Genomic DNA, 72,089 nt, shown 5'->3' on the forward strand with positions numbered 1-72,089 from the left:
ACACCCCCAACCCCTCGTCTTACCAGTCTCACCAGACTTTACTCTGTACTTTGTTGAAGCACCTTTGGCAGCAATTACAGCGTTGAGTCTTCTTGCAGCGTCGCTGCACAGCTATTTTCAGGTCTCTCCAGAGATGTTTGATCGGGTTCAAGTCTGGGCTCTGGCTGGGCCACTCAAGGACATTCAGAGACTTGTCCCGAAGCCACTCCTGTGTTTCTTGGCTGTGTGCTTAGGGTTGTTGTCCTGTTGGAAGGTGTACCTTCTCCCCCGTCTGAGGTCCTTGAGCCCTCTTGAGCAGTTTTTCATCAAGGATCTCTCTGTACTTTGCTCCGTTCATCTTTCCCTCGATACTGACTAGTCTCCCAGTCCCTGCCTCTGAAAAACACCCCTACACTATGATGCTGCCACCACCATGCTTCACCGTAGAGATGGTGACAGATTTCCTCCAGACGTGACACTTGGCATTCAGGCCAAAGAGTTCAATCTTGGTTTCATCATGGTCTGAGAGTTCTTTAGGTGCCTTTTGGCAAACTCTAAGCAGGCTGTCACGTGCCTTAAATCAAATCAAATCAAATAAATGTGTCACATACACATGGTTAGCAGATTAATGCGAGTGTAGCGAAATGCATGTGCTTCTAGTTCCGACAATGCAGTAATAACCAACGAGTAATCTAACCTAACAATTCCAAAACTACTACCTTATACACACAAGTGTAAAGGGATAAAGAATATGTACATAAAGACACATGGATGAGTGATGGTACAGAACGGCATAGGCAAGATGCAGTAGATGGTATCGAGTACAGTATATACATATGAGCTGAGTAATGTAGGGTATGTAAACAAAGTGGCATAGTTTAAATGTATGTATTACATGTATTACATAAAGATGCAGTAGATGATAGAGTACAGTATATACATATACATATGAGATGAATAATGTAGGGTATGTAAACATTATATTAAGTAGCATTGTTTAAAGTGGCTAGTGATATATTTTACATTAATTTCCATCAATTCCCATTATTAAATTGGCTGGAGTTGAGTCAGTGTGTTGGCAGCAGCCACTCAATGTTAGTGGTGGCTGTTTAACAGTCTGATGGCCTTGAGATAGAAGCTGTTTTTCAGTCTCTCGGTCCCAGCTTTGATGCACCTGTACTGACCTCGCCTTCTGGATGATAGCGGGGGGAACAGGCAGTGGCTCGGGTGGTTGTTGTCCTTGATGATCTTTATGGCCTTCCTGTGACATCGGGTGGTGTAGGTGTCCTGGAGGGCAGGTATTTTGCCCCCAGTGATGCATTGTGCAGATCTCACTACCCTCTGGAGAGCCTTACGGTTGTGGGCGGAGCAGTTGCCATACCAGGCAGTGATACAGCCCGACAGGATGCTCTCGATTGTTTATCTGTAGAAGTTTGTGAGTGTTTTTGGTGACAAGCCGAATTTCTTCAGCCTCCTGAGGTTGAAGAGGCGCTGCTGCGCCTTCTTCACGATGCTGTCTGTGTGGGTGGACCAATTCAGTTTGTCTGTGATGTGTACGCCGAGGAACTTAAAACTTACTACCCTCTCCACTACTGTCCCATCGATGTGGAAGTCCACAATCATCTCCTTAGTTTTGTTGACGTTGAGTGTGAGGTTATTTTCCTGACACCACACTCCAAGGGCCCTCACCTCCTCCCCGTAGGCCATCTCGTCGTTGTTGGTAATCAAGCCTACCACTGTAGTGTCGTCCGCAAACTTGATGATTGAGTTGGAGGCGTGCGTGACCACGCAGTCGTGGGTGAACAGGGAGTACAGGAGAGGGCTCAGAACGCACCCTTGTGGGGCCCCAGTGTTGAGAATCAGCGGGGTGGAGATGTTGTTACCTACCCTCACCACCTGGGGGCGGCCCTTCAGGAAGTCCAGTACCCAGTTGCACAGGGCGGGGTCGAGACCCAGGGTCTCGAGCTTGATGATGAGTTTGGAGGGTACTATGGTGTTAAATGCTGAGCTGTAGTCGATGAACAGCATTCTCACAGGTATTCCTCTTGTCCAGATGGGTTAGGGCAGTGTGCAGTGTGGTTGAGATTGCATCGTCTGTGGACCTATTTGGGCGGTAATCAAATTGGAGTGGGTCTAGGGTGTCAGGTAGGGTGGAGGTGATATGGTCCTTGACTAGTGTCTCAAAGCACTTCATGATGACGGAAGTGAGTGCTACGGGGCGGTAGTCGTTTACCTCAGTTACCTTAGCTTTCTTGGGAACAGGAACAATGGTGGCCCTCTTGAAGCATGTGGGAACAGCAGACTGGTATAAGGATTGATTGAATATGTCCGTAAACACACCAGCCAGCTGGTCTGCGCATGCTCTGAGGGCGCGGCTGGGGATGCCGTCTGGGCCTGCAGCCTTGTGAGGGTTAACATGAGGAGTGGCTTCCGTCTGGCCATTCTACCATAAAACCCTGATTGGTGGAGTGCTACAGAGGTGGTTGTCCTTCTGGAAGGTTCTCCCATCTCCACAGAGGAACTCTGGAGCTTTGTCAAAGTGACCATCAGGTTCTTGGTCACCACCCTGACCAAGGCCTTTCTCCCCTGATTTCTCAGTTAGGCAGGGCAGCCAGCTCTAGGCGGTTCCAAACTTCTTTCATTTAAGATTTATGGAGGCCACTGTGTTCTTGGGGACCTTCAATGCTGCAGAAATGTTTTGGTACCCTTCCCCAGATCTGTGGCTTGACCCAATCCTGTCAAGGGGTCTGAATACTTTCCGAATGCACTGCACTGTAGTTATCTACAGCACTGTACTTAATATACTGTAGTTACCTACTTCTTTCATTGTGTTGTGCACATTACACTGTATTCCTGCACAAATAACAACTTAGATGTTGATTGAATTTGATCCAGTTTACCATGACCCTGTTCACACTATTATGATGAAAATATGTCATTTTGAAAGTTCTTAGAGACATGTATCTCACCAGCACTTGTGTAATGTTTAGCAATGCATTCTAAGAAACGGAATGTCCTCATTTCAGGAAGAGCTCAGGAAGCCTGGCTGCAGTTCTGCAGCTGTGAGCTGGAACCTGTCACCCTAACCACTGGCCTAGTCTGTCTACATAAGCCACATAAGGTCATGGCTTTTTCTATCTGTTCCTTTCATCCCAATTGTCATCTCATTTGATTGGTGTAAACAAGGGGTTGGGGGATTTTTCACCAAAATGGTTACACCAGTCATTTAATATATTCATTTGAATGATCAAGAGTGCACTTCAGGATTAAGGACACAGGCTGCATCCTGATTATCTACCCTTTTTCAGAAGTGTGCACTTGCACCATCCCTGTCATGGATTTTAAATCATAGGATAGGAATGGTGTAAGTATTGGCGAGAGGGAGTTTAAGTCCCTGTGAGAAAGTGTACTGGTGCACACTTTGAGAGAAGCGTGGATAATTAAGACTCAGCCAGAGAAATGAGATACAGCCAGTGGCGACCCATCATTGAGGACAGGTGGGGCAGAGCATGCTTTGCATGTTATTTTGGCATTAATACGTGTCACATATCAGTTTGCAAACAATGAAAAAAACAACATTGAGTTAATAAAGCCACAAACAAACATGGTGTATTGTTTTGCTTTCTTGAGTAAGACAGCTCCTAAATGCAAGTGTTTCAGCCTAGCTCAGTGCTTTCTGTGGTGGTGAGGCAGCCAGCGGTAAATACGGATCGTAGGGGTTGGTAATGTTCTCTAGTTGCGCCGTGATTGGCTCAGTGTTCTGTTACTCATGGGGACGCAAAATCAACGGGGAGAGCTGGAAAATTCAAGCCCCTTGAGTGCTGCCATAGATTTACATTAGTACTGCCCATCAAAGAAGGCTCAAGGTCATTGGCCACAGATGAAATTATGTCAAATCACGTTATATCTACCATAGCTTTGATTGGACTGATCATGTCAACATAATACTTTCAGAATCTTAGCTAGCAAGCTAGTCAAGCAGTCATCATCGTGAATTAAGTTGACAATCTGCTGGCAAATCCTTGTCATATGAAGAAAAATTATAGATTAAACGTATTGGTGCTCATCGGCCATTGGACTTAAACATTACACAACAAGTTGGAAATTGCAAATTCAACAATGAGTAGTTTGGAAGGAATCAGTGGCTAACTGCAAGCGTTGCATAGCAATCACTAGCCTGCTATTCAGTGGAGAGGATGTGTGGTCCAAGTCTGGATTTAAGGGTCTATTTTCCAAGCTTAAAAGGATAAACATTAACTCGCAACACATCATGTGCCAGAAAAGGTTGAACACATTGGCCATGCTGTCAATCCAGAATAACTTTTAACTTTTTTGAACGTGACGTTCAAAATAACTTGAAACTCGGAACTGGGAAATCTCAGAGTTCAAGACATCTAGGAAAATACGCGCTACGACTGGGAAAATACATTTTGAACGGTCATCCAACTCTGAATTCAAAGTCAGGAACTCAGACCTCTTTCTAGAGCTCTGACCTGAAGATCACTGACGTCATGATTCTACCTGTTTTCTTTCCAAGTTCCCAGTTGTTTGAAAGCACCATAAATTCAGAGAATGCCAGACTTTGATGACCAAATTTTCCCACAAGAAGGACCACCGTGCCACCTTCCTGTTCATGTGAGCCCAGCACAACAAGGTGAGTCCAAACATGTATTGTATGCTGCTGCATAAATTATGTAATATGTCACAGCCGTTAAAAGAACTGGACCAAGGTGCAGCGTGGTGAGTGTACACTTTCTCTTTTATTCAAAATGACACAGAGAAACCAAGCCGTGACGCTTAAGGCTATGTGCCATCAAACAACGTTAACTTCCCACAAACACAGGTGGGAAAAAGGGTACCTAAGTATGATTACCAATCAGAGACAACGATAGACAGCTGTCCCTGATTGAGAACCATATCCGGCCAAAACATAGAAATATAGGAATAGAAAATCATAGAAACACAAAACATAGAATGCCACCCCAACTCACGCCCTGACCAAACCAAAATAGAGACATAAAAAGGATCCCCCCCCCCCCAACGGCGCGGACTCCGGCCGCAAAACCTAAACCTATAGCGCCGACCCCGGACTGGGGACCCTCGTAGCGGGCCCCGGACTGGAGGCCATCTCTGGAGGCCCCGGGCTGGAGGCCGTCTGGAGGCCGTCTCTTGAGGCTCCGGGCTGGGCGCAGGCACAGGACTCACCAGGCTGGGGAGACATACAGGCCGAGGCAAACTAGTGCAGTGTCCAATAACAGCAGTGGTTGATGCTTTTTGCCTACTGTAAACATTTCACTTGGAAATTATGGTATGAATATTTGATTTGAACCTTCTGACCAATTAGTGGGTGAGGCAGCGCCACTCTGTCTGATTCGCGTCTTTCTTTTTCCCAACGCAGTTATGCCAAAACCACGCCCCGTTATTCAGAGGGACGTTCTACTACGCTCCTATTGGCTAGCTAGCGTTGTCTCACTCATAGGCAATCAGTGCAGAGACAGTAAATCAAATCAAATCAAATCAAATTTATTTATATAGCCCTTCGTACATCAGCTGATATCTCAAAGTGCTGTACAGAAACCCAGCCTAAAACCCCAAACAGCAAGCAATGCAGGTGTAAAAGCACGGTGGCTAGGAAAAACTCCCTAGAAAGGCCAAAACCTAGGAAGAAACCTAGAGAGGAACCAGGCTATGTGGGGTGGCCAGTCCTCTTCTGGCTGTGCCGGGTAGAGATTATAACAGAACATGGCCAATATGTTCAAATGTTCATAAATGACCAGCATGGTCGAATAATAATAAGGCAGAACAGTTGAAACTGGAGCAGCAGCAGTCAGGTGGACTGGGGACAGCAAGGAGTCATCATGTCAGGTAGTCCTGGGGCACGGTCCTAGGGCTCAGGTCCTCCAAGAGAGAGAAAGAAAGAGAGAATTAGAGAGAGCATATGTGGGGTGGCCAGTCCACTTCTGGCTGTGCCGGGTGGAGATTATAACAGAACGTGGCCAAGATGTTCAAATGTTCATAAATGACCAGCATGGTCGAATAATAGTAAGGCAGAACAGTTGAAACTGGAGCAGCAGCATGGCCAGGTGGACTGGGGACAGCAAGGAGTCATCATGTCAGGTAGTTCTGGGACATGGTCCTAGGGCCCAGGCCAGTTGAAACTGGAGCAGCAGCATGGCCAGGTGGACTGGGGACAGCAAGGAGTCATCATGTCAGGTAGTCCTGGGGCATGGTCCTAGGGCTCAGGTCCTCCGAGAGAGAGAAAGAAAGAGAGAAGGAGAGAATTAGAGAACGCACACTTAGATTCACACAGGACACCGAATAGGACAGGAGAAGTACTCCAGATATAACAAACTGACCCTAGCCCCCCGACACATAAACTACTGCAGCATAAATACTGGAGGCTGAGACAGGAGGGGTCAGGAGACACTGTGGCCCCATCCGAGGACACCCCCGGACAAGGCCAAACAGGAAGGATATAACCCCACCCACTTTGCCAAAGCACAGCCCCCACACCACTAGAGGGATATCTTCAACCACCAACTTACCATCCTGAGACAAGGACGACAACGCTTTGAGCGTTCTCCAAATCCGGAAGTGACAGTAACCTTCCAAGGTAAGGATGGAAAGTGTAATTTAACAATTAGCTGGCAACCATAATGCAGGCCTATTATTATCATGTTAGGTAACATTTGCCCATGTATTTATTTTCAGTTTCAATGAGTTGTAAAAATGTCTCAGAACTCTGCTGAATTCCCTCAATTGAAGGTCAGCTACATTAACCTAGGCTGCTTAACGTTACTTAACCTTACTAGCTCAGTATTTGAAGTTGTTATATTATCATTAGTAGTCTATTATCAGGTAAAAGCATATGCTTATTATTCATAATTTCTCAAATATGTATTAGCTAATCATTCAGTAGAATAAGCTATGCCACAGCCATTCAATCTGTCTTTGAGCGTTAAGGGACGTTAATGGTTAGCTCGGTCCACAACATTATGTTCTTATATTTTTCTATCTTGAAATACAAGGGCAAATGTTAATCAGTGACTGAAATTTCGCGCTACGTGATATTCACTTCCGGATTTGGAGAACGCTCAAAGCGTTGTCGAACTAACATCTGAATAACGGGGCGTGGTTTTGGCTTAACTGCGTTGAGGAAAAGAAAGTCGCGTCTGATTCATATCGCGTGATTTCTGATGATAGTTATCGATAATAAAGTGACGGATTGGTTCTGTATAGTGGCCAAAACCCGCATGTTTTCGTTCAAACTCTGTTTTTTCTCTCTCCCAACACAAGCAGTGGGCGTCTTCTGTTTTGAAAAACAACTGCAGACAGCCCGGATCCGTAGTTGCTTTTCACAACAGAAGCCGCTCCACTGCTTGTGTTGTGAGAGATATTTTTTTTATTAGTTTGAACGATAACATGGGGGTTTGGCCCATCAATAGCCACTGGCCTGGAGTTGGGGAAAAGGTGTCTTATTTTTTTAGGGGATAGATCAGCTATGAAATTAGAAGATAGAATTGGAGTCTATCAAATAACATTACTTGCACAATTTTGAATTCCCCTTTTTATTCACTATATTTTTTGGTGGGTGGAAAACATTACAACTCTATATATGTATATATAACGTTCTTTGTTGAATTGTACTGGACTTCAAGTGTTTTGCCAATCATCCAATCACTCCAATCTTAATTCCAACACTCAGATGTCCATCAACCCATAACCCATCTTTCCCAGTACACTACCCCTTTACTATTTCCTTTTGCAATACATCCTTCTATTTTACTGTGATGTCTTATGAGGGTCTTGAAGAATTGCTGTGTACCATTTCTATAGAGATTTCCCTAAAAATTAATACTTTATCTAAGAGTATAATACATTTTCCCATTGATTGAATGTGTTTTTCAGATATCATAACAGTGCTGTTTGTAGATCTATCTGAACACAGACATTATGACTTAAGAACCACTCCTGGACATGACTTCAAAATCAAGCCACCGAAGGACAGTAATCAAAACAGAGTATCTGTTGACTCTGTTTCCTTGTGGCAGAGTCTCCACAAGGCTGACTGTTCATTCTTTTTGTGGCGAGAATTTCTTTCTAATAGTTTAAATTGAAATGAACTGAATGATTTTTTGTATATCAGTTCATAAACCCAATGCCATGGTATTGGGACATAAAACATCTGTTTCCAACTATCTAGAATTTTATGCGGAATAGTTGTCAAACCTCTCGACCTTAAGTAAAACATGCAATTTACGAATGATGCTAGCTAGTCATTTTAAGCCATGCATAGTTTTTCATTGGAGGCAGAGAAACCAATGAATTCCTTTCTCTTTTGAGTAATTGCCTCTTCCATTTTTGTGGCAAAGCTGCAATGAGTTGATTATACTTTTGTATTGAGCATACATCTCCATAAACCCAGGGAAAAAAACCTTTTGAGAGAACCAATCGAAGCTCAATCAATTCCTGGAAGAATGTTGCACCAACAAACGGACTCCTTTCTAGATCAGTGGGCCACAACTCTTCCTCACTGTGTACCACGTGGGCCACGTCAGAGAAGCAAGTTCTAGGCTACTTATGTTTATTATTTTTGTTCTCAATCAATATGTACTGCACTTTGACAATATGTACTCTTTCTCTGTTTGTCCCTCTTTCTTTATCTCTTTCTCACCTTCTCTCTCTCTCTCTCTAAAAAGTTGACCCATGACCTCCCAGAGGCATCTCCTGTTTTTTTCCACTGTTCTGTCAGAGTGATGAACAGAAAGAAAGAGGTGTGGAGGGTTAGTAATAGATCTCTCCTCTCTGACACCACCTCCATAATCTCTGTACCACCCATGCTGGCCCCTCCTCCCGCTGCAGTGCCCTACCCTACCCTACCCTCTTTCTCTCATCTTACCCTCTCAGGACCATATCAGTTAGAAATCTGGAGAGAAGCGTCATTTTATATTAGATTACCAGTGACTAGCGACATACGAACCGGATAATTGGTAGGAGTTATACTCACCATACATTCTATATATATATTTTTGTAATTAACTAAAGTTGGTGCTGTTGAACACATAATAAACATGACTCTCTCTCTACCTTTAATTGATGTTTACACTGTGCATTTCCTGTGATCCTATGGTTTTTGGAAATTCTGAAATTCAAGAACTGCATTTTCTTTGTCTGCAGTACTATGGTGATAGATGAGTAGTCTACTGTAGAGTACATGTACATTTTACATTTACATTTAAGTCATTTAGCAGACGCTCTTATCCAGAGCGACTTACAAATTGGTGCATTCACCTTATGACCTCCAGTGGAACAGTAGTGCATCTAAATCTTTTCAGGGGGAGGGGGGGTGAGAGGGATTACTTTATCCTATCCTAGGTATTCCTTAAAGAGGTGGGGTTTCAGGTGTCTCCGGAAGGTGGTGATTGACTCCGCTGTCCTGGCGTCGTGAGGGAGTTTGTTCCACCATTGGGGGGCCAGAGCAGCGAACAGTTTTGACTGGGCTGAGCGGGAACTGTACTTCCTCAGTGGTAGGGAGGCGAGCAGGCCAGAGGTGGATGAACGCAGTGCCCTTGTTTGGGTGTAGGGCCTGATCAGAGCCTGGAGGTACTGAGGTGCCGTTCCCCTCACAGCTCCGTAGGCAAGCACCATGGTCTTGTAGCGGATGCGAGCTTCAACTGGAAGCCAGTGGAGGGAGCGGAGGAGCGGGGTGACGTGAGAGAACTTGGGAAGGTTGAACACCAGACGGGCTGCGGCGTTCTGGATGAGTTGTAGGGGTTTAATGGCACAGGCAGGAGCCCAGCCAACAGCGAGTTGCAGTAATCCAGACGGGAGATGACAAGTGCCTGGATTAGGACCTGCGCCGCTTCCTGTGTGAGGCAGGGTCGTACTCTGCGGATGTTGTAGAATGAACCTACAGGAACGGGCCACCACCTTGATGTTAGTTGAGAACGACAGGGTGTTGTCCAGGATCACGCCAAGGTTCTTAGCGCTCTGGGAGGAGGACACAATGGAGTTGTCAACCGTGATGGCGAGATCATGGAACGGGCAGTCCTTCCCGGGAGGAAGAGCAGCTCCGTCTTGCCGAGGTTCAGCAGAGGTGGTGATCCGTCATCCACACGAATATGTCTGCCAGACATGCAGAGATGCGATTCGCCACCTGGTCATCAGAAGGGGGAAAGGAGAAGATTAATTGTGTGTCGTCTGCATAGCAATGATAGGAGAGACCATGTGAGGTTATGACAGAGCCAAGTGACTTGGTGTATAGCGAGAATAGGAGAGGGCCTAGAACAGAGCCCTGGGGACACCAGTGGTGAGAGCACGTGGTGTGGAGACGGATTCTCGCCACGCCACCTGGTAGGAGCGACCTGTCAGGTAGGACGCAATCCAAGCGTGGGCCGCGCCGGAGATGCCCAACTCGGAGAGGGTGGAGAGGAGGATCTGATGGTTCACAGTATCGAAGGCAGCCGATAGGTCTAGAAGGATGAGAGCAGAGGAGAGAGAGTTAGCTTTAGCAGTGCGGAGCGCCTCCGTGATACAGAGAAGAGCAGTCTCAGTTGAATGACTAGTCTTGAAACCTGACTGATTTGGATCAAGAAGGTCATTCTGAGAGAGATAGCGGGAGAGCTGGCCAAGGACGGCACGTTCAAGAGTTTTGGAGAGAAAAGAAAGAAGGGATACTGGTCTGTAGTTGTTGACATCGGAGGGATCGAGTGTAGGTTTTTTCAGATGGGGTGCAACTCTCGCTCTCTTGAAGACGGAAGGGACGTAGCCAGCGGTCAGGGATGAGTTGATGAGCGAGGTGAGGTAAGGGAGAAGGTCTCCGGAAATGGTCTGGAGAAGAGAGGAGGATAGGGTCAAGCGGGCAGGTTGTTGGGCGGCCGGCCGTCACAAGACGCGAGATTTCATCTGGAGAGAGAGGGGAGAAAGAGGTCAGAGCACAGGGTAGGGCAGTGTGAGCAGAACCAGCGGTGTCGTTTGACTTAGCAAACGAGGATCGGATGTCGTCGACCTTCTTTTCAAAATGGTTGACGAAGTCATCTGCAGAGAGGGAGGAGGGGGGGGGGGAGGAGGATTCAGGAGGGAGGAGAAGGTTGCAAAGAGCTTCCTAGGGTTAGAGGCAGATGCTTGGAATTTAGAGTGGTAGAAAGTGGCTTTAGCAGCAGAGAGAGAAGAGGAAAATGTAGAGAGGAGGGAGTGAAAGGATGTCAGGTCCGCAGGGAGGCGAGTTTTCCTCCATTTCCGCTCGGCTGCCCGGAGCCCTGTTCTGTTCATGTCATGTCATATTCAAGCCAGTAGGTGCTAGAACACCTAGCTACTGGTGATACTTGTGGTACTGTAGGGTTATTTTATGATAAAGACGTCAGTGATGGCAGGAATTAAAATATTAATAAGAATCTCATCTATTCAATCAAAACAAAATAGCCTAGAATAAAATCCAATAGTACTACTGATAATATGGCAGGATCAGAGCGCATCCATGTTTGTGGTCTTACAGCTTATTGTGGCAACAAACAGAACTCAAACAGCCACGGTATGTATGTCTCCTTAAGTGAGTTAAGTGAGTTTACTCAAGATAGTGGTTATACCTTTACTCACGTCTAATCTCAGGCGACCACTCTGGCCCTAAATTACCTGTTTCTCCAGTAGGCTACATGTGTGTCTGTATAGACTAATCTAATGCCCGTCATTCAGTGTGGTACGAGAATAGCCAGGCTACTTAAGACGCCGGGCTTCTGGAAAGGAAGTGACAGATACTCGCTACACACAATCGGGCAGATTAGTCTTGAGGGCAGTAATCTGGTTTCAGCACCATGGATAGTGACACTCGCGGCCAAACAGCGCGCGATCATTCATTCGAGATATACATTTGGATTTGTTTGAGAAGTTATTTTTTAATTGCTAAACACTGCTAAAACAACGTATTTTCTAATCTCGATTGTGTAAAATGTAGGCATGGGAAGTTTTTGTACTTTTTTTCTTGAATTTCTACTCCTTGCTCACGTTGGGTTGAATTGGGCTAAAATAATCACAAAAAGGAGGACCAACATAGGAGGTGGACCAGCATAGGGGGTGGACCAGCGAGTTGATAAAGGGAAGCAATGTTTAATGGTATGTGAGTGAGAGGTTAAGGGCGGAGAGAGAAGGTGATAGTGAATAGGGCTGCGCGCTCAAGCGGGAGTGCGCGCGGACAGCAAATCGGTCGGAGACTGGAGTCGCAAGGATGGAGATACGACCAGATAGGTTTAAAATCGTCGCGGGCCAGACCCTCGGAAAATTACACAAGTAAGTTAAAACAAAAGCTTTATTACTTTTTCTGTGTGGTTTATTGGTGCAAATTGTGTAGCCTACTTTGTTATCGTAGCGCGTGAAATCCAGATTAGCGCGGTCTTGATTTTTTATTACAAAATAGTCACTTGTCATCCCGTCCGGCATGCATTTAGAGTTTATATAGAGTTTAAATATATGTATATTCAAGTAACCTAGGCCTATTAAGCGCTGTAAAAGATCAGGGATGACTTTTTTCTGCACTTTTGGCTAAAAAGGAACCGGTGGGCCGGCCGGTAGACAAATTTGTCTGTAGGCTAGGGAATATCAAGATGCCCAAAGGCTTGAGCGGGGTTGGTTGACCTGACGAAACATCTGTTTGCAATGATCAATTTGGTGTTTCTGTCAATTTCGTAAAAACATTTTTTTTTAAACATTTGAGACAACTCTGAGTAAAATGAACGATAGGCCTAGCCTACATTTTTATTTATGTTCAGGATGTATTTTACGAGTAGCTAACTGTTTTTAATGTGGGTTATTTGATTATCTTTCATGTTAAATAGTTCATTTCAAAAAGGTTTATGGTTGCTCTAATAGAAAATATTTGATTTTTCATCGTGTGTAAATGTATAGCTTCTGTTCTATGTCAAATGTCAGAGCAAGGACATTGCAAAGAGATACATAGCTACCTCAATTACCTCGTACCCTTGCACATAGACTCGGTACTGGTACTCCCTGTATTCGCCATGTTATTTTTACTCGTTATATTTATTCGTAAATCACTGTGTATTTAGTCCTCGTGTCACTATTTCTGTTATTATTATTGTATTTTATTATGTATCTTTAACTCTGCATTGCTGGAAAATTACCCGTAAGTAAACATTTCACTGTTAGTTTACACCTGTTGTTTACGAAGCATATGACGAATACAATTGGATTTGATTTGAAATATAGCTAACTATATTAACTTAATTCAGGCCCTATTAATATCGATGTGGGAATGTCCTCACGTTTACCTGTTAACTTGAGACAGTTTCCGTTCCGTCCATTCTAAAGTCTATAGATAGGTCTTACCTCAAATAGTTTCCCTAAAGGCTAGATTTGAACCTACAGTATCTTCGAGTTCACGGACGTTTTCTGTAGGCCGAACCTAAATAAAGAAGTTAGCCTCAGCTCAGCTTGTGATGGGATGGATGGATGAAGAGGCCAAATAGCCAACATTAGTTTATTCTAATATGACATGTAAATTATTTTATATATATATACCATGATGATCTAAACATGATTATAAACTGGATGGTTTGAGCCCCGAATGCTGATTGGCTGAAAGCCATAATATATCAGACGGATATGAAAATTAAAAAAATATTCTAATTACGTTGGCAACCAGTTTAAAATAGCAATAAGGCACCTCAGGGGTTTGTGGTATATGGCCAATATACCACAGATAATGACTGTATCCACTCCGAGTTGCATCATGCTTAATAACACCCCTTAGCCATTGAACATACCGCTTCAAATTCATGGATTCGGCTATTTCAGCCACACCCGTTGATGGCAGGTGTATAAAATCGAGCACACAGCATGCAATCTCCATTGCCAAACATTGGAAATAAAATGGCCCGTACTGAAGAGCTCAGTGACTTTTAATGTGGCACCGTCATAGGATGCCACCTTTCCAACAAGTCAGTTAGTAAAATTTCTTCCCTGCTAGAGTTGCCTCGGTCAGCTGTAAGTGCTGTTGGAAAAGGCTAGGAGCAACAATGGCTCCACCGCAAAGTGGTAGGCCACACAAGCTCACAGAACAAGACTGCCGAGTGCTGAAGCGCGCAGCGCGTGAAAATTGTCTGTCCTCGGTTGCAACACTCACTACCGAGTTCCAAACTGCCTCTTGAAACAACGTCAGCACAATCATTTCCATGGCCGAGCAGCTGCACACAAGCCTAAGATCACCATGCGCAATGCCAATAGTTGGCTGGAGTGTTGTAAAGCTCGCCCCCATTAGACTATGGAGTAGCAGAAACGCATTATCTGGAGTGAGGAATCACGCTTCCCCATCTGGCAATCCAATGGACGAATCTGAGTTGTGCAGATGTCAGGAGAACACTACCTTCCCCAATGCAGTGCCAACTGTAAAGTTGGGTGGAGGATAAATAATGGTCTGGGGCTGTTTTTCATGGTTCAGGCTAGGCCCTTTAGTTCCAGTGAGTGGAAATCTTAACACTACAGCAGGGGTGGGAAACTCCAGTCATCGAGGGCCTGATTGGTGTCACACATTTTCTCCATCCCTAACACAGCTGATTAATCAAATTGCATTCTAAACTGAAGATCATGATTAGGTGATTATTGGAGTCAGGTATGTTAGCTGGGGCTGGGGCAAAACTGTGACACCAATCAAGCCCTCAAGGACTGGAATTACCTACCCCTGCACTACAGCATGCAATGAAATTGTAGACGATTCTGTGCTTCCAACTTTGTGGCAACGGTTTGGGGAAGGCCCTTTCCAGTTTCAGCATGACAATGCCACCGTGCACAAAGCGAGATCCATGCAGAAATGGTTTGTCGAGAACGGTGTGGACGAACTTGACTGGCCTGGACAGAACCCTGACCTCAACTCCATCTAACACCTTTGGGATGAATTGGAACGCCGACTGCGAGCCAGGCCTAATCGCCCAACATCAGTGCCCGACCTTGCTAATGCTCTTGTGGCTGAATGGAAGAAAGTCCCTGCAGCAATGTTCCAACATCTAGTGGAAAGCCTTCCCAGAAGAGTGGAGGCTGTTGTAACGGCAAAGGGGGGATCAACTCCTTATTAATGCACATTATTTTGGAAGAAAATGTTCAACGAACAGGTGTCCACATACTTTTTGGCCATGTAGTGAATATATATGCACTACCGTTCAAAAGTTTGGGGTCACTTAGAAATGTCCTTGTTTTTGAAAGAAAAGCCATCAAAATAACATCTAAATTATCAGAAATACAGTGTTGACATTGTTAATGATGTAAATTACTATTGTAGCTGGAAACGGCAGATTTTTAAAAATGGAATATCTACATAGGCGTACATTTTGTGGGTTGAAACAGGCTCAACATGGCCAGAAACAAATAACTTTCTTCTGAAACTCGTCAGTCTATTCTTGTTCTGAGAAATGGTCATTGGAGACTATTCCATGCGAGAAATTGCCAAGGAACTGAAGATCTCGTACAACGCTGTGTACTACTCCCTTTACAGAACAGAGCAAACTGTCTCTAACCAGAATAGAAAGAGGAGCGGGAGGCCCCGGTGCACAACTAAGCAAGAGGACAAATACATTATCGTGTCCAGTTTGAGAAACAGACGCTTCACAAGTCCTCAACTGGCAGCTTCATTAAATAGTACCCGCAAAACACCAGTCTCAACGTCAACAGTGAAGAGGCAACTCCGGGATGCTGGCCTTACTACAAGATGAGACACTCTCTCACCTTTCTAAAAGTTTTAAAAACAAAGATACTGTAGTTCTACGCTATAGCCTCCATTTAATGCCACCTCTTTGTGTTTGAAACTTGCAGAGAGCAAAAGAGGTGGCATTAAATGGAGGCTATAGCCTAGAATTACTGTATTCCTATTTGAACTTTGCTTTGCTTTTAAGTCCTTGAAAGTGCAGTGTTAGGCATTTGGGTGACAAATCGGACATTGTTTATCCATTGGAATTTGGTTCAGATTTTAGATGTTTGAAAGCATACCGATAACACATTGGAAATTCAACTAACTTTTGGCTGTCTTTTGAAGTGGTTGAATATACAGTCGTGGCCAAAAGTTTTGAGAAGGACACAAATATACATTTTCACAAAGTGTGCTGCCTCAGTGCCTTTAGATATTTTTGTCAGATGTTACTATGGAATACTGAGGTATAATTACAAGCATTTCATAAGTGTCAATGGCTTTTATTGACAATTACATGAAGTTGATGCAGAGTCAATATTTGCAGTGTTGACCCTTCTTTTTCAAGACCTGCAATCCGCCCTGGCATGCCATCAATTAACTTCTGGGCCACATCCTGACTGATGGCAGCCCATTCTTGCATAATCAATGCTTGGAGTTTGTCAGAATTTGTGGGTTTTTGTTTGTCCACCCGCCTCTTGAGGATTGTTTTGTTCCCCGAGCCACTTAGTTATCACTTTTACCTTATGGCAAGGTGTTCCATCATGGTGGAAAAGGAATTTTTTATCACCAAACTATTCCTGGATGGTTGGGAGAAGTTGCTCTCGGAGGATGTGTTGGTACCATTCTTTATTTATGACTGTGTTCTTAGGCAAAATTGTGAGTGAGCCCACTCCCTTGGCTGAGAAGCAACCCCACACATGAATGGTCTCAGGATGCTTTACTGTTGGCATGACACAGGACTGATGGTAGCGCTCACCTTGTCTTTTTTCCGGATGCCCCAAACAATCGGAAAGGGGATTCATCAGAGAAAATGACTTTACCCCAGTCCTCAGCAGTCCAATCCCTGTACCTTTTGCAGAATATCAGTCTGTCCTCGAGGTTTTTCCTAGAGAGAAGTGGCTTCTTTGCTGCCCTTCTTGACACCAGGCCATCCTTCAAAAGTCTTCGTCTCACTGTGCGTGTAGATGCACTCACACCTGCTTGCTGCCATTCCTGAGCAAGCTCTGTACTGGTGGTGCCCCGATCCCTCAGCTGAATCAACTTTAGGAGACATTCCTGGCGCTTGCCGGACTTTCTTGGGTGCCCTAAAGCCTTCTTCACAACAATTGAACCGCTCTCCTTGAAGTTCTGGATGATCCGATAAATGGTTGATTTAGGTGCAATCTTACTGGCAGCAATATCCTCACCTGTGAAGCCCTTTTTGTGCAAAGCAATGATGATGGCAGGTGTATCCTTGCAGGTAACCATGGTTGACAGAGGAAGAATAATGATTCCAAGCACCACCCTCCTTTTGAAACTTTCAGTTTGTTATTTGAACTCAATCAGCATGAGAGAGTGATCTCTAGCCTTGTCCTCGTCAAAACTCACACCTGTGTTAACGAGAGAATCACTGACATGAAGTCAGCTGGTCCTTTTGTGGCATGGCTGAAATGCAGTGGAAATGTTTTTTGGGGATTCAGTTCATTTGCATGGCAAAGAGGGACTTTGCAATTAATTGCAATTCATCTGATCACTCTTCACAACATTCTGGAGTATATGCAAATTGCCATCATACAAAGTGAGGCAGCAGATTTTGTGAAAATTAATATTTGTGTCATTCTCAAGACCTTTGGCCACAACTGTAGGTTGCAATCTCATTGATCAACGTCTCAACCAAATATTATCCAATTATCCACGTTGAAATGACATGGTGTGCCCGGTCGAATTGCTCTTTGCAAGTTTCAAACATAACGAGGTGGCATTAAATGGAGGCTATAGCCTTGAACTACTGTATCTTCGTTTTTAGAACTTTATGAAGGAGGAGACATGAAGTTTAATTTAAGTTTATGCTTGGTTCATATTTTACCCCCCAATAATCATGGTTATTTTACTGTAGTGACACGATAACAAATCAAATCAAATTTGATTTGTCACATGCGCCTAATACAACAGGTGGAAATGCTTACTTTACAAGCCCTTAACCAACAATACAGTTTTAAAAAACTAGTTATGAAAATATTTACTAAATAAACTAAAGTTTTTAAAAAAGTAACACAATAAAATAACAATAACAAGGCTATATACAGGGGGTACAACAAGCTGATCTCTATGTGGCTTTGTGCCCAGAGTTTGCATGCATTTTAGGTATTTTTTGTGTGCAAAAGAACGGTATACACTGAGTGTACAAAACATTAGGAACACCTTCCTAATATTGAGTTGCACCCCCTTTTGCCCCCAGAACAGCCTCAATTCGTTGGGGCATTTGACTCTTCAAGGTGTCGAAAGTGTTGCACAGGGATTCAAGTTGGCTGGATGTCCTTTGGTGGTGGACCATTCTTAAAACACACAGGAAACTGTTGACACACTTAAATCAGTGCACCTGGCACCTACTACCATACCCCGTTCAAAGGCACTTAGATCAGCAGCTAATTTGCCTAGTGAGATGCAGTGTGACCACTTGCGAGAGCTGGCTACTCTGCTCAAGAAATGTGAAAGACACATCTTTCAAAAGGGAACATAGTGTTTGTTTGGCGCGCCCACAATGCAAGAAAAGGTATGATGAATCTTCAGAAACAGGGCAAAGAGTTTGCGGTCTCTCTATTTCTCTGGATTTTAAGATGTGTCTAAACACACAAATCCTCTCCCGAAATAACCCTCCCCCTCCAAGCTGTTGGCCCACATAAATCCCAATCACCATATACCCCTCTCTCTCTCTCTCTCTCTCTCTCTCTCTCTCTCTCTCTCAAAGGGCTCTATTAGCATGGGTAACATGTTTATATTGCCAAAGCAAGTGAAATGGATCATTAACAAAAGTGAAATAAACTATCAGCAATGAACAGTAGGTCTAAACAGTACACCTTAAAAAAAGTTTCAAAGGAATAGAGACATTTTGAAATGTCATATTTTGGCTATGTACAGTGTTGTAACAATGTGCAAATACTTGAAGTACAAAAGGGAAAATAAATCAACATAAATATGGGTTGTATTTACAATCTCTCTCTCTCTCTCTCTCTCTCTCTCTCCCCCCTCTCTTTCTTTCAGTAGCCTACACCTCTCCGGGTCCGCCCCTTTCGATAACTCGTCATTGTCCCTTCCAAAAGCATTTAAACTCAGGATTACTGTAGGCTATTGCCTTACGCGATAGTGTCCGGTAAACCCTCACTTCCTCAGCACGTGCCTGCGCGGAGGTGTTTCCCAGAGGTGTTGGTTTGTGGCTCGGTTAACGAGCATATGCGTATCAATATAAAGTTGTAGTTGTCATGCGTGCATGTCTGTGACATTTACTACGCCATAGCAATAGTTCTCCATATACGTATATGTTTTAGGTTGCCAGACTCATTAAATTCATTTTGATTGTACTGATGCATTTTTTCATATAATGCAAAATGCATCATACAGGGATGATGTCTGTATTTAGAAAGTTGACATATCTTGAAAACTTGATTGCTGACAAACAAAACATTTTAGACTATGTCAACCATGGACTAATGAAACAAATACCAAAAGATCGTTTTTGGGTGGAATTTTCCTTTAATTAACCTGACATTGCTCTCTGCAAGTTTCAAACACAAAGAGGTGTCATTAAATGGAGGCTTTTGCCTAGAACTACAGTATCTTTGTTTTCAGAACTTTTAGAAAGGATGAGAGAGTGTCTCATCTTGTAGTAAAATAGCAACTCAAGTGCAGTGTCCCTAATTTGATATAACCAATCCACGTCACAATTCGTAATTGACAAAACATTGTATAAACCGTTGCATAATGACATTTGGTTGACATTGTCCCCAAGGCAGAGAGTATATAGTTAGATCCACCTGTTTTGTCAAGCATTGGGGTCTTAACAATATCACATTTAGCTGCTGAATACAATTCAATTGATTAAGGCGGAGTCCCTTGCCCACATGGTGATAATACTCTGGGACATTTTCTGCAGATTAACTTGTGTCTGCGGTATAGTTTGTCTTATTAACACAACCCACTGGGCACACACACTGGTTGAATCAAAGTTGTTTCCACGTCATTTCAATTAAATTCCGTTGAACCAACGTGGAATAGATGTTGAATTGATGTCTGTGCCCAGTGGGAAGTAGCCAGTGTTTTTGACCATGTGATGTCATGTCATTTCCACAAAATATTATCAGTCACCAATCAGCCATCTATTGTGAGTTTAGAGCTGAGTTTTCATAAACCAAATAAAAAATGGCTGAATGTTTCTTAAGCTCATTTTGGCCCGGTACAGTGTGTGGATTGTTGAGAGAATAAGATGTTTGGTTATTGTATTCATAGAGATGTATTTTAATTCCTACATCTATGATCGTATTGTTCAAGAGAGAGTTCCAATGCCCTCAGCTTACTTTTCACTCTGTGGCGAAAGGTTTTCCTATGCCATTTCACATTTTTCTCAACAATTGACTTAACTATTCCGTTGTGTATTCAGAAGTCTGCAACCTCATATCAAGAGGGTCTGTGTCATATTCAGGTGGTACGGTATCTTGAAAATAATTCCCATTCTAGTTGCTTCCCAGATCTAGTCCTACTCTTCATGTACATTACAACTGATTCTTCAATCATCTTAACCTGTTGATTGAACTCTGAACTGCAACGCTGAACTGTCCTCACGTCAGTGTCCTTGACGAATGAATTAAGAGATTAAGTTGGCGAGAACCTGGTATACTCATTGGGACAACCCAGTGAACAACTATTCAGAGTCAATGACCTCTATTTCATTTCCTCTCCTGTAATATGTCTCAAAAGAGTTTTGTGCAGAAAGACATCCACATTTACTACACAGGTACGTAAATCATTCTGTCGGTTTGTGTGATATTATTTAGAGAGTCAAAACGAGAGGGGTTTAGTGAAGAGCCAAGGGTTTAACGGGCTATACGTCTCGGGGCCAGGCGAAGGAAACCTGCTGCAATGATATCAAGTGAACTCTGACCTGTCTTCTACTTCATTACTATGGGACAGTTGGCTCCTCGCACTTTTTCAGCGGTTATTTGTAAGACAGTAGTGTTGAGCACGTTTCCCCCTTGAACACATTTCATAAACACCTGACAGGTATCAAAAGGACATTGTTTCACCTGCACAGATGTGTCCTTCTGGGTGCTCTCCTGTTCAGACAGGGAGTGATTTCTCAAGACACAGAAAGGGGGAATTGGTGTTAGAAGAACAGTCGTGCAAGATGGGTGTGACAATGTGAGAGGAGAGGGAATTGAGGACGGGAGGCAGGGACTGAGACCAGACCCCAAAAAAAGATGAACGAGGGACAGGATGGAATAGAAAGAAAGAGAGGCCCACTAAGACAGAAATAGGAGGAGATATAAATAATTAATCGTCAGCGAAAGTCATTAATACTTCATCAATGTCGAAGAATGTTGGAGCCATTGCTTGTGTGAACTGCTATTGGTAAAGGCACCGTAGTGGTAGTCTGGCTGATACCAAATTCAAAAGTCCTCCTGACTTCAGAGTCTGGAAAGACTGTTTTGATGTTGTCGGCACAATGTGTCGATAATGAAGGGTGCTGTGCTTTTACTGGTGGGTTCTCCTTCGTCTCTTTCTCACTCGAACCCACACGCACAGCCATGGACAGCCCCTGAGCGCTGTCCCCTTCCATTACGACTGTTGGATTTTCAAATCCAAAGCATTTGAGAGAACTAATCAATACGTCCCCTCAATTTCTGAGCGACTATTGCATTATCAAACGGCTTCCGGTCCAGACCAGCGTGTCACAGCTCTCCCTCGACGTAAGTCACGTGGGACGGGTAAGCCAGGTTACCGTAGTGGCACCCGTCTTGTGGATGTTGCTTCCTCCCATGTGTTAGCGTACACAGGTTCCGCTTACCACAGCCGTTTTCGACTTGCCGCAATGCACAGTTTGTGAACTATAGTTTGATGCCAAATATGGTATAAAGTTTGCTCTCAAAGGTGTCTTAGAGGACATGTCTATTTTACCCTCGCATCATGCTCAAGCCTCCACATAGGAAGCTCACCTTCTAAAATGGCCTTGCATGTTGATGGGGTGACAGACACACACCTTGTGCCCAGTGACAGTGCTGCTGTGTGACAGATCGCTATGCCATTGTGACATTGGTCTACATACTGCTTTGGTGACACTGTCAGTAGATTACCCTAGCTTGATTTATCATGGGTTTGACAGGACCTGGGTAGTCTGTCTCAGTAGATATTGCCCTGGTGGTTCTGAAATTCTGGTCAAGTTTCTGGTAGGTAAGGATATCAGAGCATTGACCCAGTATGATACATACTTTTGTCTTGATATGGACAAATGTATCAAAAAATGTCTTCTGTGCCGTTTTCAGAGACTATATTTGTGAGACATCCCGTCTAAGCATCACCTTTCCCTGTTTCTTGTGAAGCTTTTTACCTTAAACAGCAGTTTCCTCCTTCCACTTCATATTACGCTGTTTCTGATACGTCTGTAAAATGACAAAAGTGAGAGGAGGGATGAAAAGGAGGGATGAAAAGGTCTGGGCAAAAAAAGTATAACATACCAAATCACAGTGTGGTTGAAGGCAGTACCCATTTTTTACCATTCCCAAGAACTATACCCAACTAGCTCAAATATATACAAAGCCAATAGTCTGATTCCTCAGACGAGAAACGGTCAACTTTGCAGTTCAAACAATGCTGGCTTCACCACTGACTGATTGACAGTTTAGTGTTCTACCGCTTCCTACAGTCTGCTCTTAACCAATGGCTCTCCTTCCCCCTAATCACTTGAGCATTAAAAACGTATGACCAGAATGTAAATAAAGCAGGGGCATGTGAAACCTCAGTCTCCCCCACATCTCCCCATATTCCCTGGCCTTGCAGCAGAGGTACAGCCTCGCACTGGGGCCGGGCAGATCTCATGCCTAATGGATGATGTGCCTCGGCTGAATACATATTTGATGTTTCCCAGACTGGAGGCTGGCACAGGTCGTTAGCATGTTTGCTCAGTGAGCTGGATGAGTCGGGAGAAAGCAGGAGAGAGCGGGGTGGGGCTTGAGTTCTGCCAAAGAGACAAGTACTGTTTTCACCTTATGGTTTTGGCTCTACTCTACCACACAGCCTGCCAGCCAGGCCTGTCAGACTGGCCATGTCAGCAAAAAATATATAAGAAAAAAATAAATAAATCACTGCAAGCCATGGCTTGGCCAAGGTGACATTGAAGTGCCCAGAGGTGGTTGACATTTTTTAAAGAGGTTTACAGTTAGGAAAGTCTCAGTCTTGGATGAGTCTTGATTTTTCCACAATGGAAATATGTTTGTGTTGTCAAGCATAGCCATTAAAATACATTAGCAATGAATACAACCTCATGGACGTTTAATGCCATGCAAAATAACTTGCATAACTAAATGCATGGGACACACACACACACACACACCTACACAATCATACCTCAGACTTATGCTAACAAGAACATGCAGGTAACTGCCAAAATAAAGGAAACACGTGAGTAAATGAGGGTACAAAGTACAATGAAAGCAGGTGCTTCCACACAGGTGTGGTTTCTGAGCAATTCCTAAGTAATTAACCATCATGCCAGCTATAAAAATGCTGGGCAGCCCCAGTTGCCCATTATTTTGGCTACCATGGCTGTGCTCACTTAGGATGACAATGCCCCCATCAACAGGGCACGAGTGGTCACTGAAATGGTTTGATGAGCATGAAAACAATGGAAACCATATGCCATGGTCATCTCAATAACCAGATCTCAAGCCAGGAGCGGTGCCTGTGACACCAAATTATGGACTTTATCGTGGAAGAATGGTGCCCCAAAGGCATATATGCAAAGGCATATTGAAGCTGCTCTGGCGGCTCGTGGTGCCCCAATGCCCTATTAACACACTTTGTGTAGGTGTTTCCTTTATTTTGGCAGTTACTTGTAAATGTAACATATGTCTCAATACTTTCAATTAATATCAACAAAATGCTCGACTGTGCAATGTTGCTGAATCATGTCTCTTTGTCGTCTGTATGTTACAGCTGTCGCTGTAAGTCACAAGCCAACTGTCTCTATATATACAGTGTATATATTCTCTCCTCTTTGTTCTCAGAATCCTAGAGAAGCGGCAGGAAAATGGCGAGACCATCGAGCTCACCGATGAGGGCCAGGCAGTTATCGTGGAGGAGAAGGAGATGCCCGTGGTGGACTGCACCTGCTTCGGCCTGCCACGGCGCTATATCATCGCCATCCTTTCCGGCCTGGGCTTCTGCATCTCTTTTGGCATCCGATGCAACTTGGGCGTGGCCATCGTCAGCATGGTCAACAACCAAACCATCTACAAGGGCGACAAACCAATCCTTGTGGTGAGTCCAAAAGGGTTATTTGAGGACTGGTAGTGTTCTATACTGAACAAAAAGATAAACGCAACATGCAACAATTTCAACCATTTTACTGAGTTATAGTTCCTATAAGGAAATCCGTCAATTAAAAGACATTTAATAGGCCCTAATCTATGGATTTCACATGACTGGGAAGGGGCGCAGCCATGGTTGGGCCTGGGAGGGAACAGGCCCACCCACTGGGGAGCCAGGCCCAGCCAATCAGAATGAGTTTTTCCCCATAAAAGGGCTTTGTTATAGACATAAATACTCCTCAATTTCATCAGCTGTCCAGGTGGCTGGTCTCAGACGATCCCACAGGTGAAGAAGCCGGATGTGGTGGCCCTGGGCTGGCGTGGTTACACATAGTCTGCGGTTATGAGGCCTGCTGGATGTACTGACAAATTCTCTAAAACGATGTTGGAGGAGGCTTACAGTAGATAATTGAACATTCAGTTCTCTGGCAACAGTTGTGGTGAACATTCCTGCAGTCAACATGCCAGTTGCATGCTCCCTCAAAACTTGAGATATCTGTGGCATTGTGTTGTGTGACAAAACGGAACATTTTAGAGTAGCCTTTTATTGTCCCCAGCACAAGGTGAACCTGTGTAATGATCATGCTGTTTAATCAGCTTCTTGATATGACACACTTTTCAGGTGGATGGATTATCTTGGCAAAGGATAAATGCTCACTTGCAGAGATGTAAACATATGTGTACACAACATTTGAAAGAAATTAAATTTGTATACGTATAGAACATTTCTGGGATCTTTTATTTCCGCTTATGAAACTGGGACCAACACTTCACATGTTGTGTTTATATTTTTGTTCAGTGTTCATAGAACCTTTTCCATCGTTTGAGTGTTCTTTGTTGGATGAAACGTTCTCCCAGAAACCAAAAATGGTTCTCCTACAGGGACAAGCCAAAGAACGGAACCTTTATGGTTCTAGATAGCACCTATGTTTCCATGAGTGATATGTGTGAATTTTTGGGAGACTGAATCCTTATTGTCAGTGAATGGTATTGTATGCTCTCTAAGAGTCAGAGAGTTGGACCAATCTGGTTGGTTTGGCTTTACCTCCTTCTCCTAAATGGATAATGATAATGACCTTAAGAGCGTCTGCTAAATGACTTAAATGTAAATGTATGACCAGCAAACACGAGACGCACGCCATGTTGCGCTAGCTAAAAGAGGATTGTTACAGCTAGTGAAAATGTTCATCTATCGCAATTAAATAGTTTGATTGTCAACTTTGTCTTTTGTTGGGTTGATAAGGCTTTGATGAATGATTACCATTGAAGGGTGGTAGTGAGGGTCGCCTACTTTGGTTTAGCGATCTCACATGTATTTTCTTCCTTCCCATTTCTTTGCCTTGAACTCTCCTTTCATTTTTTTCTCACTCTCTCCATCTCTCCATAGAAAGCTCAGTTCAACTGGGAACCAGAAACGGTTGGAATGATCCATGGGTCATTTTTCTGGGGATACATAGTAACCCAAATACCCGGGGGATTCATCTGTCAAAAATTTGCAGCCAACAGGTCAGCTGCTTATACTTATATGTGAATAATATGCTGTGAATATTTCATAATATTTCAATAACACTCTTAGGAAAAAGGGTTCCAAAAGGTTTTTTTGGCTGTCCCCATAAGAGAACCCTTTTTGGTTTCAGGTAGAACCCTTTTTGGTTTCGGGTAGAACACTTTTGGGTTCCATGTAGAACCCTCTGTGGAAAGGTTTCTACATGGAACCCAAAAGGGTTTTTACCTGGAACCAATAAGGGTTCTTCAAAGGGTTCTCCTATTGGTACAGCCAAAGAACCCTTTTAGGTTCTAGATAGCACCTTTTTTTCTAATAGTGTAGGTACATATCTGATTCTATTCCCTCTTTTTTCTCCTCTATCATGCAGAGTCTTTGGCTTTGCCATAGTGGCCACCTCATGCCTGAATATGTTGATCCCTTCGGCAGCACGAACTCACATTGCCTGTGTTATCCTTGTCAGGATATGTCAAGGACTCGTGGAGGTGCTTGGCTACATTCCATGGCTTTCCCTAGCATACATCAGATTTCACTATGCTGACAACTGATTGTTTTCTCTATGGTGAACTGATCACTGGCCATCTGTCATACATGACGAGAAGGTTTTTTTTCTCGTGTAAAGTGCATTTCACCTGAAACACCCCTTTGAGAGAAAGATTTGCACCCGGAAGTGATGTCATGGATGTTAGGAGATTTTCATATTAGAAAGAAAACATAAAAAATTATGACATGGTCAGTGGTCAGTGGCCAGTTCACCATAGAGAAAACAATCAGTTTAAGTTCCTGGTCACTTAACTGTAATTCTTTCTCTCGCAGGGTGTTTCATACCCAGCGTGCCACGGTATCTGGGCAAAATGGGCCCCACCTCTTGAAAGAAGTCGATTGGCCACGACAGCCTTTTGTGGTGAGGTCAACTCACTCTTCTGTCATCCTCCTGTCTTTGTCTGGGCACTACAAAGGGTCACAGTTGTGCTCTCTACGACAATTAATATAACTTATTGTGATGACTTCATTCTCCATAATCCTACATGACTGGAACCATCTCAACATCTACTTTGACTATTTCTACCATTGTAATCATTAATAATCACGCTCGGATTGCTCAAGATAGTAGTTCTAGTTCCAAAGCAATGTTGTTTATTGATGTGCACTTCCATATGACTGACCTTTCTGTCTCACTCATGTTTGAGTGTGTCTGCCTCTGTATCTCAGGGTCCTATGCAGGAGCCGTGATAGCCATGCCACTGGCTGGAGTACTAGTCCAGTATTCAGGGTGGTCATCTGTTTTCTATGTCTATGGTTAGTAACCTCTGTCATAACTGTTCCCAACTTAAAGTGATACAGGTGTATGATATTAATTGTATCACCCTGTTGCAGGATAACTTTTCTGCAATGCAGGACATTTTAAACTTGCAGTGTATTTAAGGTTTAAAAAGGCTTCTGAAGTTTGTAATTTTCACTTTGAAATTTGAACTAATTTCCCCTTACCAAAAATCTTTCAATCCCTACAAAAATGTCAATTCATTATAACCCTCATAATAATACACATTTCCTCTTGCTGCAGGATTATATTCCTGTTTAACAAAATGGCTCAGATTAAGATCCTACATGTGTAGTTCACTTTTATGTCAAGTTAAGCTTATCTTCGACTGTGGTTGTTTCCTCCAAACCGTTTTAAAAAGTTCGCTGCAGGGTTGTGGTCAATTCCATTAAAACTCCAGTCAATTCAAAATGTGGACCCAACTCCAATTTAAATTCACATTTTTCCTTATTGAAAAGCATTGAAGAGAGTTTGAATTTTAGTGTACTTCCTGAATTGAAATGGAATTGACCACAACCCTGGTTATCTATGTATTTAGCAAAGTCCTAAATCTCCTGGCTAGCATTTTTGGAGAATGTAGCAATGCTAGTGGAAATGGATTGTATCGGTTAGCGGTGCAAAAGTGAACAATCCTTCAGTTCAGTTCAAGTATGCAAATGCTACAAAGGCTTATGAATTGGTTGTGAAACGTATGCACTGTAGCTCTGAACCTCAGTCTGTCCTAGTTTTAAGAAACCTCATTTTCTCTATTCTTACTCTTTTCTCGACACTCGTTCCACTCTACCTTCCACCTCCCAGGCAGCTTTGGGATCTTCTGGTATCTCTTTTGGATCCTGGTGTCGTACGAGAGCCCGGCAGCCCACCCCACCATCACAGAACAGGAGCGGAAATACATTGAGGAGGCTATTGGAATGTCAGCCGCTAACTCTACACCTGTTACGGTTAGTCTACACCGATTCCACTATCCACTATCTCGCTTCTAAGCTAAACATCACTTTGTTTCTCTTCCTCTGCAGATCCACTTTTCATGGCCTCTCGTTGCTGTGTTCTGACGATGTGATGTAGGGGTTTTGAGCCTTTAAACTAATATTTATTTTTAACAGTGTCTTCATCTGAAGTGGCATGCTATGGCCAAAAGTAGGGCACTATATAGGGGATATGGTGTCTTTTAGAACACACAATGGAATCATGATAAGATGATCACAATCAACCCTGGTCTCAATGTGGTGGCTGTTACAAAAGCTGTAAAGTGATAGTTCACTCAAATTACAAAATGACACGTTGGTCTCCTTACCCCAGTAACCAATCTATGGACAAAGTATGACAGCAATCCATGCTTTGGTTTAGTTTCCCTGGCAATGTTTCCAAATGCTGTCACAAATGGCACAAATCCCATGCAAGTCATGGTATTTACAGATGTAGGATCTTAATTTGATCACTCTTTTGTTGCTGAGAATAATTTTCCTGCACAACAGGAAATGCAAGCTTGTATTCAATGTTTAAAAAGGCTTCTAAAGTTTGTAATTTCCATTTTAAAATATCAGACTTGATTTGCCCTAACAAAAGATATATCAACCTCTACAAAAAATGTACATTGATTATAGACCACATAATAATAATAATAATAATAATAATAATTCACATTTCCTGTTGCTGCAGGATCACTTTTCTGCTGTAGCAAACTGGCTAGAAAATTAAGATCCTACATATGTATAGTAGCATTTTTCTCACATCATTTACAACTCATCTGTAAGTGACTTTGTTGAGATACACAAAACATTTTAGATACTTTTGAATGATTTGGTCATAATACGCAAAAAAATGTTAATGTCGGTATCTTGTATTCGCTATTCTGTCCAGTATCTACTCAATGTTTTATTTGTATTTTACCATGCACTGTTGGCTGCCTCCTTACTGTAAATTGAATGTTTTCTGGTCCTTCTAGAAATGGAACACGCCTTGGAGAGCCTTTTTCACTTCGATGCCAGTCTACGCCATCATCGTGGCCAATTTCTGTAGAAGCTGGACCTTCTACTTGCTCCTCATCAGCCAACCTGCATACTTTGAAGAAGTGTTTGGGTTTGAGATCAGCAAGGTGACTAAGACAAGGAATATCCATGTACATCTGGCCTAGAGCTAGTACTGTGCTGGTGCAGGTTTTATGTGGCCCTATGTGAACCCAGGGTTGTGTGATCCTGGGGTGCACAAATGGCCTTTTTAGCTTTTCTTATGAGGACTACTAACACGTACTGTTATGCTCCTCCAAGACTGGTTTTATTTGTTGTACAGTACTAAAATATATCCTCCACCCTCTGGCAACCTCCTATCCACCTCTCATCCCAGGTGGGCCTGGTGTCGGCTCTCCCCCATCTGGTGATGACCATCATCGTGCCGATCGGTGGCCAGCTGGCTGACTACCTGCGCACAAACAAAATCATGAGCACCACCAACGTCCGGAAGATGATGAACTGCGGAGGTAAGAGAGGAAGGAGGGTGAAAAGAGAAGGTGGAAAAGAGGAGGAAGGAGGAAGGAAAAAGCAGAAGCAGGCGACAGGGCAAGACATGTCTTTGATTTCGTGATTAGCTATCAAGTGTTGCTTTTTAAGAACCGTGAAAGATTGTTGGTTTGTTCGTATCAGCCGTTCGTTGACAGCTCGCGCCAGTTTTGTCATATATAACCAAAGACTACTTTTACATGAACAAAACAACTCAGCTAGAAGGAAAAATAGAAGGTAAAAAAAGTTTCACCAAAAAAATGTAAGAGAGATATTTACTTGGAAAATACAACACCTCGTTTTGTGGTAACCATGGTGTCCGGTCGGTGCGTGAGAAAACGATCACGGCACAAGGCAAATGATGACTTACAGTAACGCAGGATTGCTTGCCACAGTAAACTATTTTTGAACTGCAGAGAATACAGGAGTGAGGGGAATGAGAAGCTTATACATATCTATATCACTGTGGGAAGCTGAACCACATAGAGCCACATTTCGGGCAGACTGCACTCAATACCTTTTAACTAGAAGAATATCCTCTATCAGGTTTCACCACTGTCTTTGTGTGCTGTTTTATCCCCGTTCATTTACCTGAGTATTGAAAGAATGCTACCTTGATTCTTGACTTCCTCCATATTTGTTTATGTGTCTTAACTTTCTCGTGATAGGTTTCGGAATGGAAGCCACCCTGCTGCTAGTGGTCGGGTTTTCTCATACGAAAGTTGTGGCTATCACCTTTTTGGTTCTGGCTGTGGGCTTCAGTGGGTTCGCTATTTCAGGTGAGACTTTGGTGGTTATCTTTACATATCTCTCATATACACTACATGGCCAAAAGTATGTGGACACCTGCTTGTCAAACATCTCCTTACAAAATCAATAGGCATTAGTATGGAGTTGGTCCCCCCTTTGCTGCTAAAACAGCCTCCACTCTTCTGGGAAGGCTTCCACTAGATGTCGGAACATTGCTGCGGGGACTTCCATTCAGCCACAAGAGGATTAGTGATGTTGGGTGATTAGGCCTGGCTCGGCGTTCCAATTCATCCCATAGGTGTTCGATGGGGTTGAGGTCAGGGCTCTGTGCAGGCCAGTCAAGTTCTTCCACAACAATCTCGACAAACCATTTCTGTATGGACCTCGCTTTGTGCACAGGGGCAAGGGCCTTCCCGAAATTCTTGTCACAAAGTTGGAAGCACAGAATTGTCTACAATGTTATTGTACGCTGTAGTGTTAAGATTTCCCTTTACTAGGCTCTGTCTCGGCCGGCCGTGACCGGGAGACCCATGGGGCGCACAATTTGCCCAGCGTTGTCCGGGTTAGGGGAGGGTTTGGTCAGCAGGGAAGTCCTTGTCCCATCGCGCACTAGCGACTCCTGTGGTGGGCTGGGCGCAGTGCAAGCTGACACGGTCGCCAGGTGTATAGTGTTTCCTCCGACACATTGGTGTGGCTGGCTTCCGGGTTAAGTGGGCATTGTATCAAGAAACAGTGCGGCTTGGTTGGGTTGTGTTTCGGACGACGCACAGCTCTTGACCTTCGCCTCTCCCGAGTCCGTATGGGAGTTGCAGCGATGAGACAAAACTGTAACTACCAATTGGATACCACAAAATTGGGGAGAAGAAGGCACAGTTGGCACTATGCATTGGGGCAGGTAGCGTGTTCCTGGCATCCGCCAAACCCAGATTCGTCCGTTGGACTGCCGATGATGATGGCGGCGAGCTTTACACCACTCCAGCCGACGCTTGGCATTGCGCATGGTGATCTTAGGCTTGTGTGCGGCTGCTCGGCCATGGAAACCAATTTCATAAAGCTCCTAAAGAACAGTTCTTGTGCTGACATTGCTTCCAAAGGCAGTTTGGAACTCGGTAGAGTGTTGCAACCGAGGAAAGACGATTTTTACACGTTACGTGCTTCTGCACTCGGCAGTTCCGTTCTGTGAGCTTGTGTGGCCTACCACTTTGCGGCTGAGCCGTTGTTGCTCCTAGACGTTTCCACTTCCCAATAACAGCACTTACAGTTGACAGTGGCAGCTCTAGCAGGGCAGAAATGTGACAAACTGACTTGTTGGAAAGGTGGCATCCTATGAAGGCGCCACATTGAAAGTCACTGAGCTCTTCAGTACGGGCCATTCTACTAACAACATTTGTCTATGGAAATGTCATGGCTGTGTGCTCGATTTTGTACACCTGTCAGCAACGGGAGTGGCTGAAATAGTCGAATCCACTCATTTGAAGAGGTGTCCACATAGTTCTCTTACCTCTCGGTCTTCTGTTATTCTCTCCTCAAGACAGGTTTTGGCAGGTTTATCACACAACAGATCAGAGAGTTCACTCCAGCTCCTCGCAGAAACGGATAAGCTCCGTCAGCAGAACAGCTAACCTTGAATTGTCCATAGAGAATTGCATAATCTCTCAAGCTCAGTTATTTAGGGGATTGTCTTTGCTATCTGACATACTGTAGAGTTTGGCTACTATTATATCATACTTCTTGAAAGTTGATGGTCTGTGTCGGTACGACAACAACAACAATGACAACAACAATTTATTGGTGACCTTTCTCTCTGTTTCCCCATTAGGCTTCAATGTGAACCACCTGGACATTGCTCCCCGCTATGCCAGTATCCTCATGGGCATCTCCAACGGGGTGGGCACTCTGTCTGGCATGGTGTGCCCACTCATTGTTGGTGCCATGACCAAACATAAGGTACGAAATGACCCTGCTTCTACACCCTACACCATACAGCACACTGCCTACTGCATACCCACCATCACACATCATATACATCATTATCTATGGAGGGATAATAGATACACATTCTTACTCAATATTCATCCCTCTTTTATCACTTGTTTTAGTTTATTTCTCTCACTCCCGTTCATTCTCTTTTTATTTTCTCTCTCTCTCTCTCTCTCACACACACACACACACACACACACACACACACACACACACACACACACACACACACACACACACACTCTCTCACTCTTTATCCCGCCTTTATCCCGCCGTCTATCAATCACATTAGGTATTTCACTGTACTTCTGCACGTGACAATAAAACTCCTCTTTATCTTTCTCCCTCCCTCTCCCGCCTTAGACGCGGGAAGAGTGGCAGTATGTGTTTCTCATTGCTTCACTCGTTCATTATGGGGGAGTTATATTCTACGGTATGTATTCTGTCTGTTTTCTTTCCCCCCCCCTCCCCTGTCGTCGCACGTCATAATGAAGCTGTATAGTGATGCAACACTTGTTTGAATTGACCCTGAAGTAAATTAATGTGTTTCAATTGTGTATTGTATTGATATTCGCTCTTGCACGATTGTATTCCATATTGTCCTAATATTAACATATAATGAAGTTTGGTGCCAATTTTTTAAATTTCTTATATTAATTTTGTATTCATCTATTTGTATTTAACCTTTATTTAACTAGGTATGCAACCCTTTAGAGTTGAACTACAAAGTCTAGATCCAAGTCAAAGTAAGTATAGTTTTGGGAAGAAGGATTTCATTTAACTTTTGTATTCTAGGACTTTTTGCCTCCGGAGAAAAGCAGTGGTGGGCAGAGCCCGAGCAACTTAGCGATGAGAAGTGTGGAATTCTGGATGAGGATGAGCTGGCCAATGAGACAGAGGAGTTGTACCGTACTAGCGGAGAAGGAGGCTACGGAGCAACGATCCAAGCTCAGGATCCCAACGGAGGAGGAGGAGGAGGCGCAGGAACCTGGGTCTCGGACTGGGATAAGACTGAGGAGTTAGTACAACCACCAGGAACCAATAGCTACCTATACGGAGGAGAGGAAGACAGGGAGCTAACATAGAGGGACTTACAGGTAGGAGTTACAGAGTGGGGTAGAAGACAGAACGAGTAGATGGTTTCCTTTTGGCACAGGAACTTGGAAAGAGGTGGGGTGGATGGTTGGGATGAGGGTGAGGTTGAGGAGCGGAAGAAGGGGAGGACCAAAGTATTATTTACGGAGAACTGAAACAGGTTGTACAACAGAGGAAAGAGGATGAGCCATGTACTAAGTGTCTGTACAGTGCTTTCGGAAAGTATTCAGACCCCGTGACTTTTTAACATTTTGTTACGTTACAGCCTTATTTTAAAATGGATGAAATTGTTTTTTCCCCTCATTAATCTACACACAATAACCCATGATGACAAAGCAAAAACAGGTTTTTGGAAATTTTTGGAAATGTATTTCAAATAAAAAAACGTATATAAGTATTCAGACCCTTTACTCAGTACTTTGTTGAAGCACTATTGGCAACGATTACAGCCTTGAGTCATCTTGGGTATGACACTACAAGCTTGGCACACCTGTATTTGGGGAGTTTATCCCATTCTTCTCTGCAGATCCTCTCAAGCTCTGTCAGGTTAGATGTCGCTACACAGCTATTTTCAGGTCTCTCCAGAGATGTTTGAAACGGGTTCAGGTCCAGGCTCTGGCTGGACCACTCAAGGACATTCAGAGACTTGTCCCAAAGTCACTCCTGCATTGTCTTGGCTCTGTGCTTAGGGTCTTTGTCCTGTTGGAAGGTTTGCCTTCGCCCCCCCCAGTCTGTGGTCCTGAGCGCTCCGGAGCAGGTTTTCATCAAGGATCTCTCTGTACTTTGCTCTGTTCATCTTTCCCTCCCAGTCCCTGCCTCTGAAAAACATCCCCACAGCATGATGCTGCCACCACCACCATGCTTCACCGTAGGGATGGTGCCAGGTTTCCTCCAGACGTGACGCTTGGCATTCAGGCCAAAGAGTTCAATCTTGGTCTCATCAGACCAGAGAATCTTGTTTCTCATGGTCTGAAAGTCCTTTAGGTGCCCTTTGGCAAACTCCAAGAGGGCTGTCATGTGCCTTTTACTGAGGAGAGGCTTCCATCTGGCCTGATTGGTGGAGTGCTGCAGAGATGGTTGTTCTTCTGGAAGGTTCTCCCATCTCCACAGAGGTACTCTGGAGCGCTGTCAGAGTGACCATCAGGTTCTTGGTCACATCCCTGACCAAGGCCCATGTCCCCTGCTTGCTCAGTTTGGCCGGGCGGCCAGCTCTAGGAAGAGTCTTGGGGGTTCAAATCTTATTCCATTTAAGAATGATGGAGGCCACTGTGTTCTTGGACACCTTCAATGCTGAAGAAATGTTTTGTTAAGGACACAATCCTTTCTCGGAGCTCGACGGACAATTCCTTCGGGCCTCATGGTTTTTGCTCTGACATGCTCTGTCAACTGTGGGACCTTATATAGACAGGTGTGTGCCTTTCCAAATGATTTCCAATCTATTTAATTTATCACAGGTGGACTCCAGTCAAGTTGTAGAAACATCTCAAGGATGATCAATGGAAACAGGATGCACCTGAGCTCAATTTAGAGTCTCATAACAAAGGGTCTGAATACTTCTGTAAATAGTTTTAGTTTTTTTTATAAACTTTCTAAAATCTCTAAAAACCTGCTTCGTCATTATGGGGTATTGTGCGTAGATTGATTAGGATTTTGTTTATTTAATCAATTTTAGAATGAGGCTGCAACGTAGCAAAATGTATAAAAAGGGAAGGTGTCTGAATACTTTCTGAATGCACTCTATGTGAGTGTGTTTTGTGTTTTGTGCACCGTGTGTCTGACAGGCTCTCTAAGAGTATTTTAGGGCACCAAAGCTTCTATGTCGATAGTGGTATTACACCTCTTATTGAAGAGGTTTTTTTGGGGCCTAGTTTGGTTACTTTCATCAACAGTGTGTTTATTATAACCCACCATGTGGGTTGTCAGTCTGGTTTGATTTCATAATGAGTATGAGCCTGATTTTTGTGACAGTTTTTGTTACACGACTATCAGTAGATGTAGCTACAACTGATGGCCATGTATGTCGTCACTATCTGGCGGCTAACGTCCTTGAAAGCTAAATGAATCAATTCCTGATAATGTTCACACTTTTAAGAAAAATATATTACTTGTGCCAATAAAGCACAGTATTCTGTGCTGTAACATTGGTTTGCTTAATCTGGTGAAAGGACGTTTTAAAATTCAAAGTTATTGACTTGCATACTGGTCACAATGAAGTCTCTTTAGTCCGTTCAGTGTTGCTTCCACAGTGTCACTTCGATAAGCACACTTTTACAGTCTATCATGTCAACGAATTGTGTATATATATATTAGGCCTAACCTGTCTGCCTGGTTGAAAATGATTGTCAATTGAGATGGGAAGAGAAGGATGAGAAGAATAGTTGCTTCAAAGACCAACACAGCATCTCCACCCAATCCAAGCTCTACAAAATACAGTGAAGAAGTACAGTATATGGTACATATTTCACATATATTTGTTGGACTCTTCAGGACATTTCGGATCTGTTTTACGTCATATATGGCTGTCTGAACGTGTTTTGGCAAAGGAACATTCACAATCGCGTAAAACGCTAAAAAAGTCTGCATTCCATATATACTGTATTCTCCACCTCCAATAGTCTGGAAGTTATTGTATTGTAGCATTGTATCGGTTTCCACTTTGTCTGGACGGTCACGCTTGATATAGTGCAGTGTCAGTGCGCTCTCACTGAAGAAGCTGTTTGCTTGCACCAAGGAGCCTAAAAGCCACGCACGCCAGCCTGTGCCCGCCATCGCGAAGCAATAGCACCCCGAAGGAGAGAGACCATGGTGTCGTGATCCCAACGAGCGCCCACCACGACCCTATCGATCACTCATTCGAACCAATCAAATAGTGACTGCTTTGAAGGGCAAAATGGTGCATGAAGCTATGTACCAGTCGATTGCTGACAGTGCATTACAACCATGGGATTGATGGAGCCCCAGGCTCCCTCTCCTGCAGGGCCATGTTCATTAGGCACCAAACGGGAAAAAACAGATTGAAACAGGGGGGGAACTACCTGGACTTATCCTACAAGAAATGCTCATTCTTGTGCCCTAATGGACACGACCCTGGTGTTCATAGAGAGCAGAGAAGGGGAAGCGAGATCTCTCTCCTATGGAGGAATATCTCTCTCTCTTCAATTCCTTCCTTTATATTGTAGCCTGCACTGGATTTTTACTACTTAGAAACATCTGTAGGCTAGTGATTTTTACGAACTTAGTCGAAAAGCAATAAATAATGAATTATGTATGTCACTGTACAGAAATAATAATTGGACTGGTAAGCGTTGTGAGTTGTTTAGTGAGCCTCGGAGCCCAAATATAAAACCCATGTTTTCATTGGTAGAGCAGAGAGGTGTGTCACTTGGATCAAATACATACTGTATTTCAAAACCTTGAAGGTATTTGAGGTGCCCTTGATTTAAACCAGCAAACTAACTCAAGAGCGGCTCAAGTATTTAACCATTTGTTATTTGTATTTGACCCAGGTCCGATGCTTTGACTGGAGAATTTGCTTCAGTCCATATGGAGATTCTGTAAAGAATAAAATATAAAAATCACATTCCAGGAAAATATGAATAATAACCGTTAGGGATTTTCCTGTTGTCTTTTTGAATGTTTGTTTATTTTCTTTTTGTTTGGTTCTTTCCAGTAAAATGTACAATTGTATATGTTCAAAAACATATTAATGTAAAAAAATATGGTGAAAAAAAAGCTAGAGTACAATGTTATTATTACTATATTATTCATATTATCGTTACTACTCCTATCAACATTATTTACAAATGATTATTTTTTAACATTACATTATATTTTCTCTGTGAGCCTGTTCAGGTTTGTATGTGAATGTGAATCGTGAAATGACCTTTAAACAAATGCTTAATGAACAAACTGTATATTACACAAAGCCTCTGCTTCGCACTCTGTCAGCCCACAACTTTCCCTTCTTCACCCCCTGCTTTCCTCTCCCTCTGGTTTGGCTGCTAACGGGCAAAGAACCCTTCTCTCCAGATGCGAGGTGTCGTATTACTAATATGCTCCACCTATTTATTCTCTATTGATCGCTGGGCTAGAGATAATGTCAGAGAGAAATAAAGATTTTGATGGGATCTGAAAGAGGCCGTTGCCATTGTCCAGGGAGCGCGTGTACACTTTTAGAGAAAAAAAAGGTGTTATCTAGAACCTAAAAGGTTTATTCGCCTGTCCCTATAGGATAACCCTTTAAAGAACTCTTATTGGTTCCATGTAGAACCCTTTTGGTTCCAGGTAGAACCCTTTTGAGTTCCATGTAGAACCCTTTCCAAAAAAGGTTTACGTGGAACCAGAAAGGATTCTACCTGGAATCAAAAAGGGTTCTCCTATGGGGACAACCGAAGAACCCTTTTGGATACCTTTTTTCCAAGATTGTTGGGTCTATGTCGTCATGTCAGAAAATAGTTTTCGACACTGGTCATATGGGACAGGACTCTCTCTCTCTCCCTGTTTGTTTCTCTCTCTTTCTCCCTTCCTCTCTTGTCGTTGTCTAACATCAGGGAGAGATAATCTCTTTGCCCGACAGAGAGAGAAAAGGAGGGGGGAAGGGAGAGCCATTGGTAAGTGATATCAGACAACGGTACTTTAATATGACACCTGAATTCTAACTGCACTCTGTATTCTCTTGGCATTTCTCTGTTAGGGGTTGAGGGGAGAGAGACTGGGAGTGAGGCAGGAGGGAGGAAAGAGAAGCTGTCAGGTTAGCTGAGGTCTCTCTCTGACACGCAGCGCCGGGCTGAGGAGCTTCCTGGAGGGAACAGTGGGTTCGGCAAATTAAAGTCAAGATGGATGAGTGTGGTGCAGGAGGATTCCTCCTCTGCCCGCCCAGCACTGCTCACTCAGCTTCCCTCTCAGTGGTTTTTCTTGGGTCAAAGCTACTGGCTTCAAGGTTGTTAAGAGCAAGGTCCGTTTTTACAAAGCATGATGCTGATTAGGATCAGTTTTGCCTTCAATCATAATGAATAAGATTACGTGGACAGGGGGGAGCTGATCTTAGATAAACACATCCACTCTTAGATGCTTTGTGAATACAGGCCCAAAACAGTAACCAGTTGTAGACCGTGTTAATTACCCATCCATCTTGTCTAGTGCTATTAAACTCTGCTTCTCATTCCATTGTTCTCAAACCTTATTTTAATATGATAAAATATTAACCCGTAGCACGTGCTCCAGCAGGTATATTTCACTGGTCAGCACCAAAGCAAATTCCTCCTTTGGGCGCCTTTCCTAACTTTAAGCACCAGCTGTCAGAGCAGCTCACAGATCACTGCACCTGTACATAGCCCATCTGTAAATAGCCCATCCAACTACCTCATCCCCATACTGTTATTTATTTATTTTGCACCTCAGTATCTCTACTTGCACATCTATCACTCTAGTGTTTAATTGCTATATTGTCATTATTTCGCCACTATGGCCTAGTGCACACACTGTATATAGACTTTTAAAAATTGTATTATTGACTGTATGCTTGTTTATCCCATGTGTAACTCTGTGTTGTTGTTTGTGTCGCACTGCTTTGCTTTATCTTGGCCAGGTCGCAGTTGTAAATGAGAACTTGTTCTCAACTGGCCTACCTGGTTAAATAAAGGTGAAATAAAATAAAACATTATTATTCCAGCACAGGTGATCCTGCACCAACGTACACCAAAGTACCATGGTAAAATGATACCGATTCAATCTTGAGTGTGGGATCCAAACAACTGATTAAACAAAACAAACAAAAAAACACGAGAATTGATTATGCTAATACTTTATTTCAGCAAACTAAATTATCATAATGATATATTACCAATGTTACACTGCCGCCCACTGTAAATTACATGAATATACAGTTTGGAGTACTGTATTTAGATATCTCAGATACTGTGCAACTTAAGCATAATATGTTTCATACATTCTATTTACATTACAGACTCGGTTTAATTCGTAACCCAAAAAAGAGAAAGTGCTTAATTAATGAACAGTGCATATTTGCCTTAAAGCTCAAATGTATACAACACCAAAACATATACAAACATTTTTTGTCAAACTTTCAGTGTTGCAGTTGATATCTGTCTAAAACAATACTGAAAATGTCTAATATTACAAAGAAAAGTAAGTATTGAAATCCCTCCTTTTAAACACTTCACACATTACAGAGATAAAAGCATTATCCTACAAAACTAGCTTCATACGCCCCCCCACAACCCAAAAATAAACAATTATTACATTTTTTGGGGGGTTGGGATACCCTCCGAAGGTTGGGCATCCCAGATAACATATGTACATGTCATAAGACATTAATTATTATTATTATTTATTTGTATTTTTTTACCCCTTTTTTTTCTCCTCAATTTCGTGATATACAATTAGTAGTTACAGTCTTGTCCCATCGCTGAAACTCCCGTATGGACTCAGGAGAGGCGATGGTCGAGAGCCATGCGTCCTCCGAAACACGACCCTGCCAAGCCGCACTGCTTCTTGACACTCTGCTCGCTTAACCTGGAAGCCAGCCGCACCAATGTGTCGGAGGAAACACCGCACAACTGCCGATCATAGTCAGCGTGCATGCGCCCGGCCCGCCACAAGGAGTCGATAGAGCGTGATGGGACAAGGACATCCCGGGCGGCCAAACCCTCCCCTAACCCGGACGACGCTGGACCAATTATGCGCTGCCTCTTTGGTCTCCCGGTCGCGGCCTGCTGCAACACAGCCTGGGATCGAACCTGACTCTGTAGTGATGCCTCAAGTACTGCGATGCAGTACCTTAGACCGCTGCACCACTCGGGAGGAATTATTTATTTTTATTACAGGAAAATAGCTTTAAAACTACAGACTGTTCTCTCAGATTCATGGCAAAATGTGTAGAATAGCAGGAAATTAGCTCTAAAACAGCTAACTTTTCTTTCAGCCTAATGGCAAAATGGGTCAAATAGCATGAGCTTAGCTATAAAACTGCCTTGCTTGGACCTTGCGGGGGGCCCTGCAAAACTGCGCTACGCCACCGATCCTACACCCCACCTTTCCTCTTGTCATTACAGGACTTCCTATTGTCTCAGATCTAGGCCTACTTCTCCTCTCCCCTTTCTGCTCCCAGAGATCGGTATACCCCTCTTTAGCCTTCTCCAATGCATCAAACTCTCCATCTCACTCTTTGCCTCCTTCTGCCCCCAAAGCATGGGACAAATCCTCAGTTCCCCCATCTTGGGACTTTTTCAAAGCTTCATACCCCCCATCCCCACCATTCACCCCCTTTTCCCCCAAGGTGTGGTACAGATCCTCAGTTCCCTCATCTTTGGACTTTTTCAAAGCTTCATACCCCCCATCCCCACCTTTCGCCCCCTTTTCCCCCAAGGTGTGGTACAGATCCCCAGTTCCCTCATCTTTGGACTTTTTCAAAGCTTCATACCCCCCATCCCCACCTTTCGCCGCTCCTTCCTCCAAGGTGTGGTACTCCTCCTCCTTTCCTTCCGCTTTCTTCAGCGCTTCGTACGCTCCCTCTGTTTTCTCTCCTCCTGCTGCTTGTGCTGGAGTTGTTTTCAGGGTGTCGTACTCTCCCTCGGTACCATGTTTTTTGTGGAGCTCCTCGTACCCCCCATCTCCTCCATCCTGCGACTTCACTGTCATCAGGGGCATATCTTGGTAAATGGCCTCTAGCAGAGAAACACAGAAAATACATGAAGAACACAGAAGAATGAAGAACTTTTGAATGGTAAACAATCGATGTCATGTAAAAGACTTATGTGTCATTTAAACAAACATGTATGTGTGTGCACACAAAAACACGCTGAGGATACCAGTTGTAGGCTTACCTCCCCTAGTCCTCCTCTTGCGATACATGACTATGGCTCCTATGACCAGCATAACCCCCAAGACGATCAACCCAATGGTTATCAGTAGCACATGTGTCTCTTGAGCGTCGACGTCATCTGTCACGATGAGTAAAGCAGAAAGATGATCAATGTTAGGTTTGTCCAATTCTAAAGGTTTATTAACTTTGTTTAATTTTGCTGACAAGTGTATCACTAAAAAAAAACATCATAGGCCTACTACACTGTATGATGCTCTCTCTTCAAATTACACATCAGAGTTGGCATAAGCAGAGTTGGCTTGAGAAACTAACTTTTATGTGAATATTTCAAACTTCTATCAGGCATGTCCTTCAACAAGAATCTACTCTCATATTTTCACGCTCCAATAATACATGTTCAGGTTCTCTCATTTGTGTAGAACTCACAATGATGGATATTGCTTAGTGCAGACCTCCCGTTTTTCCACACTGCTCTGCATGCGTAACTACCAGCCGGCATGAAACCTGTGTAGCTTTGGCTGATGCATTTAGGTAGCCACTGAGGATTGTGCTGTTTGTAGTACCAGTGATAGAAGGCACCGTTGGGGCAGCTGGAGCATGAGCAGGACAGGCCAGCGGACTCCGACACAACTGCCTTCATAGGGGGTGCTGAAACAATCAGTTCTTGTTGAGTTGAGTTGACTGTGTTTGGCATTCCTTTGTCGCTTCGCGTAAAGGTGGCTTGACAGCTATATATCCCCTGGTCGGACTCGGTCACATTGTTGATAACATAAGAAGAACTGGAACCGTCTTTTATCGTCTGTTTATCCTTGTAGAATATAGTGTGGCTAATTTGGTCGGTCCCCGACACAACACACCGCAGACTCAGTTTCTCCCCCAAAAGAGCAGGCCCAGGCAATATCATCATCCGTACGACCCGGTCTGGAGGAGAGATAGAAACAGGGAAGGTGGAAGAGAGGAAGGGGAAGGGCATAGTTGCAAAGTGAGAAGGGAGGGATCAGATAAAATAGGGTTATCATTTGATGCAGACATCCTGTATAGTAGCAAAAAAAATGGCTCAGGAACCCAAGATAGGTAACTGGGTGGTTAGATTTCACCAGGAGTACTTTTCCCCGGTTAGAGAGTAATAAGCAGATGACAAATTTCACATATTTATTGAGGACTTGTGGTTGGATATGGTAAAGGTTTGTGTGTGGTTCTGCAACAAAGGAGAGGCATCATGAGCATGTTGCATAGCATAAAAGGTCAAGGTGATTTGGATAAACCTATTGAACCAATACATCTCAAACGCGGTGACTTAACTAGAATATACTGTACATGAAAAACAGGAAACAAACCTACTCTTAACTTGGACGCCCACAACTGGAAAGAAACCCAGGAATGGCTTGACAGGATTTAAATACAAACTAGAAAAGCACTGTTCCTGAAGAAAATGTAGTTTATAAAGATGTTAAAGAGTTAGAAATAATTAGGATAGCCTGAAGATGTGAAAGCCGGTTTGGTGTCTAGCTTGAATGGTTCAAAAGTTACTGTTGGTGAGTTATTTTAAGCAAATGGATACCGTTATAATTTATAACGATTTTAAAGAATTTGAATTTAGAATAGCCTATAGCTTTATTGGCAATGGAGCAGGACCATTTTGGTTCTATGGTTCTCAAACAATACTATGTTCATTTACACAAAGTTTAAATGCTTATAGTTTAAAAAGTCTAAATAGCATTAAAAATCTAAATACAAGCAATCTAAGTTGGGTCAGTCTGAACATCTAAATGTTGGTTTGGTGTTGATAGGTTAAATGGTGTAGGAGAAGATACAGCAGGTGAAGAATGAAAACATATTGTTACCATTTAAGTCTGTGGCCCTTTTTTGCCATTGAAATGCATTGGTAGCTAATTTAAATATGGTTGTAGTACAAAAAAATGCTACCAAAAAGATTTTCTCAAGTAATCTAAGTTGGAGCATTCTGCACATTTGGAAGTTGGTTTTGTGTTAATGGCTTAAATCGTTTAAGCGCTAAAGCAAGCCAAATAAATAAAATAATAATTGTGGTGTGCATGCTAAATTGTGAAGTATTTATTGATAGGATAGGATAGCCTGAACATGTGAACGTGTGTTTGGTGCCTATAGCTTGAATTAAAAATGGAAATATCACATTTTCATAAGTATTCAGACCATTTACTCAGTACTTTGTTGAAGCACCTTTGGCAGCAATTACAGCCTCTAGTCTTCTTGGGTATGACGCTACATGCTTGGCACACCTGTATTTGGGGAGTTTCTCCCATTCTTCTCTGCAGTTCCTCTCAAGCTCTGACAGGTTGGATGGGGAGAGTTGCTGCACAGCTATTTTCAGGTCTCTCCAGAGATGTTTGATTGGGTTCAAGTCCGGGCTCTGGTTGTGCCACTCAAGGACATTCAAAGACTTGTCCCAAAGCCACTCCTGTGTTGTCTTGGCTGTGTGCTCAGGGTCGTTGTCTTGTTGGAAGGTGAAACTTTGCCCCAGTCTGAGTTCAAACTTGGTTTCATCAGACCAGAGAATCTTGTTTCTCATGGTCTGAGAGTCGTTTAGGTGCTTTTTTGGCAAACTCCAAGCGGGCTGTCATGTGCCTTTTACCTAGGAGTGGCTTCCGTCTGGCCACTCTACCATAAAGGCCTGATTGGTGGAGTGCTGCAGAGATGGTTGTCCTTCTGGAAGGTTCTCCCAACTTCACAGAGGAACTCTGGAGCTCTGTCAGAGTGACCACTGGGTTCTTGGTTACCTCCTTGACCAAGGCCCTTCTCCCCCGATTGTTCAGTTTGGCCGGGCGGCCAGCTCTAGGAAGAGTCATGGTGGTTCCAAACCTCTTCCATTTAAGAATGATGGAGACCACTGTGTTCTTGGGGACCTTCAATGCTGCAGAAATGTTTTGGTACCCTTCCCCAGATCTGTTCCTTGACACAATCCTGTCTCGGAGCTCTATGGACAATTCCTTCGACCTCACGGCTTGATTTTTTTTCTCTGACATGCACTGTGGGACCTTATATAGACAGATGTGTGTCTTTCTAAATCATGTCCAATCAATTGAATTTACCACAGGTGGACTGCAATCAAGTTGTACAAACATCTCAAAGATGATCAATGGAAACAGTATCCACCTGAGCTCAATTTTGAGTCTCATAGCAAGGGTCTGAATAATAATGTAAATAAGTTTCCATGTTTTTTTAAAAATACATTTGCAAAAGATTCTAAAAACCTGTTTTGCTTCGTCATTATGGGGTATTGTGTGTAGATTGATGAGGAAATGTTTGTACTTAATCCATTTTAGAATAAGGCTGTAACGTAACAAAAAGTGGAAAAAGTCAAAGCCTGAATACTTTCCGAATGCACTGTACATGCAGGTTAAAGTCCATAAAAAGGAAGACATCGTTGATCAGACAGAACTCTTAGTCCCACTGTATCTCCATGTTCACAGTCAGTATATAGCTTATAGATACCTACTTGTAGATACCTGAAGAAGTCTGACCTTGGTACAGTATATTCAACTCAGAGCTCAGTTTTTCAACGGATTTTAGAGTACCCTTTTCAAATAATTGATGGACATATTGAAGTTTCAAGTGTGCTCAGTTTCTAAAACGTCTGTCTAATCATAGTGGCTTAAAACCCTTCATACTGTATGAACAATGGGTGTAAGTCGCTCTGGATAAGAGCGTCTGCTAAATGACTTAAATGTAAATGTAAATGATACAAATGAGATTCCTGTAGGACGGTTGAAAGCGTGTTGCACCTCTTTCCATGATTTATACAGTGTCGTGAAGAAGTATTTCCTCCCTTTTCTCTATTTTTTCATATTATATACTGAATGTTATCAGATCTTCAACCAACACCTAATATTAAAAAGGGAACCTGAGTTAACAAAAAAAGTGATACTTATTTTATTTATTGAATTTATGCAACACCCAATTCCACTGTGTGAAAAAGTAATTGCCCCCTTACACTCAATAACTGGTTGTGCCACCTTTAGCTGCAATGACTGCAACCAAATTGTAAATGAGAACTAAATTGTGAATGAGAACATGTTCTCAACTGGCCTACCTGGTTAAATAAAGGTGAAATATATATATTTTGAAATGCTTCCTTTAGTTGTTGATCAGTCTCTCACGTCGCTGTTGAGGAATTTTGGCCGATGCAGAACTGCTTTAAATCAGTGACATTTGTGTGTTTTTAAGCAATAACTGCTCGTTTCAAGTCCTGCCACAACATTTCAATTGGGATTAGACTTGGACTTTGACAAGGCTTTGACTAAAACCTTTTTTTATTTTTAGACATTTTCATGTAGACTTGTGTGTGCCTTTTGGATCATTGTCTTGCTGCATGACCCAGCTGTGCTTCAGCTTCAGCTCACAGATGGATGGCCTGATATTCTCCTGTAGAAGGATAATTCATGGTTCCTTCTATTAAGGCAAGTTGTCCAGGTCCTGAGTCAGCAAAGCATCCCCAAACCATCACACTACCACCACCATGCTTGGCCATTAGTATGAGGTTCTTACTGTGGAATGTAGTGTTTGGTTTTCGCAAGTCTGTGACCATGGTTGCGGAAACATTTTCTTTTGTTATTTTTTTTAGCTTGAGCACATGCCACCCAAAAGATCCATGCATTGGACTTATTGCTTAAGTATAGGCCTACTTTAACAAATATACATTTTGTCTTTAATTATTGTTAAATTGATGCAACTTCATGTCTACTTCATGCCTTGGCAGCAGCTAACGGGGATCCGGAATAAATACAAATACTGTCAAAAACAAATGTTGGCAACAAGTCATTATACTATGTCTACAAGTGGCTGCTCTAGTAAGTCATTTGCTATTAGACTATTTCTTACTTTTGTTTTAATTCATGGCTTGGTCTTCTCATGACAATTGGCTTGTGCCTCCTGGTGAATTCTTCGCAGTCTGGATTTATCACATTTTTTAAAATTTAACTAGCATTGTGCTGGAGTCCAAAGCATCTTGGGGGACTTTCACACCCAATTTGTTTTGCAGTGGTTTTTCCGAACGATTTATATATTCCCTAGATAACAGACGCCACCATGCCTCCATCTTGGCACTCCCCCACCGTGTAAAAAATATTTTGGAAGCTATAAAAATGCATTTATTTATGTCTACATTTGTTTTTGCCACGTTTATTGTACAGACACGTTAATGTATATGTTGTAATTATATTATGTGAGCTAAACATTTTTTTAAAATGCTAAAGTATAAAAACATTTTCCTTAAAGTAGGTTATATATATTTTTAAATAAAGTACTAATGTTACTGTCCCCACTACTACAAAAAATACTTAAATATGTGTAATTGTTTCCTTGAAACATTTAATTAAAATGCTTTAAAATTCCAATCATTCCTGGAGGACTGCTTCTTCTTCTGAGGAGTGCCAATATGGCCGACCGTTAGCTTCAAAGCCTCTCATTGGCCAACACATATAATCCGCAATGCAAGGTTTATATACATAATTTGTTTCCCCCCTAAATTATCTTTGTTTGGACCGGTGTGAACAACACACCGTGGTTGGCTCAAAAATGGTGGTCTTGGTCCAATTCCATTTTATACTGTGGTGCAGTTTGCTGCAGGTGAGAACGCAGTCTGGACCAAACACAGGAAAATAACCAGGAGCGCGCAGTATTATTTGTTGTTTGACTGCAAGCATTATTCTACTTCCAACTTCAGTGCGTTCAAGACAACTTGCAACTCCGGAAAACAACGAGCTGGGAAAAATCTTTTGAATGGCCATCCAACTCGGAATTCCAAATGGACAATTCTGGCATATTTCTAGAGACTTTCCGACCTGAAGAACAATTAAATCGTAATTTGACCTAACTTTTGTTGTTTAGTTCTCAGTTGTGTTGAAAGCGCCAATAGGCTACAGAATATAGCCTACTTACTTCCCAGTTAGAGCAGCTATTGCGCTGTTTGCTAACGCATGTTGTTGAAGACCAAAGCCAAAGTCATTTTTGGGGGACACAAGTTCTGCTTTTTGATAATCATAGTTTCATTCATTTTTCTCCAATAAACAATGAACTCAACAAACAATAGACTTGCATGACCACGTGGTTTTGTTTAGGCATCTTAGTTCGTTTGACATTTGGCAATGTGAAACGAAATGTAACAAATGAAAAATAATACAATGTAACAAATACTCGCACTCTGATTCGAACTATAGCTCAGGACTAGGTGTGAAAACGCCCTTGCGTCAAAGCTAGGCCTAGGCTACAACAACTTGGAGGTCTGACACAGAGCCTACTGTAACCATTAACACTTTGCCAAGGAGGCTATAATTCTTCCTAATCGTGGACAGACTAGGTATGTAACATAATGGTATGAGCACTTGATACAATATTTTAGTCCTGGGTTTCTAGGATCGAGATGATCAATTGCCAAAACATGAATTCGAGAGTTCATATTTATTCCACAATTCCTTTGAAATTATGGAAACATTGCAGCCAACAATGGTTGTTTTACCTGAGGTCTTGATGGTGAGGGGGGTGCTCCTCAGGTTATTCTCGTCACTACACCAGTAGATGGCGACGGTGTCGTTCAGTTTGCGGGGTTGAAAGGTCAACACTTTGTGATTTTCGGTCGTCAGACTTTTCTTGAGTTTTATTCTTCCTACTCTCCCAGCCTTGTACACCCAACAGCACCATCCCTTCAGATTCGCATCCTCCTCCACCAGCAGCTCCAGGACTACTGAGCCATCTATGTTGATGACTGGCTCCCCTGACTTGATCAACAGAGTGGCAGGTGGAAGGTACTCTGTGATGCAGTCCCAGGTGAGTCCAGAGTAGGTTGTAGTGGAGTGGAAGGTTCAAAAGTAAAGTAAGGGGAGAGATTTTTTTTGTGTTAAAGTAAGGGGAGAGGTTGAGCATGAAAACAGCATGTATATGACGCATGCATTTTGAACACAGCAATACTTGTATAAAAAAAGTGTAATAATTGACCAAATGTCTGTACAACCCACAAATATACTATAACATCAAACTCTTGCCATATCTGTTAGTTTATGAATTCTCTGCTTAATTTAAACTACCCACATTTTATGCCACTGAGCTGAAACGATATGTCCATGAGGCTTAGGCATTCGGGAGTTGGCGTGGTATATTTACCTAGAACTGTGATGTTGAAGTTGTCACTCTTCTGTCCATTGTTCTCACACTGATATGAGCCGGAGTTCTTAGCGGAGACAGCCCTTATGCTCCATGTCTTGGCTTGATTTTGATCCTCAACCTTGTTGAAGAACCATTTTACCTTACCTGTGCTGTTGTCACAACTCAGAATTATTGTATCCCCAGAGTAGACTTGCTTGAATGTGAGGACCATGGAAACTGAAAAGAGATACAGGAGAGAGAACCGTTTGAGGAGATGCTTTTTTCTCTTGGTGCAAATAGGAATTCTCACAATATTATGCTTGTCACTGCTGGCTACTGTAAACCGGAATGACAGTTAATTTGCCAACTGCAGTCTGAGGTTAGGGTTATGCTGCCACCTAGCGGTAGATTACAAGCATCAGCGTTTGGGACATCGCATTTTAGAAGAGATATGAAAGTTGCTGTAATGGCTAACGCCTTTATCACACTTTCAGAGATATTGTGCCAAATAATGGGCGGAAGCAGAAAGAAGGGGGCCCGGGGGGAGCAGGTGGAGGCTTGGCGGGCGGACTAGGTAAATAGGCGTGTATGGTTTCTGGCTTCAAGTGAAAAATACATATTTTTGGTTGCGTGGTGTTGTAAACGCTGTGTACTTACCCTGGGGTTTGAGTTGACTCTTGACCACAACAGAAAACACTGTAAAAAATAAAAGAAAGTTGTTTTTACATAATTCTGTACGCACTTCCCATTCTCTCTACGCTGTGGTAGCGTTTCACCCGTATCCAGGTGTTAAACTGGGCCGGGTGAGGCGACCTATGATCCAAATGAAAGATAGGCAGAACGGAGAACCCAGAAGCTACCTTTGGTTATGCACATTTTTTGAATTATCTAATGAAAAATATTGTCCACAATTAACTTTCCTGAGCCAACAACACGAGTAAGCAACAGCAAAGTCAGATAACCCCAGTAGAAGAGTTTGGTCAGCTTGTCGTATTCTATGTGAGAAAATAAAATTCCTCTCGAGGCACCTTTCAAATTGCGGGTGCTACACAGGGAGAGAATGCATGCCCCGTCATTGTATAACATTCTTAATGCAGTCGTGGGAAAACACATTTTGAAAGCAGTTTTGATGGCCACTGTTAAAATAGAGTATCACAGAGCTTTCTTTTTTTAAACGTATTTCTAATTTCCAAAAGATGAGTGAACTGAACCATTTTAGAACCGGAGTTATTAGCAGGGACATGGTTTATGCTAGTTAGTCCACGCCAATGTCGCCAACAGCGTTGAACGCTTAGGGGAGACCGGGTTTAAATGTAACACGGGTCAGCTGTAACAGGTAGGCCTACATTATATTCATAGTACATGATCCTTGGCTGAGTGACATTGGAACGTTTTTTGGGGACATTCAAGTTATCAGCATGTTGCTAATTAGCAACAAGCTAAAGTTTAGAGTTTGTGATTGCAATGGGGTAAATGCAGATGGAAAACTCTCAGCCAATGTATATATTGCCACTATCCTGCATCAGTTAGGCTACAGAAGGTGATAACGCTTATTACTAAATAACACCTGCCTGATAATATGGACCAATATGTTCTTGGGTTTATTTCTGGAGGGGGAAATTATACATTTGATAATTTTTTTTTTTTTAATGTCACCAGAACTGACCTTCTCATAGACCTTCTTACTTTGAAATGCACATTTTGTTGCGTTACAAAGGGGGAATGAAATGGATTTAATTGTGATTTATTTCACTTTTCTACACAAAATACTTCATAATGTGTACAGTACCACTCAAATGTTTGGACACACCAATCATTCCAGGGTTTGACTTTACTTTGACTATTTTCTACATTGTAGAATAATAGTGAAGACATCACAAATATGAAAAAAACATTTGCTTAACAAATCACATAATGGGTCACATGGACTCACTCTGTGTGCAATAATAAGGGTTAACATGACTACCCCATTTCTGTACCCCACACGCTCAATTATCTTTAAGGTCACTCAGTGGAGTACAGTTCACGCACATATTCCACCAATAAGACCAGGGAGTTTTTCCAATGCCTCGAGAAGAAGGGCACGGATTGGTAGATGGGTATATCCCTTTGAGCATGGTGAAGTTATTCGTTCGGTTACGGGTGGTATATCAATACACCCATTCACTAGAAAGATACAGGCATCCTTCCTAACTCAGTTGCTGGAGAGGATTTTGCTGAGGCCAATGTTGATTTTAAAACAGTTAAGAAATTGAATGACTGTGATTTAGAGAAAACTGAGGATGGTGATAAAAAAAAAAAAATATATATATACAATATAGAACAAAACACACATGACAACCAGAGAGACAACACACAACACTACATAAGGAGAGACCTAAGACAACAACATAGCGAGGCAGCAACCCAGGATCAAATGAAACAGCATGGAGGACAATAACCTAAAACACAAGGCCAAATCTTCACTGGAGCTGCTTACCAAGAAGACGGTTCATATCTATTTCCAGTTTTACTTAAAGCTGCTTGTAAATCTATGGCAAGATTTTTACAAAGCATGATGAATATTTAAAAAAAAATGGACAAATATTGTACAATACAGATGTGCAAAGCTCCTGAGACTTAAATGTAAATGCTAATTATGGGCACTGTAAATGTAAATGGCAAATAAAGGTGATTCTGATTCTAATAAATATTGTAACGCTGGTTGTAGTTTAATATATCTTATAGCTCCCCATATTATTGATGCCTTATTTATCCTTTTGGATATCCATTATCATGTCTTATTCAACAGATTATTCATTTATAAATGTAGTTCTATTTTATAGAGTTTGGAAAATACCCCGCATCCATCTGGTACTAAAATGCGCAACTGTGGACACATGCAGCGTGATAGAATGTTTCTTGTCCAAACGGCAGACTACCTTTTTACATGGAATGGGTAATTCAGGGCCTAGAAATGAATACTACATGTAGAATCAACTCCAGAAGTAATTACGAGGCCATTTTAAAGATCAACTTTAAAGGCACTTTATAGAGAGGAACCGGGAGATATGAGTCCTTCCATCATTGGTGTAAGTCATTTATCTCCCCTCTGCTTGTGATGCGCAGGTCCACTCATAACCCGCATTCCCCGTGGCTATATCCGTGGGGTGGGTGGGTTAAGGGTCATTAAATATTGTGTGGATGACGAGCGGGTAGGGGGTGCGGGTTGAATAAAGAGAAAACAATGCATTAAAAATCCATAAATATATAATTATTGTCTAATTCATATCTATAGGCTACATTGAGTGTTTTCTTTCATTTGTATCTGCTTTAGGGCCTAACTACGTGCGTCAAATACACGACAATTGACTAAATACTTTTGGGAACTTGGGCAGAAAAAGTTCAGGTCGATCCACTGAGGCAAAAGGACAATGTCGGAGTTGAATTCAATAAGAGAAAAGCTGTGAAATGTAGAGTTGACAATTAAGAGAAGGGAGGGCCGTAACAGTAGCCGAATGTTTGGGAAATATGTGATGATTTATGAGGCGCTATACACATTTGAGTCAAAAGATGTGGACTTCAAATATGGCATGTCAAGAGAACTGTATTGTTCAGATGGGTTAAATGGAATAGTAGACATGATAATCACCATAAGTTATGAAGTTATGAAATACATTATTAAGTTAATCATAACTTATTCCATCTGCCTATAAACTCTGCATGCTTTTCAATGTCGTGGTAGGCTACAACATCATCGTGTGATTCCAAGCTTACTGCTACATGATGGTTTTTCTATCAATCAGCACGTCACCAGAATAAGACCCTAATAAACTGCATGCTTTCCCAAGTAGTAGTGGTAGGACCGCAATGCATATCCTCGCGTAACTCAAAGTTTACTTTGATATGATGGTTATTGTATCAATATTTGTGCGTTAAGGCTTTTCCACCACCAATTCTCGCATAATACATTTTACAGACCCAAACTGATCCAATACCGAGAAAATGACCTTTGATAACTATTTTTTTATGCATCAGGTCAGTCATCTGAATTAAATGGTTGGATGCAAACCTTGTTACTGACTCATATCCATTTTGCATCTAAACTAGTTATTTTCTCAAAAACCGCAAAAAAACACCATTAAATGCCTTTGAATAGGCGACTGTCATTCACCCTCTTGTCATTTAAAGGTATAATTATTTAATCTTTACATTTGAATTCAACCCAAGGAGTCTACAAATCCACAGAAAAAGTGCACACAATTCACAATTTCAGTTATATAGTATATATTTAGTTATAATACTGTATAACATACATTTTGTTGGTCATAATATAACAGAAAAACAATTGTATGCAGAGTTAAACAGAGCAGAAGACTGGTAGCATCATTCATTGGTGGAGATGGGGGGCTTACCTGCCAATATCAGGAAAAGGTATGTCATCCCCATCTCTGTTCAGTATGACTACTTAAGATCTGCACATCAGGGAAATGACTGGGTGACTAACAATGAGAGGACAGTGAATGGAGAATACATATGGGGGCTGTGCTACAGACAGAACGATGTTGAGGAAGTTGAGACTTGGAAGACACCCAAAATATTTTCTTCTTGATTTATTTTAGAACACTCCAGAACAACTTCTGCACATTGGCTTTCTTGTTTGTTCCACATTATTTTCATGAGTCTCATTACGCAGGGGTTCCTAAACTTTTTCACTCAGGCCCCCCTTCCAGCATTGGGGAACATCCCGCGCCCCCCTGCGCATGTGCGCCACTTCTATTTCTATGGGCACGAGCACTGTTCATGACACAAACTGTTCACACCCCTCTTGTTGGCGGAGATAACATTTTGCAGGTTTAAAGCTAATTTCCTGCTATTATACACATTTTGCCGTGTCTTATATGTATTCATGTGATATTTGAGTGACTCAAACATTACAACAAAATCAATGGGCTGAATAAAAACCTAGCTAAAAAACATTATCTGACTTGAACTAGTTGATCTGTACATTTCTGAGTTATAAATAGCTCTGAGGTCTGCAGTGACTGACATGACAAGAGAAACTGCTGGTGCACTACTTAATTCATTATATAGTCTTTGAAATGAATTATATACACCCATTGATTATTGAAGATTATATACTGGGTGGTTTGAGCCCTGAATGCTGATTGGTTGGCAGCCGTGCTATATCAGACCTTATACCACAGGTATGATAAAACATTTATTTTTACTGCTCTAATTACGTTGGTAGCCAGTTTATATTAGCAATAAGGCACCTCGGGGGTTTGTGGTATGTGGCCAATATATTACGGCTAACGTCTGTGTCCACGCACTCCACAATGCGTGGTGCCTGGAAACAGCCCTTAGCCGTGGTATATTGGCCATATACCACCCCCCCGTGCCTTATCGCTTAAATGTAACGTATAAATGCCTCATGAACTTAGTTCAACTGTCATACCCCACCAGAACCCAAAATATAAGCTTGTTTTACTTCAATGTTTGTAAACAACATAAATGTAAACAAACACTGTATGGACTCAAACCATGGTTAAAACTATACTATATATTTTGATATCATGGATGGTCAGTCCTTGCATCCAGAGCTCTGGCTATGAATTTGAGAGTGGATACATTTCTTTAGCCCTATCCCTTAGCTTTTCACCAAAACAGCGTTGGGGAGCCCACGCTGTTCTGTTTTAAATAATAGTTTCAGTATCTCAAGTATGGGACATGACCATTCGAGGAAGTGACCACATGAAGCTCCAATCACCTAAGTGTGGAGACTAGTGGGTAACCCCACTTTTCATCAGGCGCCCCGGTCCTACCTTCTGGAAATGCACTTCCACATAACACAGGGGTCGATGAAATAACAGAGCCCCATTCATTTTCAATGGAGGGAATTGAAGTGGGCTGGGGGACTGTTGGACCACGCCCATTACTGGCTTGCTTCTCTCGTTTAGTACGCCTAATGTTCATTCGTTTATGTCGGCTAAGCTGACCGGTTGTACCGCAAGGTAACATGGTCAATGAGGAGGCAAGGTGTTGCAAGAACACAGAGCACTGTGATTTCAGTAAGGAAGGCAATCCTTCTTCATTCCACCCTTGGTGAGTGTGAGTCCTCAGCCAGTTCCAAATGGAGAACTGGCGCAAATGAGCAGTTCATCCCTGGGCACTGATCACAGTGGGTATACAGGCTTCAGTTTGCTATGACGCAACCAAAGTTTTTTTTTAATGTTTCACTAACTGCCACTCAGCTCAGATACAAGAGGACGTTATATCTCCTCTCTGCTAACCAAAGGGGCAATCAGAATAGTACTATGAGGAGAGAGCCTACAGGCCCTACTCCCAGTTCTTCCTGTTCCCCAGAGAAAAGGGGGGAGGGGAGAGACGCATTACAGCAAGTGGTACGAGACATAGCAGCTCTTGTAGCCCTTCTCATTGAACTGGGGTTCAAGATCATCCTGACAAAGCTGTTCAGTGCCCATGCAAATAAAATAATATCTGGGACTCAGATTAAATAATTGTTCTTTCCAGCTGTCTATTGAACTAGAACTAGGGAACCGTCAGTACGGTGGATACCCACTATATTTACTGTTACCTAAAGAAGGTTGGTGGGCGGACGGCTATCTGGTATTTCACAAGTCCACAGTGCTCTCACACCCTTCTTTTCAATCCTGTGTTTGGTTCACGCACTCGGGCTACTACCCTCTCTGCTCCCCTTCACAGGTACAAGCAGTGAGGGACACATCAGCTCTTGCAGCCCCTCCACCACAGGAGACGGGCCAAAGCGGACCAAATACGTATAGCTGTTCTCCTATCCAGGAATAGGAAGTCTGGATTCCAGTGTCTTCCTTTTTCCTTTTCGGGTTGCAATATCGGACGGATGATCGCTTCATCTGCTGATCAAATTCTGCTATTGCCAGCAGCTTGCCCGGCTTTCTTCCAGAACGGAACCCTACCTTGTGCCTGGTACCGGCAGGACGTTGTCCCATTCAGGGGATGTGGGTCCCAAAGGGGTGCCTCCCTAGTTTGGGTAGGGGGGCAGGTCCCCTCTCTCATAAAATGTCTGTCCCCATGGGATAGCGGAGGTTCATTATGTTGGCACATGTATGCTACCCCGGTGAGGCTTGAGGGTCCCTTTGCTATTGTGGTCATGGCCAATCAATGGCAACACTTGTGGCATCTCTGTCAGGAGATTTGTAATGCGGCACTTTAGTTACCCCTCATAGGTTACGAGGCTTTTAACGTACGGATATCGTTGCACCTGCTCGGCGCAAACAATCCTTTGTTTGGGGCATCGGAGGGATGAGTCTGCCAGGACTATCTGGAGTGCATATGAGCGATACGGGAGTTTGCTATATCCCATATGGGAGATACCGAAACAATTCTTTGAAAGAGAACTTAAGGTTACTTGCGTAACCCCAATTCTCTGATAAAATGAGTGAGGTATCTCACCGCGTTCCCCTTCTCGCTACAAGCGTAAGGAGAAATACATATAGTTGAGAATGTCAGAGAGCGGGACCGTGGCGCCTGGTAGTGGGGTTCCCACACCTGTCACATACTGTACGCTCTACCCAAAATTCACAAGAGGAAGACATCACCTATACCAGGCAGGCCCATTGTGAGTAATAATGGATCTCTGACAGAGAGACCCCCAAATGTGAAAAATCTAGTAAAAAAAAAAAGTTACACAATAAAATGACACAATAATGACACTATATACAGGGGGTTCCGGTACCGAGTCAGTGTGCGGGTGTATAGGTTAGTTGAGGTAATTAATTTGTAGGTAGGGGTAACGTAACTATGCATAGATAATAAACTGTGAGTAGCACCAGTGTAAAAACAAAGGTTTAAAAAACAAAGGTGGGGGTGTCAATGCAATCCGGGTGGCCATTTGATTAATTGTTCAGGAGTCTTATGGCTTAGGGGTAGAAGCTGTTAAGAAGCCTTTTGGACCTAGACTTGGTGCTCCGGTACCACTTGCCGTGCGGTAGCAGAAACAACAGTCTATGACTTGGGTGACTGGAGTCTTTGACCATTTTTTGGGCCTTCCTCTGACACCGCCTAGTATATAAATCATGGATTGCAGGAAGCTTGGCCCAGTGATGTACTGGGTCGTACGCACTACGCTCTGTAGCGCCTTACGGTCAGATGCCGAGCAGATGCCATTTAGCTTAGTGATGAGCTTTGTGGGCACTATGGTGTTGAACGCTGAGCTGTAGTCAATTAACAGCATTCTCACATAGGTGTTCCTTTTGTCCAGATTCCTTTTGTCCACTTAATGGCTACTGACGTGAGTGCTATGAGGCGGTAGTCATTTAGGCAGGTTACCTTTGCTTTCTTGGGCACAGGGAATATACAATGGTGGTCTGCTTGAAACATGTAGGTATTACAGACTCATGTAGGTATTACAGACTCAGGTATTACAGACTGACGGAGAGGTTGAAAATGCCAGTAAAGACACGTGCCAGTTGGTCCGCGCATGCTCTGAGTACACATCCTGGTAATCCGTCTGGCCCCGCAGCCTTGTGAATGTTGACCTGTTTAAAGGTCTTGCTTACATCGGCTACAGAGGGTGATCACACAGTTGTCCGGAACAGCTGGTGGTCTCATGCACGCTTCAGTGTTGCTTGCCTCGAAGCAAGTATAAAAGGCATTTAGCCCATCTGGTACGCTCATGTCACTTGGCAACTCGGTTTTTCTTTGTAGTCCGTAATAGTTAGCAAGCCCTGCCACGAGCATCAGAGCCGATGTAGTAGGATTCAATCTTAGTCCTGTATTGAATTTTTCCCTATTTGATGGTTTAGTCGGAGGGCATAGCGGGATTTCTTATAAGGATCCGGATTAGTGTCCCGCTCCTTGAAGGCAGCTGCTCTAACCTTTAGCTCGATGCGGATGTTTTCTGTAATCCATGGATTCTGGTTGGGGTATGTACGTTCGGTCACTGTGGGGACGACGTCCTCAATGCACTTACTGATGAAGCCGGTGACTGAGGTGGTATACTCCTCAATGCCATTGGATGAATACTGGAACATATTCCAGTCTGTGCTAGCAAAGCAGTCCCATAGGGAAAGAGGTATACCTAGTCAGTTGTCCAACTGAATGTATCTTCCACATTTAACCCAACCCCTCTGAATCAGAGAGGTGCAGGGGGCTGCCATAATCAACATCCACATCTTCAGTGCCCAGAAAACAGTGGATTAACTGCCTTGCTCAGGGGAAGAACAACAGATTTTTACCTTGTCAGCTCAGGGATTCGATCCAGCAACCTTGCGGTTACTGGCCCAACGCTCAAAACACTAGGCTACCTGCATAGCGTAGCATCCGTGTCATCTGACTACTTCCGTATTGAGCGAGTCATGGGTTTTCCTGCTTTAGGTTTTGCTTGTAAGCAGGAATCAGGAGGATAGAATTATGGTCAGATTTGCCAAATGGAGGGTGAGGGAGAGCTTTGTACGTGTCTCTGTGTGTGGAGTAAAGGTGGTCTAGAGTTGTTTTTTCCCTCTGGTTGCACATGTGACATGCTGGTAAAACTTATTTAAGTTTTCTGGCATTAAATAGACCCCCCCCCCCCCCCACCTGTCTGCTTACCGGACGGAGCTGTTCTTTCCTGCCGATGGAAAACCCAGCCAACTGTATCTGTCGTCGTTCAGCCAAGACTGAGAGAAACATAAGATATTACTGTTTTTAATGTCCCTTTGGTAGGATAGTCTCGAACGGTGGTCAACCAGTTTATTCTCCAGTGATTGCACGTTGGCCAAAAGAACGGATGGTAGAGGGGGTTACCCGATCGCAGACAAATTCTCATAGCGAACCCTGATCTGTGCCCCTTTTCGTCTTTTCTTTATGCGAATGACGGGGATTTGGGACTTGTCTGGGAGCAACATTATATGGACAAAAAATATTTGTCCATTACGAGGTGAGTAATCGCTTTTCTGATTTCCAGAAGCTTTTTCCGGTCGTAAGAGATGGTAGCAGCAACATCAAATCTAATGTTATTGGTCACATACACATATTTAGCAGATGTTATTGCGGGTGTAGCGAAATGCTTGTGTTCCTAGCTCCAACACTGCAGTAATATCTAATTCACAACTATACACATAAATCTAAAAGTAAAAGAATGGAAATAAGAAACATATAAATATTAGATTGAGCAATAATGTACAAAATAAGTTCCAAACATTTTTTTTTTAAAAACACACAAAATAGCACGATTGGTCAGGAGCTCATAAATGGCAGCCATCCCCTCTAGCGCCATTATCTAGCCAAACATTTCTAGCATGTCTATCTATGTGTAACAGGGTTGACGTGTTATGCTCGACCTTCTCAGTTTTCCACCACAAAACAACAGAAAATGTCCAAAAAGAGTAGTAGCGGTGCGTGGTTAAAATCTTCGGGGAAAAAATGGTGTGCTCTATAACCTGTTATATTTTGTGATCAGAGGAAACACCATACACCTGGTGACCGTGTCAGCATGCATGCGCCTTGCCCACCACAGGAGTCCCTACAGCGCGATTTGACAAGGATATCCCGGCCGGCCAAACCCTCCCCTAACTCAGACGACATTGGGCCAATTGTGCGTTGCCTCATGGTTCTCCCAGGAGCAGCTGGTACAGGTCTCGAACCAGCATCTGTAGCAACACAGTTTGCACTGCGATGTAGTGTCTTAGACCACTGCACCAATTGGGAGTCAACAAAGTTTTTAATGCCTATCAATTGCCTTGCACAAAGTATCAAAATACTAAAATACTACACAGGACTCTTAAAGAATTTAATTGAAATGTTAATTGTATTTTATGATCACAGAAACAATGAGAAAATATGGACAAATAAATCATTAAATGTTAATTATATAAAGCAGCCCGTGTAATCATCTGCCAGAGACTAGCCTCAATCGGCCCGAGCCCAAATTAATACATTTGGGCCAGATAACTCACACCGGAATCGGCCCAAGCCTCAAGTAATATACAGTGGGGCAAAAAAGTATTTAGTCAGCCACCAATTGTGCAAGTTCTCCTACTTTAAAAGATGAGAGAGGCCTGTAAATTTCATCATAACTAACTATGACAGACAAAATTAGAAAAAAAATCCAGAAAATCACATTGTAGGATTTTTAATGAATTTATTTGCATATCATGGTGGAAAATAAGTATTTGGTCACCTACAAACAAGCAAGATTTCTGGCTCTCACAGACCTGTAACTTCTTCTTTAAGAGGCTCCTCTGTCCTCCACTTGTTACCTGTATTAATGGCACCTGTTTGAACTTGTTATCAGTATAAAAGACACCTGTCCACAACCTCAAACAGTCACACTCCAAACTCCACTATGGCCAAGACCAAAGAGCTGTCAAAGGACACCAGAAACAAAATTGTAGACCTGCACCAGGCCGGGAAGACTGATTCTGCAATAGGTAAGCAGCTTGGTTTGAAGAAATCAACTGTGGGAGCAATTATTAGGAAATGGAAGACATACAAGACCCCTGATAATCTCCCTCGATCTGGGGCTCCACGCAAGATCTCACCCCGTGGGGTCAAAATGATAACAAGAACGGTGAGCAAAAATCCCAGAACCACACGGGGGGACCTAGTGAATGACCTGCAGAGAGCTGGGACCAAAATAACAAAGCCTACCATCAGTAACACACTACGCCGCCAGGGACTCAAATCCTGCAGTGCCAGACGTGTCCCCCTGCTTAAGCCAGTACATGTCCAGGCCCGTCTGAAGTTTGCTAGAGAGCATTTGGATAATCCAGAAGAAGATTGGGAGAGTGTCATATGGTCAGATGAAACCAAAATATATAACTTTTTGGTAAAAACTCAACTCGTCGTGTTTGGAGGACAAAGAATGCTGAGTTGCATCCAAAGAACACCATACCTACTGTGAAGCATGGGGGTGGAAACATCATGCTTTGGGGCTGTTTTTCTGCCAAAGGAACGAATGAATGGGGCCATGTATCGTGAGATTTTGAGTGAAAACCTCCCTCCATCAGCAAGGGCATTGAATATGAAACGTGGCTGGGTCTTTCAGCATGACAATGATCCCAAACACACCGGCAACGAAGGAGTGGCTTCGTAAGAAGCATTTCAAGGTCCTGGAGTGGCCTAGCCAGTCTCCAGATCTCAACCCCATAGAAAATCTTTGGAGGGAGTTGAAAGTCTGTGTTGTCCAGCAACAGCCCCAAAACATCACTGCTCTAGAGGAGATCTGCATGGAGGAATGGGCCAAAATACCAGCAACAGTGTGTGAAAACCTTGTGAAGACTTACAGAAAACGTTTGACCTCTGTCATTGCCAACAAAGGGTATATAACAAAGTATTGAGATAAACTTTTGTTATTGACCAAATACTTATTTTCCACCATAATTTGCAAATAAATTCATTAAATATTCTTCTTCTTCTTCTTCTCATTTTGTCTGTCATAGTTGAAGTGTACCTGTGATGAAAATTACAGGCCTCTCATCTTTTTAAGTGGGAGAACCTGCACAATTGCTTTTTTGCCCCACTGCACAATTACTTTTTTGCCCCACTGTATATGTAAATGTAGTATTTCAGATTTAATTTTTTTAATCATTTTATTATTGTCATTAAGGGGTATTGTGTGTAGATTGATGAGGGAAGAATACATTTAATACATTTTATAATAAGACTGTAACATAAACAACTTTGGAAAAAGTCAAGGGGTCTGAATACTTTCCTAATGCACTGTATTTCCACGTGTTTGTGATTGATGATGTACAGTTGAAGTCGGAAGTTTACGTACACTTAGGTTGGCGTCATTAAAACTAGTTTTTCATCCACTCCACAATTTTCTTGTTAACAAACTATAGTTTTGGCAAGTCGGTTAGGACATCTACTTTGTGCATAACACAAGTAATTTTTCCCCCAAAAATGTACAGACAGATTATTTAACTTATAATTCACTGTATCACAATTCCATTGAGTCAGAAGTTTACATACACTAAGTTGACTGTGCCTTGGAAAATTCCAGAAAATGTCATGGCTTTAGAAGCTTCTGATAGGTTAATTGACATCATGTGAGTCAATTGGAGGTGTACCTGTGGATGTATTTCAAGGCCTACCTTCAGTGCCTCTTTGCTTGACATCATGGGAAAATCTAAATAAATCAGCCAAGACCCCAGAAAAATAATTGTAGACCTCCACAAGTCTGGTTCATCCTTGGGAGCAATTTCCAAATGCCTGAAGGTACCACTGTCATGTTATGTCTTGTCCCTGTGCTTTCCCTTCTCTTCGTTTCCCCCTGCTGGTCGTATTAGGTTACTCTCTCTCTCTCTATCGTTCCGTTCCTGCTCCCAGCTGTTCCTCATTCTCCTAACGACCTCGTTTACTCTCTCACACCTGTCCCCTCTTTTGCCCTCTGATTAAGTCTCTATTTCTCTCTCTGTTTCTGCTTCTGTCCTTGTCGGATTCTTGTTTGCTTTGCCCTTGTCCCGTCCTAATCTGCCTCTTCATCAGATGCTGCGTGTGAGCAGGTGTCTCTGTCCTCTACGGCCCGCGCCTACCCAGAGGGACCTGCAGTCTGTTGCCGCTAGCCCTGCAATTCTCCTCTACTACTAGAAGGAGGACTCTCCTGCAAAGATAGAGGATTTATGTTTTCCCTGTTTGGACATCTCCTGTAAAGATTGAGGATTTATGTTTTCCCTGTTTGGACATTAAAAGACTCTGTTTCTGTTGAATCGCTGTTGGGTCCTCACTCATCTGCGTAACAGAAGAATCCGACCAAGAATGGACCCAGCGACTTCGGATCCTCTCTACTCAGCCGTCGAGATCCAGGGAGCGATGCTAGGCAGACACGAGCAGGAATTGTCTGCTGCTCGACATGCCGTTGAGACCCTGGCCGCCCACGTCTCCGACCTCTCGAAACATATTCACAATCTCCGCCTCGATCCACCGGCTACTTCCAGGGCTTCCGAGTCTCCGGAGCCCAGAATTAATAACCCACCGTGTTACTCTGGGGAGCCCACTGAATGCCGCTCGTTCCTCACCCAGTGTGATATTGTGTTCTCTCTCCAGCCCAACACGTACTCCAGGGGTACAGCTCGTATCGCCTACGTCATATATCTCCTTACTGGACGGGCTCGTGAGTGGGGCACGGCAATCTGGGAGGCAAGGGCTGAGTGTACTAACCAGTATCAGAACTTTAAGGAGGAGATGATACGGGTTTTTGATCGTTCAGTTTTTGGGAAAGAAGCTTCCAGGGCCCTGTCTTCCCTTTGTCAAGGGAATCGATCCATAACGGACTACTCTATAGAGTTTCGCACTCTTGCTGCCTCCAGTGACTGGAACGAGCCGGCGTTGCTCGCTCGTTTTCTGGAGGGTCTCCACGCGGAGGTAAAGGATGAGATTCTCTCCCGGGAGGTTCCTTCCAGCGTGGATTCTTTGATTGAACTCGCTATTCGTATAGAACGACGGGTAGATCTTCGTCACCGAGCTCGTGGAAGAGAGCTCGCGTTATCCGTTTCCCCCCTCTCCGCATCACTACCATCTTCCTCCAGTGGCTCAGGTGCTGAGCCCATGCAGCTGGGGGTATTCGCATCTCGACTAAGGAGAGGGAACGGAGAATCACCAACCGCCTCTGTCTCTATTGCGGTTCCGCTGGTCATTTTGTCATTTCATGTCCAGTAAAAGCCAGAGCTCATCAGTAAGCGGAGGGCTACTGGTGAGCGCTACTACTCAGGTCTCTCCTTCAAGATCCTGTACTACCTTGTCGGTCCATCTACGCTGGACCGGTTCGGCAGCTTCCTGCAGTGCCTTGATAGACTCTGGGGCGGAGGGCTGTTTTATGGACGAAGCCTGGGCTCGGGAACATGACATTCCTCTCAGACAGTTAGGGGAGCCCACGGCCATGTTCGCCTTGGATGGTAGTCCTCTCCCCAGTATTCAGCGTGAAACGCTACCTTTAACCCTCACTGTCTCTGGTAATCATAGCGAAACCATTTCTTTTTTGATTTTTCGTTCACCTTTTACACCTGTTGTTTTGGGCCATCCCTGGCTAGTGTGTCATAATCCTTCTATTAATTGGTCAAGTAATTAATTCTATCCTCTCCTGGAACGTCTCTTGTCATGTGAAATGTTTAATGTCTGCTATCCCTCCTGTTTCTTCTGCCCCCTCTTCACAGGAGGAGCCTGGTGATTTGACAGGGGTGCCGGAGGAATATCATGATCTGCGCACGGTCTTCAGTCGGTCCAGGGCCACCTCCCTTCCTCCTCACCGGTCGTATGATTGTAGTATAGATCTCCTTCCGGGTACCACTCCCCCCCGGGGTAGACTTTACTCTCTGTCGGCTCCCGAACGTAAGGCTCTCGAAGATTATTTGTCTGTAGCTCTCGACGCCGGTACCGTAGTCCCTTCCTCCTCTCCCGCCGGAGCGGGGTTTTTTTTAAAGAAAAAGGACGGGACCCTGCGCCCCTGCGTGGATTATCGAGGGCTGAATGACATAACGGTTAAGAATCGTTATCCGCTTCCCCTTATGTCTTCAGCCTTCGAGATCCTGCAGGGAGCCAGGTTTTTCACTAAGTTGGACCTTCGTAACGCTTACCATCTCGTGCGCATCAGGGAGGGGGACGAGTGGAAAACGGCGTTTAACACTCCGTTAGGGCATTTTGAATACCGGGTTCTGCCGTTCGGTCTCGCTAACGCTCCAGCTGTCTTTCAGGCATTAGTGAATGATGTACTGAGAGACATGCTGAACATCTTTGTTTTCGTTTACCTTGACGATATCCTGATTTTTTTTTTTCACCGTCACTCCAGATTCATGTTCAGCACGTTCGACGTGTCCTCCAGCGCCTTTTAGAGAATTGTCTTTATGTGAAGGCTGAGAAGTGCGCTTTTCATGTCTCCTCCGTCACATTTCTCGGTTCTGTTATTTCCGCTGAAGGCATTCAGATGGATTCCGCTAAGGTCAAGCTGTCAGTGATTGGCCCGTCCCTAAGTCACGTGTCGAGCTGCAGCGCTTTCTCGGTTTCGCGAATTTCTATCGTCGTTTCATTCGTAATTTCGGTCAGGTGGCAGCTCCTCTCACAGCCCTTACATCTGTCAAGACGTGCTTTAAGTGGTCCGTTTCCGCCCAGGGAGCTTTTGATCTCCTCAAGAAGCGTTTTACATCCGCTCCTATCCTTGTTACACCTGACGTCTCTAGACAGTTCATTGTCGAGGTTGACGCGTCAGAGGTGGGCGTGGGAGCCATTCTGTCCCAGCGCTCCCATTCTGACGATAAGGTCCATCCTTGCGCGTATTTTTCTCATCGCCTGTCGCCGTCGGAACGTAACTATGATGTGGAAACCGCGAACTGCTCGCCATCCGCTTAGCCCTAGGCGAATGGCGACAGTGGTTGGAGGGGGCGACCGTTCCTTTTGTCGTTTGGACTGACCATAAGAACCTTGAGTACATCCGTTCTGCCAAACGACTTAATGCGCGTCAGGCTCGTTGGGCGCTGTTTTTCGCTCGTTTCGAGTTCGTTATTTCTTATCGTCCGGGCTCAAAGAACACCAAGCCTGATGCTTTGTCCCGTCTCTTCAGTTCTTCAGTAGCCTCCACCGACCCCGAGGGGATTCTCCCTGAGGGGCGTGTTGTCGGGTTGACTGTCTGGGGAATTGAGAGGCAGGTAAAGCAAGCACTCACTCACACTCCGTCGTCGCGCGCTTGTCCTAGGAACCTTCTTTTCGTTCCCGTTCCTACTCGTCTGGCCGTTCTTCAGTGGGCTCACTCTGCCAAGTTAGCCGGCCATCCCGGCGTTCGGGGTACGCTTGCTTCTATTCGCCAGCGTTTCTGGTGGCCCACTCAGGAGCGTGACACGCGTCGTTTCGTGGCTGCTTGTTCGGACTGCGCGCAGACTAAGTCCGGTAACTCTCCTCCTGCCGGCCGTCTCGGACCGCTTTCCATTCCCTCTCGACCGTGGTCTCACATCGCCTTAGACTTTATTACCGGTCTTCCTTCGTCAGCGGGGAAGACTGTTATTCTAACGGTTGTCGATAGGTTCTCTAAGGCGGCTCATTTTATTCCCCTCGCTAAGCTCCCTTCTGCTAAAGAGACGGCACAAATCATCATTGAGAATGTTTTCAGAATTCATGGCCTTCCGTCAGACGCCGTTTCGGACAGGGGTCCGCAATTCACGTCTCAATTTTGGAGGGAGTTTTGCCGTTTGATTGGGGCTTCCGTCAGTCTCTCTTCCGGTTTTCACCCCCAGTCTAACGGTCAAGCAGAACGGGCCAATCAGACGATTGGTCGCATCTTACGCAGTCTTTCTTTTCGAAACCCTGCGTCTTAGGCAGAACAGCTCCCCTGGGCAGAATACGCTCACAACTCGCTTCCTTCGTCTGCGACCGGGCTATCTCCTTTTCAGAGTAGCCTCGGGTACCAGCCTCCTCTGTTCTCGTCCCAGCTCGCCGAGTCCAACGTTGTGAGCGCACCTGGAAGAGGGTCAGGTCTGCACTTTGCCGTTATAGGGCGCAGACTGTGAGAGCCGCTAATAAGCGTAGGACTAAGAGTCCTAGGTATTGTCGCGGTCAGAGTATGGCTCTCCACTCGTAACCTTCCCCTTATGACAGCTTCTCGCAAGTTGACCCCGCGGTTCATTGGTCCGTTCCGTATTTCTCAGGTCGTTAATCCTGTCGCAGTGCGACTTCTTCTTCCGCGACATCTTCGTCGCGTCCACCCGGTCTTCCATGTCTCCTGTGTAAAGCCTTTTCTTCGCGCCCCCGTCCGTCTTCCCCCCCCCCCCCCCCCCCGTCCTTGTCGAGGGCGCACCTATCTACAGGGTCCGGAAGATTATGGACATGCGTCCTCGGGGCCGTGGTCATCAGTACCTAGTGGATTGGGAGGGTTACGGTCCTGAGGAAAGGAGTTGGGTTCCATCTCGGGACGTGCTGGACCGTTCGCTGATCGATGATTTCCTCCGTTGCCGCCGGGTTTCCTCCTCGAGTGCGCCAGGAGGCGCTCGGTGAGTGGGGGGGTACTGTCATATGTCTTGTCCCTGTGCTTTCCCTTCTCTTCGTTTCCCCCTGCTGGTCGTATTAGGTTACTCTCTCTATCGTTCCGTTCCTGCTCCCAGCTGTTCCTCATTCTCCTAACGACCTCGTTTACTCTCTCACACCTGTCCCCTCTTTTGCCCTCTGATTAAGTCTCTATTTCTCTCTCTGTTTCTGCTTCTGTCCTTGTCGGATTCTTGTTTGCTTTGCCCTTGTCCCGTCCTGTCGTAATCTGCCTCTTCATCAGATGCTGCAGGTGTCTCGGTCCTCTACGGCCCGCGCCTACCCAGAGGGACCTGCAGTCTGTTGCCGCTAGCCCTGCAATTATCCTCTACTACTAGAAGGAGGACTCTCCTGCAAAGATAGAGGATTTATGTTTTCCCTGTTTGGACATCTCCTGTAAAGATTGAGGATTTATGTTTTCCCTGTTTGGACATTAAAAGACTCTGTTTCTGTTGAATCGCTGTTGGGTCCTCACTCATCTGCATAACAACCACTTTCATCTGTACAAAAAATAGTACGCTAGTATAAACACCATGGGACCACGCAGCCGTCATACTGCTCAGGAAGGAGACGCGTTCTGTCTCCTAGAGATGAACGTACTTTGGTGTGAAAAGTGCAAATCAATGCCAGAACAACAGCAAAGGACCTTTTGAAGATCCTGGAGGAAACAGGTACAAAAGTATCTATATCCACAGAGTCTTATGAGTCTTATATCGACATAACAGGTGAGTCTTATATCGACATAACAGGAAAGGCCACTCAGCAAGGAAGAAGCCACTGCTCCAAAACCGCCATGGTGGAAACATGCTTTTGTCTGAATACAGCTGTGTCGACCCTTTGGGAATTAAACTTGATTAAGCTTCTCTAGTGTCCGTGAGTTATTTACTCTGAAATATTAGAACCTAACAGTATGAAATCATTTTTGATACCAAAAGAAAATTCTGAGCTAAGCTGTCCACCTACCAGACACCTAATTTCCAGCCTCATAATTCATCCTTTTTTAAAGGACACTATTATCTTGTTGACGTGGTCCAATACACTTTCTGTCTGTCTACGAAAGACGTGTGATAGGAGCTTCCTGAGGTCCCCTCCACGAAGGTCCATGTCCCATATGTGAGATTACACACTCATATTATCAGAGAATCGGGGTTATGCAAGTAACTTGAAGTTATTTGATGAACTGCAGATTTCCCCATTAAAACAAAGTTTAGGTCATGAGGTATTTGTCAAAACCTCTGTTTATTTATACAATTGGACTGCACCAAACCAACTTGTGTTGTATCGTAGAGACATACTCAGCCCTGCTCAGTATAAATTTGGGTTCAGTTGTAGCCCTGTACTGCTCAAGTGATGTGATGTTTTCTCTGGTTCAGCCAGAGATACTAATATCAATAGTGGGAAATGACTGTACTGATAGTTATTTAGGATAACTTGTTGTGCAGTAATTTCTTCTGTCTATAGAGCGTGTCTCTTTGTCTTAGTGTGAAGTTACTTCATTGGGTTGCAACATGACATGTGGTATTATTTTGAAGCTGTACTTCCCCTGTTTAGCAAGTTTCACACTAAGCACACGACCACAGAGCCAAGCCTAGCCATCATCACAGAAACAGAAATGTGCAGCAAGCTTGGCTGTTCTGACACATCCTATTTTCTGTGAACTGATGACTAATCATGTAGAGCGAAAGAGACCAAATTAAAATCGAGTTAAAGGAATAATTCAAATGTATTCCGTTTAAGATATAGTAATGACCATTTGAAAAATCTGGTCAAATGCTGGAGCAAAAGGTCAGCATTACAGGGGACTTGTCTCCGCCAACATTTGTCGATGTCAACAGGGTGTAATAGACATTTGTCTGTCTAACCCAGGGGTTCTCAAAGTGATGTCCAAGGTACTTGCAGGTGGTCAGCAGACAGATCTCAACATTTATTTTTAATAATATTTTTTTAAATATATATATTTTTTAAATTAATATTACTAACAATAGATTAAACACATTTTGGACAAGGGATATGTGGAATAAGTTTAGGGGCTGTAATACAATACAATGTATTATTATTAATCTACAATTTATGTTTTTAAACCCTGGGCAACATGGGCCTGGGAGGCAAACCAATTATAGTTCATGATTGCTTCCATGAGCTTTGCAACACCAAAGAGTGGTAGTCATTTTACTAAAAGTGGAACACTTGATATGGTTGTGCATCACAGACAGGCAATATATTTTGTCTGATGGTCAACCAGAGGCTGAGGAGACGTGTTTTCAATGTGGTGACAAAAATTGACTGTGAATAGCTTTTTGCTTCCTGTACATTTCTGAGAAGAACAACATCTTTAAAATTCATTGTGAAAGTGGGAATCAGATGTCCTGTAGAGAAATTGCAATGCAGTCTTCTTGAAAGAGGAAACAGTGGCCAAACCTCGAGCTTTTTTAAACATTTTATTTCACCTTTATTTAACCAGGTAGGCTAGTTGAGAACAAGTTCTCATTTACAACTGCGACCTGGCCAAGATAAAGCATAGCAGTGTGAACAGATAACAACACAGAATTACACATGGAGTAAACAATAAACAAGTCAATAACACAGTAGAAAAAGAAAGAAAGTCTATATACATTGTGTGCAAAAGGCATGAGGAGGAAGGCGAATAATTACAATTTAGAAGATTAACACTGGAGTGATAAATGATCAGATGGTCATGTGCAGGTAGAGATACTGGTGTGCAAAAAGAGCAGAAAAGTAAATAAATAAAAACAGTATGGGGATGAGGTAGGTGAATTGGGTGGGCTATTTACCGATGGACTATGTACAGCTACAGTGATCGGTTAGCTGCTCAGATAGCAGATGTTTCAAGTTCGTGAGGGAGATAAAAGTCACTTGACATTTAATTTTTATTTAATTTTTTATTTTACCTTTATTTTACTAGGCAAGTCAGTTAAGAACAAATTCTTATTTTCAATGACGGCCTAGGAACAGTGGGTTAACTGCCTGTTCAGGGGCAGAACGACAGATTTGTACCTTGTCAGCTCGGGGATTCGAACTTGCAACCTTTCGGTTACTAGTCCAACACTCTAACCACTAGGCTTTCTAACCACATTAACCTTCAAGGAAATCAAATTAGCATAATAAAAACATCTCCATAAATATCTGTCAGTTTATGCAAGAGATATAATTTTTTTTGCATTGGATGCATCTCAATCCACTGCATCTGCCAATTTTGCAAACGATGGTGTTCTCCATTTTGCTCTACGACCCCCACAAGCGTCTTGGGACTCGTAGGTACAACTGATCTGACAACTTCTGTCAGTAGCGTCCAAGCAGTTTGGGCTTCACACCAATATGACCCCTCTGTGGAAAGGTGTTTTGCTCAACGACGTCTACAGGCCTCACAAGACTCGTCTGAAAGTCCCCCTCTACCAGTTACAAAAATAAATGGAAGTATATATGGAGACAGTTCAGTTCCGAAAATAAGGAGTTAAATATATATATATTTTTTACATGTTTCCTGATCTTTCTTATATCTCTCAAACTTCCTTTAGATTTTTGGGGATTACTGTCTGTTGTTCCATGTAATGAATCTGTTATTCAGTGTGTCTGTATGGGCGAATAGCAGTAAGGTCAAATAAAAATTGTCATGACATTTTTATATATATTTTTTGGGGGATACATCAAGGAGTCTTAAAATTCCAAATAAAATAGCTAATGGTCCTTGGTATGACCTTCTTAAAACAATTCCATATAGCTTAGTAGAACCCCCCTCCCGCGGCGCAGACAAGTCTTATTCTGTAGAGCAGGGCCCCCAAGCTTTCTAAGCAAAATAAAAAAACAGATCCAAGTGATTTGAATTCAAGAAATCGGTTCCCAAATATTCTCACACATGTTAGTGAGACGTGATCAAATAGAAATGAGAGCAAGGTTTTAAATGATTATGTTTTAATCAAACATTATCTCTGTTTGGGCTTCTTGTTGTCAATTTGGATTCTACAAATGATTTGTAATTATGCCCCCCCCCAGATCATCCGCTCAAGATTCCTGTAGAGGGTTTAGACTTTTTTAGCCACTTTAGCCACTTTAGCCACTCCTTCAGACAAGTAGGACAGATTTTTTACTTGTCCAAAAGCTCAAGTCACTTTTTAAATTGAAAATGGTCTGTTAATAATACTATGGGCCAAAAAGGTGACTGAAAAATTGTGTTGCATGATGCAAGGAACCACTTCACAAAAGAAATGTCATTCTGATCCCATGCATTATATCTCCTGCCATTGTGACCTTTGAGCAAGGCACTTTAACCCCCAACAAAGTCAAATGCTGCACTGATGTGGTCAACCCTCCATCTGGAGAGCTACTGGGTGTGCGGACAGTTGATCCAACCGTGCTCAAAACAGCTGATTTTTTTTTTTTACAATGTGGTGTGTTTCGATTAGAAATGGAGCAAAAGCCTGCACACCCAGTAGCTCTCCTGGACTGTCCTGGAGGATGGTTAAGCACCCTGCAACATTACAGTTACAACCAAATACTTGTTATGTCTTTATAAAATAATTCCCTAATTCAAGGAACCAGGGATCAAATGGCTAAGGTGGGTGACTTCAAAGCAAGGTAGTTAACCAAGACATGTTTATCTATTTGTACCGCTAAAATATTCCGTTTTCAGGGGAGATCTTGGCAGCATAGGTGTTACTTGTCAGGTGTCAGAATAATTTCTCAACACCTAATTTTGAGAGCTTGAGAAACGGTTTTACAACCAGAGTATGCAGCATTGGATTCATCAACTGAGCACCCCTATCAACTGCGTGTCGGGCATTTGAGTCCATTTGCAGTTATACACAAGTGCCAGTGGAAAGTTTTTTTAGGACATTGGACATGACAATGAAATGAGCACATGTCAATAGCTAAATACAGTGAGCTCCAAAAGTATTGGGACAGTGACCATTTTGGGGGGGTTTCGGCAACCTCTAGCTTTTGACTCTGCAACTTTGTTGGATGCATTTGTTGTGTCTTTTGGTTGCGTTTCAGATTATTTTGTGCCCAATAGAAATGAATGGTAAATAATGTATTGCCATTTTACTGTTATTGTAAATAAGAATATAATAATTTTCTAAACACTTCTACATTAATGTGAATGCAACCATCATTTTTGATAATCCTGAATGAATCGTGAATAATGATGAGTGAGAAAGCTACAGACACACAAATATCATACCCCCAAGCCATGCTAACCTCTTACAATTACAATAACAAGGGAGGTTAGCATTTTACCTCAGTGTGCGCAACACAATCGCATCCAGAGGACATTTTGATCCAATTCTGATTGAGTAGCTTTATTGTTTGATATTGTGATTCTTGCGGTATTATTCTTACTTGTCCATTCGCATTCTGACAACTTAAATCTACAATCTGCTTGTCCAACGATTTGTTTTACTTGCCCCAGGCAAGTGGACAAGCTTAAATGTCGAGCTCTGAAACCCTACAGGTGTCAGGCCCTTAGTACACTTCCACTAACAAGTATTTACCACTGTACTGCAGATATCAGGAATTGAGTGACTTACAGTAAGTGCCTGTAAGCTTCATGACATATTACTCCAGTCTAATTTATCACAGGCAGCTTATCTTCTTTCAATTACTTATAACCGCCACTAAAGTTCATCACTGTGTTTTTCTTCACTAAATATGTTGTATACTTAGCCTACATTACATACTTACACCAGATGGCTTTGTGATTTGAGGTCAAAGGTGAGTGTAGAAATGATTAAACTGGACTGATTTATTTTTTTTGCGCTCCTTCGTCACTGCAGAAATGCC

The 72,089-nt window shown here is 43.2% G+C and overlaps 2 protein-coding genes across 2 annotated transcripts; one reads left to right on the forward strand and one right to left on the reverse strand.

The window, feature by feature from the left end:
• Positions 1 to 11,764: 11,764 nt before the first annotated feature.
• Positions 11,765 to 39,103, forward strand: LOC115106180 (vesicular glutamate transporter 1-like). Its single transcript, XM_029628743.2, has 13 exons — positions 11,765 to 12,261; positions 23,920 to 24,172; positions 25,610 to 25,728; positions 26,097 to 26,211; positions 26,543 to 26,630; positions 26,939 to 27,025; positions 27,846 to 27,988; positions 28,993 to 29,142; positions 29,391 to 29,523; positions 30,211 to 30,321; positions 32,112 to 32,239; positions 32,636 to 32,705; positions 33,068 to 39,103. The coding sequence occupies exons 1-13, from the start codon at positions 12,200 to 12,202 to the stop codon at positions 33,355 to 33,357; spliced, it is 1,749 nt and encodes a 582-aa protein (XP_029484603.1). The 5' UTR covers positions 11,765 to 12,199; the 3' UTR covers positions 33,358 to 39,103.
• Positions 39,104 to 39,154: 51 nt separating this feature from the next.
• On the reverse strand, positions 39,155 to 52,827 carry LOC115106541 (uncharacterized). Its single transcript, XM_029629382.2, has 7 exons — positions 52,721 to 52,827; positions 48,984 to 49,022; positions 48,345 to 48,563; positions 47,704 to 47,994; positions 41,637 to 42,131; positions 41,212 to 41,328; positions 39,155 to 41,052 (listed from the first exon to the last, which is right to left on the reverse strand). The coding sequence occupies exons 1-7, from the start codon at positions 52,752 to 52,754 to the stop codon at positions 40,547 to 40,549; spliced, it is 1,701 nt and encodes a 566-aa protein (XP_029485242.1). The 5' UTR covers positions 52,755 to 52,827; the 3' UTR covers positions 39,155 to 40,546.
• Between the last annotated feature and the right edge of the window lie 19,262 nt (positions 52,828 to 72,089).

The sequence above is a fragment of the Oncorhynchus nerka genome, linkage group LG23 (genome assembly GCF_034236695.1).
Source record: "Oncorhynchus nerka isolate Pitt River linkage group LG23, Oner_Uvic_2.0, whole genome shotgun sequence".
Taxonomy (NCBI): Eukaryota; Metazoa; Chordata; class Actinopteri; order Salmoniformes; family Salmonidae; genus Oncorhynchus; species Oncorhynchus nerka.

Coding starts and splice junctions, on each gene's coding strand:
- LOC115106180 (XM_029628743.2), top strand. CDS start 12,200: ATGGAGATACGACCAGATAGGTTTAAAATCGTCGCGGGCCAGACCCTC. Junction 24,173..25,609: donor GCGACAAACCAATCCTTGTG/GTGAGTCCAAAA, acceptor ATCTCTCCATAG/AAAGCTCAGTTCAACTGGGA. Junction 27,989..28,992: donor CTAACTCTACACCTGTTACG/GTTAGTCTACAC, acceptor TGGTCCTTCTAG/AAATGGAACACGCCTTGGAG.
- LOC115106541 (XM_029629382.2), bottom strand. CDS start 52,754: ATGGGGATGACATACCTTTTCCTGATATTGGCAG. Junction 42,132..47,703: donor CCTCACCATCAAGACCTCAG/GTAAAACAACCA, acceptor TCTCTCCTCCAG/ACCGGGTCGTACGGATGATG. Junction 41,329..41,636: donor ACTAAGCAATATCCATCATT/GTGAGTTCTACA, acceptor TCATCGTGACAG/ATGACGTCGACGCTCAAGAG.